General features: G+C 39.0%; 1 protein-coding gene across 1 annotated transcript; it reads left to right on the forward strand.

The window, feature by feature from the left end:
* The first annotated feature begins 20,182 nt into the window (after positions 1-20,182).
* Positions 20,183-38,455, forward strand: LOC117402687 (dual specificity protein phosphatase 10-like). Its single transcript, XM_034004066.3, has 4 exons — positions 20,183-20,424; positions 21,772-22,604; positions 32,724-33,083; positions 35,198-38,455. Exons 2-4 carry the CDS (start codon positions 21,818-21,820, stop codon positions 35,461-35,463), a joined length of 1,413 nt encoding a protein of 470 aa, XP_033859957.2. The 5' UTR covers positions 20,183-20,424; positions 21,772-21,817; the 3' UTR covers positions 35,464-38,455.
* Positions 38,456-72,089: the final 33,634 nt, after the last annotated feature.

Raw genomic sequence — 72,089 nt, forward strand, 5'->3', positions numbered from 1 at the left:
AGATTTAGTATAGAATGAAGCAATGTTTCTTGTTAATCGTGGGAAAAACAAATGGAGATCAGTGAGAGCTAATTCCATGAGAACTCAACCAGTTTTTATGACTATTGTCTCCTGTAAGAGGTGTACCAGAGCGGTGACACATCTGACACAACAGGTGTCTCTCATGGTGGAAACTTAAGAGAACTCCAGGAAGCTATCTCTCTCTTTCCTCCCATCAAAGATTTAAGAAAATGAACAAAAGGTATAGGCCTCAGTTTAGGAAGAAGTACAAGATAGCATTTGAAACTGTAGGCCATGTAGGATGTGAATCTTTTGATGTAAGGATTGTAAAAACTTGGAAATGTGTTCTCTTGTGATTGGTTTTAAGGAAAAACATGAAGTCACAAGAAACCACATTTAAACTGGAGAACGCTCAATGTACTTTGTATTGCTCTGATCCGTGCTTGGAGAGAGTATACCTGCAAACTGTTGTCACCATGTAACCTTTAAGATGTCTGGTTGTAACTTTGCAACTCAGAACTTTTATCTTCAATAAACTACATTTATCTGGACTCGAAAGCAAGAAGCCTGCAACTTATCTTTCGCTTCTTCTTTTATTGCTTATCACAACATTGCTCAGCCACTGATAGTGGGAATCTAATAAAAGCAGGAGCTCTTTTTATCAAGGCTTCAGTTACATCATACCGAAGACTGGAATACTCCCTGCCTTACAGCATTTGACATCTGTGCTAGTCCATAGTCATAAAAATGTAGGGCCAGTGACTTTGGTCAAAACTGGAATTGGGTGTGTTCTATTGGTGGAAGCTTCCAAATCTGCCTTAAGTTATTCACAAAGATCATAAATGGTTTTCTTATCAAACCGATAATGCCTCAAAATGTGTTCATTGGTGGCAACCATAAAGGTGACCCTGGAACGAACAATTCGTTCAGCAGGGTATGGTCTGTTCCTCTGTTGTTCTTTCCTCCTCTGCTACAAAAGCAACAAAGCCATCTTGCCTTTTTCTCAGTTTCAGCAGGGGTTTATATAATATCCGTACATTTACACCATTAACTTCAATGGTATACATTTACACATTGAAATTACGTGAAACTTGGCCTAACATGCTGGAAGTCAGTTTACGAAAAACTTTACTTACCTTGGAAAATTGTAAAAATGTGTACATTTACTCAAAACAGCCCTTACTTATGAGTAAACACCTTTACTAAAGTTGGAAAATCAGGCCCAAGTGTGTCAACTGTATTTTGGGTGAGTAAAATGCAACATCTGCACCTTGAAGTAATGAGTACTTCCAATAAATACAGTACATACTATAATGCTAACTTATGGGGTATGCATTAACTACAGCCTTACATTTTAACTGCAGTGTTAATCTGAACTACTGTACAAAAACTTGGTCTTATTTAGTCCTCACCGAGTCTCCTCCCACTAGTATTAGTATTAGGTTACATATTTTTGGTTTTCTGTAAGTCTGCCTTTCTCAGTCTCTTGTGCTTTCCCTTTCCATGTCAACAGACACATTCCCTATAGGAGGTCCCCGGTTCAAATCCCGGCTCACTTGCTGACTCACTGTGACCCTGAGCAAGTCACTTAACTTCCTTGTACTCCGTCTTTCGGGTGAGACATTGTTGTAAGTAAATCTGCAGCTGATGCATAGTTCACACACCCTAGTCTCTGTAAGTTGCCTTGGATAAAGGCGTCTGCTAAATAAACAAATAATAATATTAATACTAAAAACTTTAAAGAGAACTGTACCGATACTGCACTAATGCAAATAAATTGATAATATTGTATTTCTTATTGATAGTCTTGCTATAGCAATATAAAGCATTGTGACTTTCCAAACACAGAATATTGTATTTATTATATAGATTTACCTTCCAAAAATTCAGCTAAATTGGTAGGTAAGTTGAGGGGGACTAAGACCGTGCTGAGAAATCCTGAAGATCAAAAATCCATTCGCTTTCCCCAGTCACAAACAGGCATTGCAAGTGAATGTATTCAACCTTACTTTTTTATTGAAACCCAGACTTATTGGTCACATGTTTCTGGCAATTCCTAGCCTTGCTACAGTTAGCTTCCCGGTATTTGTATGATCCATTCTCTAGCTGCCACTTGCAGTATATTAACAACTGACTATTGATACACCGGGAACCAACAAAGTACAAGAAGCTTGATAACATGCAAACTCAATTGTGCAGCACAATTACTGAGCGTTATCTTTATGCATTCAATTTAAATATCATGCTTAATTAATATTTTTTTCAATGCGTAAAACACCCAGTACGCAGCTGACCTGCAGTGCTGAGTGCATGTGTTAATTTCATGGCTCTGCTGGCAGCATGCTTATGCTCAAGATTGCATATAGGGGTTGTGGCAACGATGGCTTACTCCCAGGCTGCTGTGCACCTGTGACAGCTGATAACAACCACAGGACTTCCTTAACCTCAGCATGTCTTGTGACACTGAAACATCCAGTGTTTGCAACTGTTATTTAAATGTGTAGTCTGTAAAGGTTTTATAATCTATCAGCAAACCTTCATTACCGCCCGCTCCATTTCCACTGCTTCCATTTTCGTCTTGCAGTTCAACTTTTCATCTTTTCATTTTACTCACTTTACTAGTGAATGCTTTGCGGGGTGCAGAATACTAAAATTATGCTTTCAAACTGTCTGTTTGTCCGTCCATCTACTCACAATTATGTAGGTTATGGAGGTTTTGCCACACAGGCAGACTAAAGCAGGGCAGCAGAGTGGAGTAGTGGTTAGGGCTCTGGACTCTTGACCGGAGGGTCATGGGTTCAATCCCCAGTGGGGACACTGCTGCTGTACCCTTGAGCAAGGTACTTTACCTAGATTGCTCCAGTAAAAACCCAACTGTATAAATGGGTAATTGTATGTAAAAATAATGTGATATCTTGTAAGTCGCCCTGGATAAGGGCGTCTGCTAAGAAATAAATTATTATTATTATTATTATTATAAAGCATATACAAGGATTGATTGTGGGAAACCATTGATACTTGACATTCAGATCAAGGTCAGAGAATAGCAAGTTGGTTCTGTTTTCAGCATTCTCACAATGGGAGAGATGTCACTTATTTTATTCTTTAATAGAACCAGGGGAGGCTGATAGGAGGGCAAATAGATCTTTTAAACTCCTACAGTGGATTGTTCATGTACCAGTTTACAGATTTTCACATACCCAGACAACCTTCAATCAAGAATAATCACAGACTAAGTTTATTCAAAGTTTAATGAATCAGAGTATATATTTACTTCTTTGGTTTATTAACGTTTAAATGGATAGAGTGATAAACTGCAGTTTTGCCCCGATACTTATAAGAATTTTTCTCTGATTCATGCATCAGAAGGCTTAATTAAAAATAAAACATCTGGCTTTTTAGATAGCCTTTATCTCTAAAATTATGAGGTCATCTCTAAAGCTAATAACATATTTCGCCAGTACCATGGAGTTCTATCATTTGATAAAAGTATAAAGACAGATTTAAAGCACCTGTTCTGTCAGTGTTCTCATTTTAGGCTAACACAGATTTCTGCAATAATATTTTTGCTTGTTCAACAATTTCTAAACCAGTAGTTTTACAATATTATAATATTATTGCCCTTAACACAGGGCCGGCGTCAGGGGGGGTGCAACTGCACCCAGGCCTAGCCTTTGGGGAGGCCCAGCACCAAGTCAATTATTTTTTTTATTTTTCTGATCCCATTTTACTGACTAGACGTAAAAAATATAGAGGTGCCGCCTAATCTACTGTGATTAGAAAAAGAAACTGTAGCAAGGTAGTATTGGTGGACTGTCAATCAAAACTCAAATTCGCAAATCACAGATGACAGATTGTTTATCTGGAGGCGGGATGCAGCAAAGAGCTCTGGCAATGGGTCAGTGTTAAAGTCATGTGATTGCTTTGTTGGGAGATGTGATCCTAAAGGCATAATTTTGTGAGACCAAACAGAACTGAACAACCAGATTTGGCAAAACCGTTCCACCTTCCTGCCGTGGAACATGTTCAGTCGAACAGCCCGGTCTGCACACAGTGAAACATGGTGAAGCTCCACAGGTACAGCTATGGCCAGAAGTTTTGCATCAACTGCATTTTCTTTTTGTTGGATTGAGACAATTAAAAAAATAGATTAACATCATTTAGATGTTTTATTTAACATGTAATCAAAGAAACTACAGAAAGATATCACAAACGTATACCAGAAGGCAGCATGATAGTAGTACAGTATTTCATGTTGGATTTCAATATGTCACAATATGTCAGCAGTGTGGAGTAGTGGTTAGGGCTCTGGACTCTTGACCGGAGGGTTGTGGGTTCAATCCCCAGTGGGGGACACTGCTGTTGTACCCTTGAGCAAGGTACTTTACCTAGATTGCTCCAGTAAAAACCCAACTGTATAAATGGGTAATTGTATGTAAAAATAATGTGATATCTGTATAATGTATAATGTGATATCTTGTAACAATTGTAAGTCGCCCTGGATACGGGCGTCTGCTAAGAAATAAATAATAATAATTTTTTAATTGTCAATTAATTGTCAGTATGGAAAACTACAAAGAGGTATGATTGTAATGCAATATGTTAATGTAACATTATTCAGCAGGCTTTGTTTGACTATGAAGCAAAATGGTTTAATTATATAGGGAGATGCAAAAAATTAACTGTATTCTATATGTAAATTACACAACTGTACATGCAATACTGGCAAAATACAATAAATGTAGCCTCTATTTAGGATGGTCTGTACTGTCTGTATAGCAAGATTTAATATATTTGACCATAATATTAATGTTATAGTTTATTACATATTGATATAACTACTGCTTGGAACTTTGTCTGAAAAAAAACATCACAATGCACAAACAGCATCCCCATGATGCTAGAACAGATATGGTCCACTTCACAGTCTTGCACCAGGGCCCAGTAAATCATAGCACTGGCTTAACAGTTACTTGTAACAATGTTTTTTTTTAATATCAGACTGCTCCCAGCAGGATTGAAACTCTTTGTCCGGTTCTGCTCTCAGTGGTTCTGTAAAAGCAACCACAGGGTCCAGAATACCTCGCTGAGCATCGCAAATGTGGGTGGCAGTTTTAAATGCCTGATATCGGCAAAAAATTTGAACCCTGCTAGCCGGTTTCCCATTTTTGCATTGTCATTTTCCCAGATAAGCCCGCTTAACTGGATTATCTACATTACACCCATACATTCAATTCTCTTCACATTGCCTGGTTCAACATTCAAATGAGAAAAAGATAAACCTTGTACATCATTTCAAATATGACTTTGCAATGCTTTAACATGCTTTACAAGCAAGACGTGTTTTTGGTTCTGCTTGTGGCAGCCCAGTTGTACACTTCTGACATCCACACTTTAAGCTAGGTAAATGCCTGCCTCTTCCCCTTTTAGAGAGTTTCCCACAGGGAGCAGTGATTCTGGACTGCTAACTATTATGTTCATGCATCTCATGGGGCTATTTTATTAGGTATTCCTTCCATCAAAAATATCTGAGTTGGCCAGTATTCACTATTTTTCATATCAATGGGTTCCCAAGCCTCATTATCATTTCCATCATCAGTGGGGAAGCCCCCAAGAAATTAAGTTGGTTCTATTGAAGGACCATATACTTCTGCAGCATAAGCCTTCCATTCAAAATGAGCTAGCACCTTGTACAAGAGAGGTGTTTTAGGGTCACTTGTAATAGAGAACCGATGATTCTAATTGGATAACATTTTGTAGAATTAAACAGAGGTATGAACTTGGTTCTTATTGTGCTTGAAGTAAATCAGTGCATCACAAGTTGGTCAAAATAGCCCCTGTCCTCACCTTTTTCAAAGTACCATAAGGATTCACATATATTGGAAAGGAGTTTATTTATGTAATATACTATATAATATATTACAGCCTACTTTACAAAAATGAAACATGCACTTATTATATGTAAGCCTTTAGGCAAGGTTCGGGGGATGGAAGCAGGGGCTTCAGCTATACCCTATTAATCAATTAACACATTTTGATTTATACATTAACACCCTATATGTTAATCACTTAACCCACCTACTTAAAGCCAGTGTTTCAGTTTTTGAACAGGACATAGCAAGACCTCTCTCTTTTTTGCTAGTAATAGTAAAAAGCCCATTACCATATCTACTAGCCAGATCCTCTTCTTCTCTTCAGACTCAGACGAAAGCCAGCAGCCTCTTTCCACCTCAGCAGCTTCACAGATCCAGGCGCCGCAGCTCAGCACCACAACCACTTCATTATAAAGATTGCAAAAATCCTGCAAACTCTTTTTGATAAAGGTATATCCATCTGTGACATAAAGACAATGATTCTTGGTTGTAAATCTCCCTCCCGACCTGTGAGGGTGCTAAGCAGCGAGAACAGAGTTCTTTGGACGGGCTAGTCTGACAGTTCTTTCCCAGGGTCGGGAAGTCGGCCAGTCTGGATGAAGGCGAGACTCCATTACAATAACGCATTGACCCGGAAGGGAAACGACATGGCAGTCGCAGATTGGAGAGGCGGTTGCACTCGTTTAGGGGTCATGTGTGATAGCATAAAAGGGGACGGAGAATCGTAATCTGTTCCTTCGTTTTGGTTTATGAAAAGTGACCTGGAAGGACCTGTGTTTCGTGTATCCGTATCGTGAATGTTTGTTTGTTCTGTCTATTTGTTGTTTGCTATCACTAGACAGCCAACACATTCCGGAGCTGTCGCCAGAGGCCAGCACAAACCCGGAACAGCACTTTACTTGTATCACCAATAATTGTATTTGCACCACTAGCACTAATTCACGCACTAACAGACTTGTGTATGTGTTTTGTGTTTTGTGTGGGTGTATAATAAAAACTGGACTATTATTTTGGGACAAATCCGGGGATTACAAATTAAGTAATACACGCTGCTGTATACTTAACATCATTTATTGTTTACTGTTTGTTTTGCCGTCAGACACTGGACACAAAAATATCATTAAACAAACTTTGGACCTGGATTATAATTGTCTGTCTGTTCATTGATCACCTGCACCTGCACACTATCAACCACTTTGCCACACCATCCCAGCAGGAAGCGATCATCTGACATTATTTTATATCCTCTGCTCAGATCTCTGAGCCAAACCGGTGATTCCCTCTTGTCTGGCAGCCAGCAATCAGACAACCTCCAGCAAAAGCAAACGCCCCTCCGTCCCCATGAATGCCATTCCAGTGTATAGCAATGCTCCACAACAGACAAGTCCAGCACAACCTGATACTGTTTACAATCTGCACCAGGAGATATTTAAAGATATAAAAACATTATTACATCCAGTCACAGAAGCCATCGCAGCCATTATCCTTGCCTCTGCAACTACAGCCTCAGCTGCTGCATCTACTTCCAGTCACCTCCCCCCCCCCCCCCCCCAACGTCCTCACAGCCAACAACCCAACATACAACATGGCTACTGCGACAGCATCCAGATCCCAAGCAGCTATTACCACCCAATGTCACTGCTTATCTCCAGCACTCTGCCAAAGCATTATAGAAGGTAAAGACATAAATCTTATTTCCATTCTGATAGCCTGTGGCAATGTGCCCTGCCCCTGTGTGCATTTGTGAGTTATATGTTGCGTGTGGTGTGTTAATGTTGGTGTATTGAAGTTGGTACACAGGATATAATGCGGGTAATGAGCACGAGTGTTTAAAATGTATAATTGTATTGTATTTAATAGTATGTGAGCATGAGTTTGCACAAATTGATTCACGTGCTGGGATTCAAGTGAATAATGAATTAGTAATTGAATCCTGGCACAACAGTATATATAGATGGTGTTTTACTCACTCGGGGTTGTGTGTTCGGTGAGTGGAGAACGGGTGTGGAGAGGAGAGAATTTAAAAAAATGTAAACTAAAAGAATAATTGTTATTTGTTTTGACTCACTGTGTTTGTTTGTCTGTTAGTCCACTGTTTGTTTAGTGTTAATCCGTTTTGTTTGTCTATTTATTTTGGCCTCAAGTGCCGTGTGCTGTTTTCTGTTTAAACCTTTTATTTTGTTCATTATTAAGCCGCGCAACAGCGCAATTCACATTTCACTTCGCAGTACTGTGTTTCTTCACATAGCCACATCAGAATTATTAGACCACCGGGTTGTTGACTGCAGGGATTTATCAATAACATTAAAATCCAGGGATCCACGCCTTTAAAAAAAAAAAAATAGTTTGGGATCATTATGATGACTCTCTGTATATGCCTGGACTGGTTTTCATCTCAGGTAATGGCTGCAGTAAGATGGATAAAGCATTTGCCTACTACAATTTTAACAAAGCGAGAAACAGATACCAAAAGCGGCAAGACTGACTGTTTTGTTTGTTTTGCTTACGTATTCAGCAGGGTTCTCTGTTAGCCCTTTTTACTGGGATGTGGAAAGTGTTTTGTAGTAGCCTACTTGTAAACACCTGGTTAAATTTACAGCTGATGTAAAACCTGGTACTTCCCAACTGTGCACTTTATAAATTATAGAATTTAATAGCATATACTGTATCAGCAAATACCCATTTAGGTATAAAGCCTTGTGACAAAGTGGCTGAGTGGGAACAGGTGCAGGAGTGATGCAGTGTGGTAATTAAACAGACAGAGCCTTGCAACAATGAACTTTATTTTTATTCCAGATCTGGTGACCAAAACAATAATCCCCCGGCAATACACAGCAATGTGTACTGCACGGGGTAAACAATAACGGGATTGCAGTCCCAACTAATAAACACAATACCTGACCCACAAAAATACATACACGGTCACCAGTCCTAGGTGTGTGCAGTAGTGCATGTGGTGGGTGATACAGGTTATTTAGTGACTGTTGGTGAAGTGCCGTTCCAGCTTAGTGCTGGCCCTAGGCGACAGCTCCGGAACTGTGTTAGCTATCTGGTAATGTGCAAGACAAGACAAGACAATTACAAGACAAAACAAACAAAACACTCACGGTACTTTTTATGATTAGGAACAGGGTCTTTACACAAACCAAAACAAAGGAACAGATTACGATTCTCTGTCCCCTTTTATGCTGTCACACATGACCCTTTGGTAAATGAGTGCAACCGCCTCTGCAATCTGCGGCTGCCACGTTGTTTTCCTTCCAGGTCAATGCGTTATTGCAACGAAGTCTCGCCCCCTTCCTGGCTGACCCACTTCCCTTGAACCCTGGGAAAGAACTGTCAGGCCAACCCGTCCAAAGAACTCTGTTTTCGCTGCTTAGCGCCCTCACAGGTCAGGAGGGTGATTTACAACCGAATTACTGTATTTCTGTCACAAGCCTATAATAAAGATATGTCAGAACTGAGTTTAATATCAACTAGAATCATGTGCTCCAATATCTGCACCATTACCTTATATGAAACCAAGTGTAGGCACATGCAGAGGGTCATCATAATCCAGTAATAAGCACACATTAAAACGAAGATTATAGTCAAAATGCATTCAAAAACATTTATAGGAGGCTAGGATTAAATAATACAAGTTTGGCAAAGATTGCTACAAAATTATGTTCATAATGTACAGTTAAATAGTTAAAATAAATGTATAATGTAAATTATAGTAACACTTTACGTTCCCTCTAAGACTTTCATTTAGTTACTCACTGTGGCTAAAGTAACTTAACATTTTTTAGCCACACTGGAAAAACTTTAGCCATTTAACATCACTGTAAACAAATTAAACATACTGTTTCAGCAAGGCAAAAAGACATGTATTTTATTTGAAAACATGTAGATATTTTAATGCCAGATTTCCTAAATTCTGAATAGCTTTGCAGAGATATTCATGTACTGCATAATCCTTTACATCTGTGACGCGGGCAAAATTGTGCCAGTAGACAGTGCTATTAGTGTATGTTAATATTAATACCTCCCTGACCAACAGCAGCTCTAGTTACACAAGATTGTACTAATGTGACTAATAATATTAGTAGGATTGTACAGCCACTGCTGTGTTTAATTTTATTTATATATTTTTTTTACTGTGTTCTTTCAACTGGGACTACTGACAGTAATATTGCACCGATTCTGACATTAAAACTCAATAAATCACAGTGAGACTAACCCTTTTTAAAATAATAAATGTGTTTATTCTTGTATTAAATTGTTCCTCTTTCCAAAATATATTTCAGCACATATTGAAGAGATAGCAAACAACGAAAAGAAATAAAAAAAAGCTGCGTGTTTCTGGCTTGCCGTCTGCGAAAAGTTTGAAACCGTGACTACTTCACCTCCACGTGACTAGTATCACGATATGTAGCCAATTCACAACAGTAATACTTTCAGAAATTAATTCTGGAACTTTAAAATAATTTCAATCAATGTTATTGTTTGGGGTAAATTCTAAATTCAAGTACTTAAACTGTTAAGTGGGACTCTGCAAAAAGCTTAAGTTGTGAGAATATTTACTGACAGTGCAATACACACACAAGTAAGCAGTTTTATTTTTATTTAATTTTTTTATCAGAAACAGACACAACAGGAATTTCTTTTATTGTGTCAAAAGATTGATTTGCAAGGGATGAGTAGATCAGAAAGGGACCCTGTGGCAAAGTGGTGAATGGATACAGGTGAGTGCAGTGCAGGTACAAATCACATGGACAATTACAAACAGCTGCAAGGGTGTTTATTGATAAATTACTACAATGTCCAGAGCCTTATGGCAAACACCTGTAAATAATAATGATGGAAGTGATTACAGCGGTGTGTATCACTTTGGTTTGTAAAATCCCACGGGTTTGACCCGCAACCAAAAAGTCCAGTTTTATCACCCACACAAAACACAAAGACCCAAACACAGTTCCTATGGTGCGTGAATTAAGTGCTTGTGGTGAAAAGACAGTTCTTAGTGCAAAGTGAAGTGCTGGTGTCCGGGTTTAATGCTGGCCTGCGGCTGCAGCACCGGATCATGCTAGTAATCTTGAAACAAACTAAACAAACAAACAACGTTTACAAAACAGAACACTCACAGTTTTTACATGCAGGGGCTCCTTTAAGGTTGTTTTCTAACCATTCACAAAAGGAACAAATCACGTAGGCTATGTCCCCTATTTATATCCTCGCTCATGACCCCTAGGTTAACGAGTGCATCTGCTCCTCCAATCCTTGGATGCCACGCCGTTTACCATCTGGGTCATTTGAGTTTGGATACCGTAGCTCCACCCCTTTCCTAAATGACTGACTTCCACCTACCCTAAGGAATAAATTGTTGTGGCATTTAGTTAAGGGTACTCTGTTCCTTTTACACAGTGCCCTCAGAGGTCGAGAGGGAGATCTAACACCAAGAATCATTCGATCTCTGTCACAGTCCCATTCAAACTGTTTTAGATGCTTACCCTTACACTTTGTGTGGAACCAAGCAAAGATATTTTAACAGTAACTGGTTTCTGAAATACCACTGGCTAGAGCTCAACATGATCAAAAATGCAGCTTTTTGCTTTCCGTGTAGAATATTTGGATCAGCTACAGCAAAGTATGACAAATCTTTTGTTTTAGATGGTTTCCGGGACTGGAAAGTTGCATTAGAGGCCAGAAGAGGACTAACAAAGCATAACAGCAGTCAGCAACATGAAGAAAATGTTCATAAATGGCAACTGTTTTTGACATCAGAAATGTCTGCAGATCAACAGCTATCAGCACAATTAGCTCAGCAACTAGAATTAAGAACAAGAGAGCAGGAGAATAGGCATAAATCAGGAATAAGACTGGTAGACATCGCTGCTACCCTTGCCTGTTTAAGACTGCCATTTTCGAGGCCATGATGAATCCAATGATTCAAGTAACAAAGTGGTGTTTAGGGAGATAGCCACATTAGTTGCACGCTATGACCCAGTGCTTAAGGAACACCTAGATTCAGCACAGAGGAACCCTAAAGGTATTTCAAACTAGCTCTCAGCGCAAAGTCAGAATGAGATGATCTTGTGTGTTGCCAGTCAGGTGAGAAATACAGTCACTGAGGAAGTGAAGCAGGTTGTATACTTTTCAGTTTGCTTAGACACAACTCTGATTCTGCCAGCAAGATCAGCTGTAATACGGTATGTTACTAAAGAACCAGAAATACAAGAGTCTCTGATTCATGTAGTTCACTCAAAAATTACAACCGGTGCTGGTTTGGCAAATTATCTTTTGTGAGACTCTGGGGCACCATGGACTCAACATCTGCAATGTAAGGGGCCAAGGATATGATGGTTGTGCAGCTATGTCAGGCGCATACAGAGGTGTTCAGGCAGGAATCCGCAAGTTGTGCAATAAAGCATATTTTGTACACTGATGTGCACATAGATTACATCTGGTTGTTGTTGACACATGCTGCAAGATTACTTGCAGTCGTAACTTTTTTGGAGTCACTTAACAGCTGTACACACTTATGGAAAATTCTACCAAGAGACATGGCCAGCTCTGAAATCAATGAGTACAAGACGGTTAAGCAGAACTGATAATTGCAAAGCTTTGTTTTCCCACAATTGAGTCAGTTTTTATCCGATAGCATTCAGCAAAATTATTTCAATGACAGGTGTGGTGTCCAAATATCTTCAGGCAAGTGGCATGGACACAGGGGCGGATTAACGCACAGGCCCATGGGGCCCATGTCCAGGGGCCCCAGTCACTTAGGGGGCCTCCAGTAAAACTCACTGCAACTGGTGGATCAAAATATAGTACTAAATAAATATAGCAAAAATGTAGCAATAAATAAATACTTTAATATAACATAATAATGGATGAATACACTATCCATGTGTTTGTAAGTATATCCGAATTTTGTCGCGGAAAGAGCTCTCTGCTGTCAAATCAAATACAGTACTACGTCTGTTTTCCCACAAACTAAACACACACACAAGCACCTCGGGTCTTTAATATGCAAATGAGTGATGTGTGATTGGTCAGATGCTAAGAGTGTGTGTGTTGTTGTAAATGGCTATCTGTGTGAACTTGCTAAACAATACAGTTACTTGCTAAGTTTATTTAGTTTTGAAAAGATATTTGACTTGAGTGCACGGAGTCATGGATGTAACTATTTAGTGAGAATATAAACTGTGGAGATTTATGAAATATTTGAAGCAGTAGCGCTGCTATCCCAGTATTTAAAGAACATTGTATTATTCACTAGTTTACACAAAAAACTTGAAATGTAGGTAACTATAGTTCATTTTTTAATTAACTACACATTTCATTTAATTTTTTTATCGTTTCACAGGTCATGTATTATATCGTGTTATATACATGTATCTTATTTTAGCACTTTTTTTCCTTTTGAACAACTTTATTCTGCTGTGGGTCAAGTGTTTTCTGGTAAAATATTCCATTAAGGAAGGTTGCTGAGGTCGCCTCCTTTAATAATGATATATGTTGTTTGGAGGTATTATGGCTCTTAAGCGCAATGATTGTTATTTAAGTTTTGGTCAGGAGGCCGGTATAGAGTATTTTTTTGTATAGGGCAGTGGGCTAACAAATGTGGGTTTGTAATCGTGTTTTTCCGAATGCACATACAGGCATTTTATTTAGTTTTTTGTATGTATTGTGATATGATTTGCTTTATATTAATGGAGCAGATAAACGTTCTACAAGCGCCTATTCATGCATTTTACTGCTGTTTTAAGGGGGGGGGGGGGGGGGGGGGGGGGTGCCAAGAAGTCTTAATCCGCCTGTGCATGGACATCAGTACAGCAACAAACGATTGAGGACTGCAAATCTGAATTAGAGACTCTAAGATCTGATGAAACATATCAAGAGTTGTGGATTGAAACTGAACAGTTTGCTTAAAATTTTTAAAAATTTTTTAGGAGGAACAGAGAACAAGAAAAGTATCCAAAAGACCACATGTGGCAAAATAAAACTGTACTTAGTTCAAAGGATACAATTCACATCAAATTCTATTTTACAACTTGAGAGCTATGCATTGAAAGTATCACTGAGATGTTTATAACTGAAGCATTGCCTCTACTAAAACACATAAGTAGCCTAACACCTCCTTCAGTTGAAAAAATCTGCAAACTGAGGCTTACTATATAGGAGATGTAGATCCACAGATGGCAGAGCAGGAATATAAACTTCTCATCCACAGACTTGAGACAGTCACATCCGCCTACGACACTGAAAGACATCTATCTCTTTTTGAGCAACAGTAACATACTAGATGCATACAGCCAAATTGCAAAGCTATACCAGCTAGTCCTGACACTTCCAGTGACATCTTGCAGTAATGAGAGAAGCTTTTCAACTGTAAAGTTTGTGAAAAATTGTTTAAGAACCACCATGACAAAACATTGCTTGAATGACCTAATGGTAATTGCCTTCTGGAATTTAACTGATAGATGCTAGGAGGTAAGGAAAAATACTGTTGAATATGTATACATTTATGCAGACCTGTACAAGCAATAATGTATATTTGCTCAAAAAAGATGTTATTGAGTCCTTTATTTAATAAGATGTTAAATGTCTTGTATAAGGTTATGCAAAAGCCTGAATAATGTATACCAAAGAGATTTATGAACCAAGTATAACAAGAACAAATAAAAATAGAAACGTACTTACAACAATACTAATGCTCTAAATTCTGCAATGGTGTGTGACAAACCAGGCAGCGCATGCCACATGCAGGACAGTGTTCACTTGTCATGTGTAAAAGGAACAGCACTCCACAAGAACAGGTAGGTTTTTAAACAGGGCAGGCCTGTATGTTTACTTTAAACACAAAACAAAATAAACAAAACCTAGCTCTTTCCAGGAGTGCCAACTAAACATTTCAGTTCTAAACCATACCGGACAGCTAAGCTGTTTCCCGGTCACAAAAAAACAACATTATTCAAGTATGTTTCAACCACTAATATACCTTTTCTCCAGCTATACGTATGTCAACACGTAAATCCTTCACTAAGTGCTTAGTAGTTACTAGTTAGTTGATAACTAAGCGCTGTCCTATTTTCGGTTGCACCACACGTACTTAAGGCAGAACTTAGCTAGTTTGTTAAGAGCGGAGACTCCAGGTCGATCATGTATTCCCTTTACAGTAACCAATCAGCACTGAGGATGTTGGAGTGCTGATGCTGCTGATCAAATCAACTCCAGCATAATATTAAACCTGAACGTAGAACCGACTAGTCATAGTGCCTGGCCTTAAACTGTTATTATTAGAAGTATAGGCGACAGATTACGGGTACAGAGAACACACATATCATTTATTTCTTAATGTTTTATATTAAAGATTAATTTATTAAAATCTGCATTTTGAGTCGGGATACCGGCACTGCAGACGTTTCCTGTTCACACAGATAACACTGTAATGAAGAGCTTACATACCTCTCCAGTCAGTGTTGTATCATTATTATTATTATTATTATTATTATTATTATTATTATTATTATTGAATAAAACATTTACATATACTGTATATATTTTTCAAATGTATTCAGTTTTCAATGGAAACTTTAAAAAAAAATATTGCCTAATCTAAGGCTAATGAATATACCAGTACCTACATTACAATTTATAGAAATGTTTATTATAACGAGTTGTACATTTCAGTAAATTAAATTGCGTCCTCATTACACCTATTATATGAAGCTTATAGTAATACCGGTCTGAGTCTGTGTTGTTACTTGCAGAAATTGTTTATGTGGTATTTGTTTTTAAATAAAGTGTTGGCCGATATTCAAATATCTTTGTCTTGTTTGTTTTTTGATTGCTTCTTAAAATCGCGTGTATCGAGTCACCAACCAGGTTTTGAAAAGATCCGGTAGCGAAATACCTTAATGCGAGGCAAACCGGGAGAGATGGAGGAATTGTTCCATTTCTGGAAGGTGAATGTTTCATGCTACTTTTGAGTTCATCAGTGATCTTCAAAATATAATCACGTCTAATCTAAAACGGGCATAAAGGTCCTGAGAGGATGTATGCAGTCTTGCAAAACACGCTTCAAACAGAAGTTCATCTAGTAGTTGCCGTGCCATGGTGGAATGTGATTCTACGAACAGCTTACACCTACCCGAAGGTATGCATAAAATTTACAACGTAACAGTAACAACCAAGCCTTAGTTTATAACTATCTTACCTGGTGCAACCCGTGTAAATTTAGTAATGTATAAAACCAAAGTTAGTAAAGACTTACACATAGCTGGTGCAACCCAGCCCTGGACTCTCCTTTTATAGGATGTGGTTGTTTCCAATTAATGCCAATTATTCCATTTTGGAACAGCTACATTCTCACATGTTTTTGGCCGGGACAGGAATTAACCCCATCCCTGCCAAACCACCACCAAAACGCATACAAAACACCCACACTATTTACAGGCAGGGCTCTTGCTCTGCCACATGGTGTGTATTGTTTCTTCCTCTCTTATTGCCATGTAATAAAGAGACCAAACGACCCAAGAACAGAGTGTGAGCGGAGCAGAGCAAACCAATTGTATACAGAAGTGACGAATATCTTCAAATCTTTTGACAGACATTGTGGCTCGATACACTGGGTTTGACAGTGGATCTCCAAAGAGCTCCCAAGTGGAAACGTCTCAGTTTTTTCTTCATATCCGGCTAGAAGGGAAAGGCCCAGAAAAGCCAGAAGCTTCTTTTTAAATACATCCTTCCATACTTTCTTCTTAATTGCTGCTGTTCTATGTCTTCAGGGTTTGTACAAACAGATCCCAGGCAACTTTGAGTGATATTGATGTTATTCCAGGTGCAGGACCCAGTGGGTTCCTCATTATGTTGTGTCATGGTGTTTTGCCTTGAGGTGGAGGATTTTTGCTCCAATACGTGTCATTGTCCTCACTAGCACAGGATTCTGACATAAATTGAACATCTGAAGCTGACTGACAAACGCTAATAATTAGCAGCATGTGGTGACAGAATCACAGTGTTTAATGACAAGAAAAGCAGAGATGGAAATTATAGCCAAGACAACAATAATAGAAAGGGTCTGCTCGACCCGATAACTGGACAATTAGGGTAGTAGTAAGAATGTAAATGTGTGTCTATACCAAAACATTTTTTTAAACTTATCCTACAGAAACATTTGTCACTAAACTGCAGAAGAATAGAAGGAGGGTCATGGCAACATATGTATCTATAACAAAATTATTGCACTTCAAAAAGCATGTTGGAACCAGGGCTGCATTGTAGAGTTAAGGCCACTTATACACCAGACACAATGCGATTTTTCACCGGGCGACAAGATATGTGACATGACCATACACACCTAAAGCGACACAGACATGATGAGACAGATTTGAAAACTGCCAGGTCTATAAACACTATTAAAAATTATTATTGACAAAACTATGATCAAGACTGGTACATATCTGACAACATGATGTGGCTATTCTGAGTGCCTTCTCTGATGGTATTTCAACATATATGGCAATAAATCATACATACCAGGCTTATCCAGTTTCTAAGAAACAGACTCCCATATATTATCTTTCATCTTTATAATTGCGATGATCTTTGTCATAAAGCTGTGGGTACTTTTCAACAGCAAGTGTTATTTTTTCCTCCGTAATATTGGTACTGCGTCACCCTGGTAGACACGGTGCATTGAAGCGGTTCTGTAATTGCTTAATTCCCTAGCTGTCATGCAAAGAAATCGCAAAAAATAAGATTCAATCCTATTTATTTTGCGTCACTCCAGTATCGTCATGGTGTTGCCTCCCGTAAAAATATTAAGTGTTATTAAAATGAACTCTGTAAATCCTTAGCAGGTCATTATTGGATTCTTGGTGAATGTTACTTTGGAAAAGGAGAAGAAAGGCTATTTTGAAGTACTTGTGATTCTACGATTTACTTTAAACACAATTGTTTAATTGTACAAAATGTTATCCAAATTGGAACACCGATTCTAGTCCTATCGTGAGAATGTAAAAAACAGAGCATTGGCTTGGTATTCTGTGACCTTAACCTGTAGGTCAAATATCAAAGGTTTCCAATAATCCTTGTATATGCTTTACTGTACCGGTGTGACAATAAACTACTTAGTTTGCAAGTTCTGGAGTGTGAAAGACTGATGGATGGATGGAAAGCATTATTTTAGTATTCTGCACGTTTCAGCCTGCAGATAATAAAAAGCCACTTTACCCCGTATTGTCACGTTTGATGCTGCATGATGCTTCAGCTATATTGTACACACTGCAACATTTTGGGGGCAAAATGAATTTCACTGGCATTCCTTTCAATGTTTTGCCACCATTGAAACACATTTTCATGTTCACTTGCTAGACTGAGTGAATATTTTTTAATAGATTTTTTAAAAAATATTTCATTTATTCTGATCCACAATCACTTAAAAGAGTGAGAAAGGAAAACTAATAGACCAAAAGCTTTTGTGTATTCATTGTCATTGCATTAGTTGTGGAAGAAAGAGGAAGAATACCTGTCGGCACTGTAAGTTGAGAATTAATCCATTCTAGTCCCTCACAATATTGCTACACTGCATTCCCTTACATACACACACAAAAAAACAACAACACAGCTTCAATCAGGAAAATCTATACTGAAAACAAAAAGACATCTGAACAAAAACAAAACATTCCTATTGGTGTGGTGGTCGCTAGTAAGTTACTTTTTACCAGATTTGGATTCTCATTTGGGTCCCTGTACAGTAATGTTATTACAAGATATCTGGATGTATGTTTCTGTTTATCCACACTCCCTCACTGGTTTCAAAAAGCCACATTCAAAATTCCTTTTTTTTTGATATTTTAATCTGCTGAATTCTTGGAACTACACCAGGAATAAATAAGCTCTCTGCATTAGTATTAATAATAGTAGCAATAAATACATAGCACTGTTTAAGGCAGGCATTCATAAAAATAGAAAGCTCATATGAGTTGTTAATTTATTATATTCTTGAGACACTCCAAGCAAAGCATGCATCCTCTTAGCTTGGAACACAGACAGTACTAGCAAGTTGTACATTTCATAAAAGAGACACTTCCAGAAATCAAGAATTAGCACCAGCAATGTTACTTGGCACACTGTGAAATTCCAGGGCAATTCAGCACATAGTCCAGCAGAAATTTGATATGTAAAAGCACTGAGACTGTCAGACTTAATTATTACCAAAGCATATTTTAATCAGTATTTGCTATAATAATGAATTATTTGAAGAAGTTGTAAATGCTTTAAGGCTTTAATAAAATAATTCCTTTATTAATAATATTAATATGGTTTCTATTCTTCTTACTTACTTTTATTTTCCTATTAACTGTTTATACAGTACATTTTCAATACAGCAAAATGTACTTCAAACCTCTTGTTAATTATCATATATATTATAATCAGAGCCCCTGAATGCATATATAGGAGGGGTGTGTGGTATTAATGAATATGGATTATTATTATTATTATTATGTATTATTATTATTATTATTATTATTATTATTAATGGGTCTTGTTAGGATACAGTGGAACAGATATAGTAAAACTGGAACATAACGTCATCGCTTCATAATAAGGTTGAAAAATAAATAATAAAAAGTACTACCATACACACAAACTATTTGCCGTGTTTAGACATTTCAGTTTTTTCCCCTTAATTTAAATACAGTTGTTGCAGTAGTGTAAAATGCTACAATTTTTTCAGCAGTACATGCACGAATGTGTCAATTAACATACCTTAATTTGCATGACGTATTTTTGAAGAACATAATGTCCATTGATTAAAAAAAAAAAAAAAAAACGACACTATGTATAGTAGCAGCTGCAGCAAAAAAAAAAAAAAAGGTTTTTAGATACTGTACATTTCAAACTTTAAATATTGATAAAACCCTTTGCCAGCCTGTTCATTTGTTCAGGTCCTCTTTATTTTTAACACGTCAGTGTTTGGTACGGGGACAGTTTGTACAAAGCAGGAAAGCACGTTTCAGACTGTATAACTACCCAGTACACTTGCATTTAACAGACCAAGCTTGCTATCCCCGCTAGATTTTTCAGTTTATATGTAAATAAAGAGCAGCTGTTTCGCGTTGGCTCTGTCCAGCTTTGGAGTATTTTGATTGGTTGCCAATGACATCACCCCTGCTCTCTCACATGGGACCCAGAGCATTGTTCAATAAACTATCCTCAGCAAACTGACTTACACCCCACAAACTCCACCCGTTCATTCTTGGTTGGCTTTTACTTTGCAGTTTAATATTAATGAAGGTTCTGATTGGCTTATGTCCTTGTCAATCAAAAAAGGGGCCTTCCGTAGGTTGGTTGACCCTCTTGTATATTACATTACAGGGAGCAAAGCAGAAAGTAAAAATGTTGCAGCTTCCGTCTGTGGGGCAGGATGAGTGAGGTTTGAAACGTATTTAGCAGCTGTGTTCAAACATTTTAAAAAAATTATAAAAAAAAAACCAACAACAACAAAAAAAAAAAAACTGGCTACAAACATGAGCGGTGTAGAGTGCCATCAATAAACGTAAGTTAACTTTTTTTTAATTCAAATTTGTAGTGGGAAAAACAGAAGTGCATTTCTTACTGAGATTACTAATTGTTCTACACAAATATGTGCGTTCTTTAGGTGGTTTACAATCTGTATTCTCTACTAGTTGCTTACGGTACCTGTAGGGCTCATGTCAGTTTCTTAACTAAGTGATGATAGCTTTCTCAGTTAGGATATCGATTTTACGCTGCACAGTGCTGAGGTAAAGTGTACATATCTGAAAGTCATGTTTACAGCAACATTACAACTTTAGTGAACATTATATATATATATATATATATATACATACTGGCGATACATTTGAATTACAGGTGTTTGTTAATAATGATTTATATTGTACAGTAATGTTATTCTTGTTGTGCAAATTATTATTAAGTATGTCTTTACGCTTTGTGGGATGAGGGCTTTTTTTGCTGCTTAATCATTTCATTAAAAAAATAAAATATTTATTCTTTGCACGTTCGCATGCACATAGTCTCGAACATCGTTTGTGTACGTGGTCTTCACGCCTGATTTACGCAAATAATGTATTGGTGTATAGAATAATCAAGATCGTACACATCTACGTTTATGTTGTGTATTTATTTTAATCAAGAAAGAGTTGGGTTACAGACATTGGGCTAGACTCTCAAAAGGATGCAGCATTTTAGATATGATAGCAGTGTAAAATACTGCCTGTTTTCTGAAACCAATACATAGCCATGGGTGCTGCACCGCTGGGACTTTCCGCTTGTAATGTTCATATGAGAACTGTTTTGAATATGCTTCCTATTTTAAAAGTTTATGGATCTGCTTAGAAAATTAATACCTACAGCTGTTGCATTGGTGCCTGCTGTTCAAATTGACAGCCCTCCAAATATATTCTGCTGTGGCTTGTTACGAGTTTACCATCCATTCAAGTCTTGCTATCTATCCCTTTAGCTATGCCAATAAGAATACGTACTAAAATAACATGTTTTTTCTTTATGATTTTGAGTGGTGTAATTTTTGTTGCAAGTATTTAAAAATGAAAATACAATTTATATATATATATATATATATATATATATATATATATATATATATAATATATATGAAAATTTTACATGTATTAAACAGTACCTGTTTAGAAAGCCCAGTAAATCATTTTATTATTATTATTATTATTATTATTATTTATTTCTTAGCACTTACAATCGTAAGCAAATACATTTCAAGTGTTACAATACAAGTAATACAATACTTTTTATTTATCATATCCACATGGTATTTGTAATTTATCGTTGAAGCCCTGTTTCAATCATAAAAAACTTAATTGCCATTGAATTGTGTTTTAACTTCTAGATTTGAAACTTGAGTTCTTCATAGTTTGGCAGCTTTCAGCTTCCCCATGCCTCCATCTCCTCTAGACGACAGAATTGTGGTGGCGCTGCCAAGGCCAGTCAGACCTCAGGAACTCAACCTTTGCTTGGACACGTACTACCTTGATTCTCTCACTGCTACTCATAAAACTGTCATTAGCACAACTGTAGTGAAAATCAGGGCTACTAATCTCATTTATATGCCCTCATCCAACGGCTCTACGCGCTCCTTGTCTTGTGGATGCAGTAGCGCCAGTTGCTGCACTGTGGCAACTTCTGAAAAGGACAGTCAGACCCAAAGCCAAGTCAGCGCGAGTAGCCCAAACTTGACCTCAGGAGTCTGTACTGTTGGTACCACCAACCAAATGGTCAACAGCAATGATGCGCTAAGTACACCTGGTGGGATTGGAAGTCCAACCTCTGGCCCTGCTAAACAGCCGTCTGCTGCCCGGATCATCTATCCCAATGAACTGGCCAAGAGGATAACCAAATGCTCCAAGGGTCACCAGCCAATGCCTGGTCCCGTCATTATTGACTGTAGACCATTCATGGAGTACAATAAGAGCCACATTCAAGGGGCTGTTCACATCAACTGCTCTGATAAAATCAGCAGGAGGAGGCTTCAGCAAGGAAAAATTACTGTTTTGGACTTGATCTGCAGGGAAGGCAAGGACTCCTTCAAAAGGATTTTTTCCAAAGAAATTATTGTCTATGATGAAAATACCAATGACCCAACTAGGGTGATGCCATCCCAGCCTCTACATGTAGTACTGGAGTCACTGAGAAGAGAAGGCAAGGACCCCCTTGTTTTAAAAGGTAAACCTTTTTTAACTTGATTTATGTGCAGTAAAAGTAATGCAGACAGCATGACATTCTTGACAATTCTTTGTAACACTGCAATGCCAGCATGGAATTTATGGTTCTTCATGGTTTTTGGGATCAGTAATTGTAACACAGCAATGACAAATGCATTTAGCGCTGCTGTTTCAAAGATAAAGAATATTATTCAGACCAGACCAAATTATTCCTTAGAATAGTATAATAGTACCTAGTATGAGAGCAAATTACACACAATGTGCCGCTGTTTGCAAAGTCTTTTTTTTATACTGTTACTACAGTTTATTAGCAATCCATGTATCCATTGCTGTGCATTTGTTCAGCATACATGTAATTATCTGAATCTGGAGGTTTGAGTTTACTTGTCCATTGCCTGGTTAGTGTTTGTAAACAGTGTGTCCTATCAGCATTGTGTGTTGCTACTTCTAATTAGGTGCCATTTTCTCAGTCTTTGGTGCTGAATGGCAGGCACATTGGAACCGTTTCATTGGTGCAGTGTCATGGTGGCAAAATATAATCAGATCACTGTGGGCCTTGGTGTTGGCATTAAATGACTGTTTTCATGGTCAGGTACTGGCAGAGATAGTTTGATACTGCTTGCATACACACATTTTTTACCTAATCAGATCGCTACTAAAAATATTATTTAAGGAATAATTGTAGAATACAATAGACTTTCTATGTATTTATTGATTGATCTAACAGACCCTAGCTAATGCTATGCATAATTATGTCAACGTGAATATAACTTGAATGGTAACTTGAATTAAGATAAAAGGTTGTGTGACAGAAACATCTGTAACAGAAAATTAATTTGTGATCATTAATTGAGATCTATTTTCATTTCATTAGCAGAATTTAGATTTATGTACAATGTGCTCTGCTGGTTCTTAGAGTGCTAATTGACTAATTAGGGTTGTAAACTTAAAAATGACTTATAGATAATTTAAATGTGAATTTCCTCCAATAGCAGTCTGACCGAGTTCACTCAAACAAAGTAAAATATTAACTAGATACAGTTTATGGGTAGCTTGGGATGTAATGTTGAGTAGTTATTATTGAAGTGTAAATTGACAGATACAGGAAGTTTTCACATAATAATTAAACTTTAGACAATGACCTCCAACTCACAGAATAATTACATACCATATTAATATCTAATAAGTTAAAATGTGTAGCGTCGTTGTCTTACAAAGGCAAATAAGCAAAGTAATCAAAGAAAACACTTAATATTAGTAAGTACAAAAAAAGTGTTTAGATATAGCAGAGCAAATATGGAAGAAACTGCAGGCTCTTAAAAGCATGGTTTAAATGAAAGACAAAAGGATGTGTCACACTTTATTTTTAATCGTTGTGGCTGAACCCTAAGGGTATAGTCTACAAACTGTTTTAGGTTGCATGTCTAAACTATTCAAGATGGCATACTTGTTCTTTAAACATTATTTACAGAATTATAATATCTATGACTAATCAAAACAAATAGGTTATTTAAACAGTATTAGTTTTTAATTGTACAGTTAGTATTGGTAGTTTAAAACTGCTGGAAGTTGGGTGTGAACTGGTAAGCCATAAGAGCCCAAAGCAAGATCGTAACCATTGTATGAAAGGGTGTGAACAATGTTTACTTGTAGTTAACATAAACACTTTTTTGTATGTTAAAGTTATCTAGATGAATTTATTTTTTCTTAGTAATTCCTTATTTACATTCATTCACAATCATCCCTCTAAGTGCTGACCCACATTTCCCAGTCTCTTGCTCTTCATTCAACCGAGCTGAAAACAACATGCTGCAATGTCAACATTACTGCTGAGGCAGCAGATTGCTAATCAATTGTATGTGTATGCAGGAGAGATTGAAAGAAGACACTTTAAGTTATTTTGCTTGCAAGGAAAAACAATGTGGCCATCTGCAAAGCAAAAACTTAACAAATTACATTTCTAAATGAGAATAATAATAAAAAAAAGACATCTGCCAAGGCTGCTTTGGAAGTGTGGGACGGTGGTTCATAAACAGCATTTGCTCTGTAACATTCCTTAATGTTAGATCACAAATCCCTACTCTTGCAGAATCTGTTGAAAATGTATTTGATGAAATATTTTATTCTACAAGCATGCATGATTAACGGGGATCCTTGTTTGGCTAAAATGTGGCTATCTAGGTCTGCAGAAGATTACTGTCCTTCAGAAATTCAAACAACTTGGTGATAATACCCAATTTGGGCTGCATCTTCATGAAGGATGCTACCAGATTGTAGTTTAGGCTAATGCTTGATTCTGCTTATAAATTCTGATTCTTCCATAAATTCAATGATACGATATGCAGTAGAACTATAGAGAAACCTGGTAAGAAAATTAGTGAAACAAGTCTTTTGGCTAACTAATAGCAGTGGGGTATTATTAGTTAAACAGCAGTGCATCAGGATTGAATTATTTGGTCTTGGCAAAAGGCTACATTTTTTTTTTATATATATATATATATATATATATATATATATATACATTTTACTGAATAATCGATCTGTACTGTAGGACTATAGGACTCTTTGTTTTTATAACAATGAAAGAGATTCATGCTATCATACAATGGTTCCAAGAAAAAAAAAAAAAAAACTTTATGCATAACTATGTATCAGATGTTGTATAATTCACCCAGAATTGTTATAGCTTTGCATTTGAGCCAACAGTTCTGGGTGTGTTGATAGATACAAAGTAAATGTTGCGGTCTACTTAAACTTTGTTTGCATTAGAAAATGAACCATCTTACTTAGCAGGAGCTATTTTACAAGCTGTGTTTTCACAGCACATAAATGAAGTCATTGATGCTGACAGACATGTGACTGGCTGAAGCACTAACGAGGAAATATGGTTCTACACAGTCTGTGTCGCTTTGTTGTTTAACCCATTTCCACAAACAGAACTTTTTTTAATGTGAATATTTGTGAGAAATTGAGACACAATTAAATGTTTTTCAGCAAGGAATGGTGATTTGGTAAATGTATAAGTTTATGTATTTAAAAAAAAAATGTTTTGCAGAAATGTCCCAAAATGTTTTTTCCTAGGAAAACATATATGAAGTTAAGCACATAATCACTGTGTCATTAACTGAAGTGTCCACATTATTAGATAATATAATTTACAAACTGGAAAAATGCTAAAGTAATTTGAATTTGTATGTCAGTGGCCTAAATACGTTAAATATAATTTGGATAAAACAGGTAGCTAATCTAGTTCTTGAATGAGACCTCATCCCCAGAAGAAAATGCTCAACACAAGGGGATATAGTAAAGGAAAGGAACTGCTTCAGCTCAGTACAAAAGCTAAATCCAAAATGAAAACATAAAAAGATCACATTCCGTATTGTCATTGAAGTAATCAATTGTTTTTGGATATTCCAGAATCATGGACCAGCCTTGTATAATAACAAACACCAAATGTCTGGTAAAACCATGTAAAAAGCTAATATTATGTAATACCTTGAAGGACCAGATAAAAAGAAAGAGAAATAGTTATGACAAAATTGGTTATTTTGGCCAAGAATAAAAAAGATAAGTGAGGAGGTGTTATGAAATGAGTCAAAGAGTAGAAGAGTGGGAGAGGCACTGGTGCAGGGGTGCCATTTCAGATTTCAGTAGTGAGGGAGTGGGGTTTGCAGATAAACGTACAAATCTGTTTATTACAGGAGCATTTTCTATGATTATCTCCTGTATATAAATCTATATACATGATAACAAAATTACCAATACAGGGCAACTTTTAAAGCTAAGCAATCTGCACCTGTGGTGTGCAGACCCACTACCAAATAAAACCTTATTGTTAAGCTTATATATAAGTTCAGAACACACAGGAGATAATAAAGTAAGATATTACTGATCCCACAGCAATCATAGAGTCTTAACACAGAGATCAGTCACACAGTTTGATACTGCTGCTATAGAGAATGTTGCCTGGGTTAAAAAGCTCTCCTATGACAGGACATTTTCAGGTAAGACTCGAGTTCATTAGGCTACAAATACAGTTTGTAATAGATTTATAAATAATTCCCTCAAATGGAAGTTTTGAAAGTGATTTTTCTAAAACAAAAATTAAACAATTATTCAGAAAAGAGACATCCAGCAAAGATTGATTTGACCGAATCTTTAATGTGTTTTGACCGAAGGACCAAGAAACGTAACATACTTTTTGGCCCGTGGACTTGTCCATAGAGCTCTGCCCATGTGCTGACTGACTGAGATAAATGATTATTACTTGATAATGCTATTGCCAGTGAGCAGGACGTGGCACTGGCCACGTTCCACTGCCCCATGTACTGGCTGATTGTAATGAAATGGTTATTGATTAATGATAGTCATGCCAGTGGCAGGACCGTGGCACTCTGGGCCACCTTCCCCCAAAAGGACAAGGCCACTTCTGGCCTGCGACAGTCTACTGATATTGTGCCCACATCACATATCAGCTGAGAGAGTGGCACGAGCCACCTACCCCCAAAAAAACTAAATGCAAGAGCACTGCTCAGCCTACCTTGTACTATAACCGAGTGCTCATAATTAGATTATTAACGATAATAGATGGAGTTTAGTGCTTACACTCGGTTTGGTCCGCCTTGCCCTCCTCATCTTGTAGAATTAAACCGCTTGGCACTCGGTAAGAAAAAAAAACCTTCTCACCGAGGAGGCAGGAGGAAACCTTAGGGAATCCATGGCCGAGGGTTACCCTTCCTCCAGGTTTGTTTTGAAAATTATAATAATAAATACTTTTTTTAGAGACATTCTTTTTGAGCTGCTGAAATGTCTGCATCATTTTTTCGTATGTACAGCTCATACACCCCAGAAGTCCATCGCCCCAGAGACTTGATCATATGTGGAGAGATGTTTCTTGAAGCAGCTGTGTGGTGCTGCCAATCCTTAAGTAATGGCTGGAGTAGTTGTCGTGAGTAGATTGTCACAAAACCAAATCCTGGAAACGACAGTCTCTTCTGCGGTGAGAAAGAGGGGGTCAGATGCGCTGGTGCCTGGGCGCATTGACAGGTAGCTGGGAAGAGCAGAATAGGGACATATAGTGCAATTTGTTTTAAATAAATATATAAGTACCCCACATGACTTCATTAGGTGGCTAGGGGGAGCAGAAAAGGCAGATACAATTGTATGAGATTTTACGTGCTTTAAAATCTACGTTAATACATAACTTTGTTTGAACTGCAGCAGGACCCTCGATAGGTAGCTAGAAGTAGAAAGGCAATTAATACAATTAGTACGATATTTTAGCTGCTTTAAAATGTACACGTGACCTGATTAAAGTTTACGGTCTTTGATGCGGGGTCCGATACTGTATCAGGCGTGGCTTCTCCAAAGGTGTGATTCTGATGAAATTAAAAATACAGCACAAGCACGGCTATCCAATCAGGGCCAGACAACAATCCCTTTGAGAGACAGAATGCACTTGCGTCACCACAAGGATCCGTTTTGAATGTAGAATTGGCAATCATGTCGCGCCGCAGTAGCACAGAGCAAGAAAAAAAGTCAGAACAGCAATAGGTCACTCACCGAGAGAATACGTAAACTACGCTTCACACAGGAGATTGCTATATTAATAGAAGAGGTAGAGGCACATAGGGCAATTATTTATTATTTATAATAATTATACAGGGTAAATTATTTCATGGCATTGACATTACTACATGTAAAGTGTAAAATCCTTACTACCCTTCCTGACCTGTCTACCAGTAGCAGCAGCTGATTAGTTTTCAAGCAGGACATGAAGGGCCGCATCACGTTCCCTCTTAGCTTGTAATGTACCAGAGCTTCAGTATAACCAGTTCTTAAATTCTCATGGAATATTTCCTGATTTTATTTTATTTTGTATCTTTTATTTGCAATACTAAATTTAAATAAATAGAGAGATAGGACAACGAGGAAGCAGAATATTTTACATTGACTGACAATATTTATATGGCGTGTGCACTACAAAAACTTTCTTTCAACAAGCAGGCAAAAGGCAAAATACACAAATACTGTATTTATGTATTTTCCGGCAGATTGATTTGGAACAGTGATTAAACATAGTCTGAAAGATACATTCAAGGTCCTTTACCAGAGATTTAAGCCCTCGTATTGACCAATCAGATTAAAGGAAATCTCCGATCCATGTTCTAATTTGTTATAATGTTTCAAACTAGTTAAGCTCATATATTATCAGGCAGCGAAACTGATATCTTGTTTCAGGTCTGCCGATAGTAGTGACTTATTTCAGTCACGGAAACAAAGCAAATACATTGTGTTAAGTTTACACAGCAGTTAAAGTTGCACATGATGCACACATACACAGCACTAGCAACAACCGGAGAAAGGAAGGACAGACATACACATACAGGTACAGAAGTGGTGCTCCTGTTATGCTGCTCTCCATATACTGTACAGAAATATTTAACTTATAATAATTGCCATGAAAATAAATTGCTACAGTCCTCGTGAAAATAAATGTAGTACTCCATTGTATCTGCAAAAGAGGATATATATTTTTTTTAAATTCATATATTTGTTTATTATTAATTTACAAATAATATTGTTAGTTTCTTACATTTTTTCATCCTAGGTTTTTTCTTTAACTTTTTCTTTCTTTGATTTCCTCGTTCTATGTCAGTCCAAGCGCACACAGTTGCTACTTAGGACTACTTTGCTTTTTATAGTGTGTTCAATTGTTAAAGTTCCTGATTGCACCACTAAAACCTGGTTTCAGCGGGTCTTAACACAGTCCTCAATTGTCTACTTGGGACCTCATTGCACTGTCATCAGAATCGCTTCAGCGAATATGTTAATAATACCACACCCCGAAATTTATGCCGACATGTAGCGATGGGGCAGGCGCTATATAACGGCGCAGGACATGTCTTCAGAATACCATTTCAGCGCAGTGGGGTTTTTTTACGTCTCCGCTCCATTTTTGCGCCACAGAATCGGGGGCAAGCGCTGCTCGCATTTGCGCTGATCAGAATACAGCCCTTGATGTGTATGAAAACATATTATCAATCAATCTGAATTTCTAAAGCAGTGTTGATGCTGAAATTGTAATAGAAACACTCTTTCACTATTTGTGTGACTTTTAGACTTTCATGCAGAATGCTTTGCAATTTGTAAGTCTAAGAACAGATTTGCTGAACTAGTGACAACATGTAGAGGTCTCTGCATATAACTTTCTTGATCTCTGTTTTTGAGATCTCTTGTGCTTACCACAAACATCATCATTCTTACTCCCATGTCCCACTGTTAAAATCAGCCATGCATAGTTTAGAGAAAGTCTTTTTCCAACATTGCTTAGGATTATGTGAGAATATGCTGTGGTCCAACGAGGAGGGCTTATCGCACGCGCAGCCATTGTAGATGGTCAACTATATGCACTTGCCTCACGTACTGAATGCGTGCCTGCCACAGGGCTCCCCTGGGTCCTAAACCCTGCTAAGTACAGACAGGGATTGCAGTAACCACAGATAGTAAATGCCTTTTGCAGAAATTAAAGGTGTGCTGACATAAAGGGGTTTAACAGTAGAGTTTTGAGCAAAATACGGGATAAGAGCTGTCACGGTAGTTGTCTGGGAGAAGTGTCCAAAACACGGGAGAGTCCCGGAAAATAAAGGAGAGTTGACAGGTCATGCAATTGACCAAGAACAGACCCGTTGAGAGACATTGAGAGAGTTTTCCTATAGCAGAAGGTGACGAGTTTCAATAAGTGTAATCAATCTTGCACACAATGTTTAGACATTTGGCATATCCTGACTTGCCTCAGCAGTGGATAAATAAGGACATTTGGTTTACAAGCTATAGAGAGCTAAATTAGGACTAGTTGCCCAACTGTCCTTTTGCTGCAACACTTGAAGTCATTATAAACTGACTTTGGCAACAACATCACACCCCCTGAGAGATGATAATGTGCAAAAGATCACAGGAACTTGATGACATAAACCGAAACAAAATTTGTTAACTGATAAGAAGTAGGTACTTTCCAAACAGACTTTTTTTTGTTATCAAGCATGGTGAAGCCAATCCCTTTTTTAACAAAATTCATCCTTTGTTCCCATTGCTTCCCAAACAACCCTGGGTGGGACAATTGCTAGAAATGCTTCAGTGTGATCTGAAGTATCCATATCAACCCCCCCCCCCCCCGGTAGTCTGCACACCTACAGTCCTTCTAAATTCTACCAAAAGATGGCTATTGGCAGGTCACTTCTTATGTTTGCTTAGAGACCTTAGTGGCTGATTACATTTCTTTAGTCCCTTATCTTATCTGTGCAGATTAATCATGTATGAACATTATTCTAACTTTGCTCTGTCTCAAGATTATCTACAATAATAGAATAGGCTGAGGCTGAAGACTTGCAGTGTTCATGCTGACATCAGTTTTTACATATTTGTTTGTCAAGCACTCAGAACTTTTCAGGTAAAAAAGATAGTTACGCTAGTTCCCCATTGTGCCAGAACCATTGGGAAAGGCTTTATTTAGGGTGTGTTTACACTGGGTCCGTTTAGAGGGTTTGGTCCGCATTCTGTATGGTTTGGTACATTTGGTGTGAAGTGTGAACAACAAAGTCCGCTTGGGAAACAAACTGTACCGAATCCACATAAATCTTGGCTTTTTGTACATTTAACATGTGTTAACTAGATGATAATATAAAGAAAACAATCAGTTGTTAAAATCTGCAATAAAATCACCCAATGTTTAATTTTTAAACTATTATTGTGTTATTATATTAATGGCTTCAGAGTTGCTACGGCGAATTGTGGAAATCTGGACAGTGGGAGAAACTGTCTGAAGCACTGACAGAAATTTGGTCAGACACCAAAATCCAAGCCGAACTGGAGAAAACTCACTAGTAAAATATACCGGTATTCAGTCTTTCCTTAACCCTTTGCGGTCCGATGTCGGACCTGGTCCGACATTGCAATTTTCCCTTTCCGGTCCAATGTCGGACCCTGTCTGACATCATCAAAAAAATGTAAAAAACAGGTAAAAAAGCCGAGAAAACCATTCAATGGCCGAGTGAGTCCGATAGGAGCCAACAGAATCCGAAAAAAGGATTAGTGTAAACATCCAGATCACACACAATATATAAACTAACCGAGTTCACTCGAAAACTGCATTGTGAACACAAACAGACTCGGTCCTGAAAAATAAATGGAAAAAACTAACTTTAGTTCTCATCCAAACAAACTCGGTCCCTTTGCTCGCAGATAAGTATGAACAGCGAGGACATTGATACATTGTTTCAAATTAAACAAACCAGATCGAGTCTGTTTAAAACTGACCCAGTGTGAATGCAGCCTTAGAGTGACAAGTAGTTTAATTTGTTTATATGGAGTGGGTTCCAAAATGGGTTATTGCCTGAGTCTAACTGAACCAGTTGCACCTCCTTTCACAGCAGTTACAAGGCTCCCCACCTGCCCTGTTACCGTGCCGATGTAGTGGAGACACATAATGACATCACTTGGCATGATATCAGATCTTGTGGTGTGAACAATACATGAATTGCTACTTTGTTTAGAGCCCCTTCAGTGCAACTGTGTACTGGGTGTGTGTGTGTGTAACAGGTGGTTTGGGCCTGCATTTGACTTCACTGAAAAAAAAACTGACAACTGAGTAGAGCATATGGAGAACAAGACGGGCACTATCCTGACACTTCAAGTATTTGTGTCCAATCTACATTGTTCTTAATTTACTGGATAACACATTTTAAAATACTCCTAGTGTCAGTTCCCCAATTGACCTATAAATAAGTTTGTTCATTGATTGCAGGTCTTAATGTTTACAAAATAAAGAAATACAAGAACAAAAATGTTAACCGGCAATCGATTATTAAATATGCTTTTATTGTTATTTTGATAAAGTGAGTCAAGAAGGTAATAAAGTGAAAGGATTTTTTTTTTATTTTTCCCCCAACAGGAAACTTATGAAAGTCTTCTCTAAGGGCAACAGGCATCAATCATTTGCAATGGATGGTGTTTTAGGTAGCTGTGATTGCACATTCCCACAATATTGTATCAACTTGACTGTTACACAGGGTTTTTACAAAGTTCTGTCTGCTGACTTTTCTATTTCTTCTAATTGTTTTAGGCGGGCTCAGCAGCTTCAGGTCGAACCATGAAAACCTCTGTGACCACTCCCTCCAGCTCCAAGAGAGCCTGAATTCGGGGGGTGCATCTGCTGCAATACCTCACTCCCTCCCAACTACTCCTGATATAGAGAACGCTGAACTGACCCCCATATTGCCGTTCCTCTATCTTGGAAACGAGTACGATGCTCAAGACTTCGAGAAGATGCAGAAGATGAACATCGCATACATTATTAACGTCACCACCCACCTGCCACTTTTTCACTATGAGAAAGGCATCTTCAATTACAAGAGGCTACCCGCCACTGATAGCAACAAACAGAATCTCAGGCAGTATTTTGAGGAGGCCTTTGAATTTATTGGTAAGTGACATTACAAATACAGTGCCGTGAAAATGTATTTGCCCCCTGTCTGATTTTCTGTATTTTTGCACATTTTTCACATTGTATTTGGTCAGATTTTTTGTGGGTTGTAGTAATATATAGAGGGAGTCTGAGAGAAATGCTTCTTTCATGTGTTTGGTGTGCAAGGTAATCAAACATGCAATCTTCAGGTGTGAAAAAGTTATTGCCCCCCTAGTTAATTCAACCCAATTAAAGGGATAATTAGGGTCAGCTGTTTGAGTACTTTGGTTAACAACCAGGCCTGATTTGGGCCAGACCTGCCCAATATAAATCTGACTAACTTTGGCCCTTACCATCAGAGTGAAGTTTCTAGAGGCACATCATGCCACGAACAAAAGAAATTCCTGAATGACCTCCGGAAAAAAGTTGCTGATGCCTATCAGTCTGGAAAGGGTTACAAAGCCATTTCTAAGGCTCTGGGGCTCCACCGAACCACAGTCAGAGCCATATTGTCCAAATGGAGAAAGTTTGGGACAGTAGTGAATCTTCCCAGGAGTGGGCGTCCTGCCAAAATCTCTCCAAGAGCAAGGCGTAAAATCGTCCAGGAAGTCACAAAGAACCCTAGAACAACATCCAGGGATCTGCAGGCCTCTCTCGCCTTGTCTAAGGTCAGTGTTCATGACCACCATCAGAAAGACACTGGGCAAAAATGGAATTCATGGCAGAGTAGCAAGGCGAAAACCATTGCTCACGAAGAAGAACATGAATGCTCGTCTTGCCAAAAAGTTTGCCAAAAAGCACTTGGATGATCCTCAAGAGTTCTGGAACAATGTTCTATGGACAGATGAGTCAAAAGTGGAACTTTTTGGCCGACATGGGCCCCGTTATGTCTGGCGAAAACCAAACACTGCATTCCACAGTAAGAACCTCATACCAACGGTCAAGCATGGTGGTGGTAGTGTCATGGTTTGGGGATGCTTTGCTGCATCAGGACCTGGACGCCTTGCCATCATTGAAGGAACCATGAATTCTGCTCTGTATCAGAGAATTCTACAGGAGAATGTCAGGCCATAGTAGTATCATCCGTCCGTGAGCTGAAGCTGAACTGCAGCTGGGTCATGCAGCAAGACAATGATCCGAAACACACAAGCAAGTCTACATCAGAATGGTTGAAGAACAAGAAATCTAAAGTTTTGGAATGGCCTAGTCATTGTCTAGACCTAAACCCCATTGAGATGTTGTGGCAGGACCTGAAACGAGCAGTTCATGCTCGAAAACCCACAAATGTCACTGAGTTGAAGCAGTTCTGAATGGAGGAGTGGGCCAAAATTCCTCCACGGCGCTGTGAGAGACTAATCAATAACTACAGGAAGCGTTTGGTTGCAGTTATTGCTGCTAAAGGTGGCATAACCAGTTATTGAGTCTAAGGGGGCATTGGGTGTTGCATAACTTTTTTAAATTAATAAACAAATTAAATATGTATCAAATTTTTGTGTTATTTGTTCACGCAGGGTCCCTTTTATCTAATATTAGGTTTTGGTTGAAGATCTGATAACATTCAGTGTCAAAAATATGCAAAAATGCAGAAAATCAGACAGGGGGCAAATACTTTTTCACGGCACTGTATATCATACATTTGTTTTACAGACTTTAAAGTGTAGATTGCCTTTGGTATAAGGAACAAAAAACAGTTAACTAGAAAGCTGATCTTATTATCAAACTAGATCACCTTGTTATCAAAAACAAAAACACTTCAATAATAATGGTAGCTCATCGGGAACTTCTGCAACAAAAAAGCCAATACTATTCAGATTACAGCTTTAAAGTTATATCGTGTCCAAGTCATTTCTAGGTTGTCATGACAAATTGTTATGGGCAGCAACCTGTAAAAGGGCATATCTTTGTTTTTGAATGAGGCATGTGAATTATTTCAGCTTTTAATCAAACTTTAAAACAAAGCTAATCTGAATGAACCATCAGCACAACTGACAAATATGTGGTTAAGAGTAACACTGAACTGCTTGGTGATTTAGAAACACACACACACAATTTTTAGCTAATCTTGCTTTTCAAAATTGAAAGATGAATGTAAACATTTTTTTTGTTTTGTTTTCTCCTTTTATCTTTTTCAGTGGAAGCCCATCAAAGTGGCAAGGGGCTCCTTATTCATTGTCAAGCTGGTGTGTCTCGTTCCGCCACAATTGTGATAGCGTACTTGATGAAGCACACACGGATGACCATGAAGGATGCCTATAAATTTGTTAAAATGAGGAGACCAATTATATCTCCTAACCTTAACTTCATGGGGCAACTTCTGGAGTTTGAGCAAGATCTGAACAATGGCATAACTCCCCGAATCCTCACACCAAAGCTCATTGGGGTAGAGACTGTCGTGTAAAGGGGCCACTTCTCTTATTGATCTGGTTTCAAAGAATCATTGAAAGAAGATTCTGCTATGGCCGCCTTTCATTACTTTAGGGCACACTATACTTTTGGTGCTTCAGAAAATGATTACAGCAACCAGTACGAAGAATACCGAAAAAGAGCATGTGTTCATTGGATTAAAATGCGTGAGGGGGAGGGAGCCTCCAACTTTTTTTTTTTTTTAACTTGCCGCAAAACAGGACTACGAAATGTATTGAAAAGAAGGTCTGCAAAGTTTTGAGTGAGCCGTCTGTGCAGGTTCATAGACAGGAAAAATCTTCAAACTTAGAAGTCCTGATTTAAAAGAATAAATAAAAATAAACATCGCCATTTATTGAATGGGGGAACCAAGTGTTTTCTTATGGTTTCTAAAGACCACAAATTCAAATTGGCGCAAATAAGGCGGCAACATAATGCCATAGAACTCTACAGAGATGTTTAAGAAAGACTTGTTTATTTGGTGTGTTTATGTTCTTCTATTTTTCTATGGGGTAATATTGGGATAACTATTGGGGTTGTGGCCATTGTATGCCCTCAGTGGCTTATTGTGCAATAAATTGAGTGGAAAACAAATGGAGCTGGACATAAAGTGTAAATGGAGTGTTAATACTACCAGCTCAGTGATTATTTACAAGAAAAAAAAAACAAAAGCCATTTTCTTTCTATTTGTTCTGTTTTTTTGTGTCAATTCTGGTTAAAGTGCCATTAACTTTGGTGCAAATGTATCAGAATAATATATATATATATATATATATATATATATATATATAATTTAAATATTTTGGCACAACATATTGGTGTGTTATTGTTGTCTGTGTATAATTTCATTGTGTTTATTATATATAAAAAAGAAACCTTATTGGTAGTTGTATGTGTATTTCCAAAAAATGAGTCTTCACTTTACATAAAGCATACATTATTTTTGGCTTTCACTCATCTTTCCTTATTGTATTTAATCATTTTCTTCTGTTGGAGAAAATGTCTTTTAGAGACGAGTAAAGCTACAAGATTCTGCCGATGCAGATCGCGTACAGACGTGTCAGAAGTCCAAAGAATTACTCTTAATGAAATGTGTTGCTACCAATAGAAATCAAGAAAAGAGTTTAGCACCATTAGAGTCATATTCACAAACCATTTACTATACCACCATAATATTTATTTTCCCCTAAAAAACAAAATATTGATGTTAAAAAGCTTCAAATAAATAGTTAATTTAGGAGCTCCTGCATGCACCGTAGTTGTGTATGGCTAGTTCTGTAATATTAGCAATTTTTGCAGAGTGGTGAATGCTTTGTGAATAAGACTGTACTGTTTTTTGTTTTTTTTTATTTATCACTTGTGTGCCATTAGTGTAACACCCTTGTGCTTCATAATATACTCACACCCTCTTTTTCAAGATAGGGCTCCAAGTCTTCTCTTATCCTTTAAGAACCGATTCAGTGCATCCAATTACTTTCCCTCAAAATAATACTGTTGCCCTATAAACACCATTTATGAACTGAATTTTTAAGAGTTTCTATCACTTGTTCTCCTAATAATTTACACTTTTTTATTCTATGTATTATTTTTCCACGTTTTCTATAAAGTTATTTTAAATATTCAAGTATAGTACTTTTTGAAAGTTTGTACCTTGCATATTATTTCTTGGAAGAAAAAAAAAAAAAAAAAAAACTTGACTCCGGACCATATGAAACTGATGCAGTTTATAAGCGTAGCACATGTACTGCAGAAACTGTCTGTATTTCATGCCTACTGGAAACACAATCTTGCTGGTATGCTTGGTCTTCTGAGTCTTTAATGGAGTCATAAACATATTTTTTTTTACCAATCATTAGCATAACACCATTTTGAGAAGTACCTTATCACTTTGTAGTTGATTCTTTTGATTTTTAGACTTTATTTTTACATGGACCAGTGAATCCCATTTATCCTGCCACAGCGCTGTAAATTCACTTTATGTGTTACAGGTAAGGACCCAACCTGGTCCCAGAGAGCTTCCTACAGGCAGAAGGAAAGGCCATCTGTAGCACAGGAAGTATAGTATCTTGCAGTAAAATTACAAGGGTCTAACATTAGAATTTTACCTACAAGTGACCAAATGTGAGCGCCATCTTTTAAACATCTTCAGTCTTCAGTATGCTGTTTAGCATCATGTGATGTGATCAATATTAGAAGATTATATTTTTTAAAGAAGACCCACACATTACAAAATGGATGCCAAGTAGGTACAAATTACCTCAATTGGCCTACCTAGGATTTGATACACATAGAAAAACAATTTCTGTAAATCTACAGTAATCTACAATATTTAACAGTGACTTTAAGGGACAATTTCCATCTTACAGACCCTTGTTCTTTCCTCCACCTGAATTAACGTGCAAATCTGGAAACAAATTTGAGGATGTTGATCTACTTAAAAAGCAACATAAATACCTAAAATAACCACTGGCAGCCCATCTGAGTTACATGTTTACACTGCTGGAAAAACCCATGTATCCCATTGGCATATTATCCTATATTTACTGCAACTTTGTCCCCTTAATTACCTACTGGTGTAGAAGTGGTAGTACTAATAAGCAGGTCAGGTTCTCTGCATAGGAACAGCCCCAAAATAGTTTTTAGTGTTGTTTCTAATTGTGACTGATGAGCAGACTGCCTCATTAATCCTCCCCTATCAGCAGTACATAACCCGACTACACCAGAATAGCCCTGATCTCAGCTACCCTGCATTTGGCATTGGGTTTGTATTTTCGATGTATTAGGAAAGACAGGCTCTTAGACAACAGGCCCGAAGGGATCTTGATTAGCTTGGGTTTTCTTTATATGGTTGAGAATGTGCAGAACCTCCTAGGTTTCTGTGTCATTTTGTAAAAATACGTAAGCCAGAAACGAAGGTTATCAAAAGTGAGGGTTGTGCACCATGCTTTTTATCTTTGAATAAAGAATGAATGGTTGTCAAATGCCAATACAGTTTAATTGTCTTCTTTCTGAACATTTTCACCAGAAATAGAATATATACGAATTAGCTTGTCTCAAAAAATTATATTCACAATAATAAACAATGTTTTTGATTTGTGTGTAATAACTATTTTAGATGTCTAAACAGATTTAATGATGGGTATTGTTCTTAGTACTGTACATAGTAAGAAATTTGGGGAACAGTTATGCTACTTGCACTTACAGTAGACTTTAAAATTCAGTGCAATTTTGCTACAGTGTAAACAGTTTCCATATAATTTTCACTAAACGCACAGTTCATATGCACACTTGATGGCATTCTAAAGAATACCAGTATGTTACAGTACATGCACTGTAAAGAGCAGTGCAGCAGAATGAGACAACATTATATTTTATCTTCAATTGTAAGGGGGGAGTTTATTTTACTTTATTAGGTGTAACTTCACGAGACAGGAGCAAGGGCTGCGTGGAGGAAGAACATCTGGAATTGAGAATAGGAGAGGTGCTTTGTGACTTAGGAATACAGGCTTGGCTCACATGGAGCTGCCCTCACGGAGGTGACACTGAGCTGCTCGGCCTACAAGGCTGGGAAGCAACGGTTACTTCACCCAAGGGGAAATTAAGAGAAGGATAGTGGCTAGATCGAAGAGAAGTCTCCTCGGCTTACAAGGGTCGCCTACACTTAGGGAGGTTGGCGCAGCCAGGTCTCTGAGGTAGAGTCACACGAGGATACCGGAACCCTGAAAAAGAAAGAATAAGAAATGCAAAGTAGGGGACGCCAGAGAGGGAGCCTGGCACAGATGAAAGTAGATAATTAGTAAAAGTACAAGGTTACCCCTTGGCTCGCGGAGTGCCACCCTCGTGGAGGTGAGACCAAACTGATCGGCCTCCAAGACCGGGAAGCAACCAATACTTCCCCCAAGGGGAACCTAATGCTGAGAGAATGGGAAAACAAAGGAGTTAGGATAGATTTTGTCAGGGGTCCCCTCTGGCTCATGGAGAACGATGCCAGTCCGGTTGGGCCTCTAAAGCTGGGAAGTGAACTTCACTTACCCCCAAACGGGTGTGTTTGTGTTAATTTGATTCACCCGCAGTAAGTGATGGACGGTATAAACTCCTACACAATAACCTGGCATTCGAAATGTCCTCCAATCACCAGTAATCAAAACAAACAGGTGTATGCGGTTAAAAAGCTTTATTAAGACACTCATTACACTAATAAAAAAGATTTATTAAAACCTATGAATGTAATAAAAAGCACAGTAATCCATTGCGTATCCGACTGTGATGGGACCAGAGTAAGGGCAGATATGTAAAAAGGCGGATAAATGAATCCTCTTTTAAATACCATTATACACAGCTGTAACAATTACTGTATTATTATTGTTTTGAGATTAAGCTTGTATTATGGAGCTTCCCTAAATCCCTTGTTTAGAAAGATACAGGGTATATAATGCTTGTGACTGCTGAGTGACAGGTGGGAGATCGAGACGGAGGTTGAAGTTGATATGCCCTGCAGGCGAACAGGATTTATTTACACATTGTAGCGCTGAGCTGTGGGATGTCCAAGATATAATGAGCCAGACAACAGTTGCGGTTCAAAGCAGTAGGAAACCGCTGTATTTATTATTTTTTAGCTTTTAGTGAACAATGACTCTCATTCCTCTCCACTCACTCACAATCTCAACCTCTCTTAACTCTCCCAATTCTCCCGCTGCGTTGTCCTGCTTCTCTCTTTCAAACTGTCATCTCCACATACACACCCAAGTCCCTCCCCCTTCCTCACTCATTTGTCCAACACTCCCTGTCTCTGACTGTTCGTGTCAAAACCTGCTCCCACCCCCGTCAGTGACGCAGTCACACAAGCACCAAAACACACACAGAGAACGCCAGCAGATCTGAACAAGAATAACACAGTTTACAAACACACATTATTTATAGAGTACTCCCATCCCCTTCCCCAGTCCATAATCAGGTCCATTCCCACATTGTACCCAGCTTTTTGAAACTACGTTGCATTGTTTGCTGACTGACAGAGTTCCAAGCACGCTTTAGCAAGTGCACAGCATCTAACAGAGATATTTTATTTACACTGAATTTTCATGTTGATACTCATCGCTTTTCTCTTTCCAGCCATGCTTGCTTGCTGTTGCAGTCAGTGCTGTTTTTTCAAACTGTAAATAAATCTGACACTGCATTCCTGCATTCAGGTCCTTCTTCTCTACAGTCGGGAACGCCGACTGTAGAGAAGAAGGACTTGAGTTTCATGAGTACTTCTTCTGGGGGTCTGAAGGAGGAGGAAGTCATCCAGTAAGTGCAGCATGAAGGGGACACGATAAATGTTGAACAGAATCCCACAGAGGGTTTTGGAGAGTGAATCGAAGATCTTGGTGCTGCTGCGGCAGCCGGAAGTTAGCTGAGTGGCAAAGTAGAATTGCTACTTCCAACGAGTACCAAAGATTGGAGGTACAGGCAGATGGAAAAGATCAGCTGAACCAAATATCTGAACTGGAAGACTTGCAGAAGGGTGTGAAGGCTGACCAGCCAGATGTGTAGGAGGAGCGAGAACGTGGGAGGTCAGCGGCCATGTAATCTTGAGCAGACATGAGGAGATTGCGAAGGGATGAATTTAGTTGAGTATCAGATCGCTGAATTATGCATATTGTCTTATGCGTGAACAAGGATATACAATGAAATCCTGGTTGAAGGGTGCAGGACAGATCCAATTTTGCTTTCAGAATACGGACCAGCACGTTGCATTGGAAGAGCGAGTAGATGGAGAGAATGCAGGGGCCATGTAATCTTGAGCAGATGTGAGGAGTTTGCGAGGGGATGAATTTAGTCAAATATTAGATCACTGAATTTTGTTGATTATCTTTATGTGAATAAGGAAAGACAATAAAATCCTGATTGGAGGGTGCGGGGGAGATCTGATTTTTTGCTTGAAGAAGGTTGTGAAAGCAGACCAGCCAGATGCGTAGGAAGAAAGAGAACGTAGGAGGAGAGCTGAGATTAAGAATTGAATAGACATGGATCTTAGAGCTTCAGTTATGTTATGGGGGAGGAAAGCGGCAAAGTAAGTTTCTTGAAGCTGTGGCAAGAATGAAGGACACTGTTCTACAGTAAATACATATGAGAATTCAAGGAGTCATTTGCGGTGGCGAAGCAATGTAGAGGGGCTGAATATGTGCTTTTTTTTACTGTGCTTGATTAACTAATTTAGCTAATAATAATAAGAATTCGGAGTTAGAAAAGGTACAGAATTTTGCGATTTCTATCCTGGGTAGTTACTGCGAGGACGGGACTTCCAGTGGCTGGTTTCTGCGTTGTGCTGGATGGGGAGGGCGAAAGACAATGATGCCAATGGAGTGGATTGAAACTACATAGTTGAGAGGCTGAATTAGTTGCTTGATTTCATTGGAGATTTGGAGATGTAGTACAGAGAAAGAATTAAGAGAGCTGAAGGATCAGGTAAAACAGCAGAAGGGAGATGTGACAAAGAAAGAGCTGGATCGGCAGCGCGCACTGCGTGATGATACACAAATGAAAATGCAAGACAGAGAAGAAAGGCATGACTTGGAGTTTAAATGGGGAGGTTGGCAAATGTTATTGGCAGGACAGAACGGGGAGGAGCCCTAGCTCCTGTCCCCCAAACCACATACAAAGTTACACTAAACAGTAACTAACGCTGTTGTTAAAATCATTAAAATAGGAACCTCCATGTCAATTTACATATTTTCACAGACAGAAATACAGAGACTGTTAGGGGCTTGATTTTCTTAACCTTGGTACTCAAAGATCCCAATTAGTGGCAGTATTTGGATCTGCCGCTGTTCCATTAGATCAACTAAACAGACCACTACATTTTATTGCCTAGCTTTACGGTTTTTTTTCTTGGTGCTAAAAAGACATTGTACTACAATAATGATATACTGGCACTCAAAAACTTCATGGATCATTTCAGACAATAATGCTATGAAAGGGTGACCATTATCCTGCAGTAGAGTTGCCCTTGGAACTACAGAACCGTCTAATTCTCACTCTCACTCTAGCAATGGTTCAATTTGAATCACCTAGATACTGTAGGGTCCAGAAAACACAGAAATCTTAGACAGTTTATTGAAATGCTTAATTAGTTACATCAAATATTGAAATATTGAATAGTAAGCATTTATCAATAATCTTTTAAAGCTATATTGTTGTTGTGGTTAGAATTCCCACTTTTTCTTTTTTTTTTTAATTCAGATTGAAAATAAGGTGGGGGAGACACCACAAAAAATACATTGGGGGCAATCTTGCCAGGTGTGCCAGGGCACGAAGGCCAAAACACGTTGTCCAAAAATAGTTTAAAGAATCACATACTTTCAACACATACCTCGTTTTACATCACTGGAACTAATCTTTGAGATAAGCAAGTTTTAACTAGAATTTTTGCCTTACACAAGTGGATGCCCTAGGTCTCTTTTATAGAAAATAGTGATTTTACACAGAAATAACAACAACAACAACAACAACAACAATAATAATAATGGAAACTGTGACAGAGAGAGAAAGAATTCAAACTGTAAATCTCTCTCCCGACCAAAGAAGGCGCTTGGTAAGGTGGATCGTATGCTTCCTCCTAGATGGACTGCCTTGACGGTAGGCGGAAACCGGAAGGTGACCATATTAGGGGGAGCGCGTAGTTGCATGTACCTGGAAGGATTCCATTGCAATCAACTGCGGGGCGGGCCCCTATTGGAGAAACCATGGCAACGGGTTGCTTGCAGGGAGGAGGTTCTGGGTACAAAGGGGAAGCAGCTACGTTAGTACGGGCCCTTGCGCTGATGACGATATTCAGCCGGAGCCTGTGCGTTTGTTATTGTTTTGTTTTGTGTCGTTATCAGAGGAGGGAGCTGCAGCCGCGGAGCCAGCATTAGACCCGGAGCACGTCCCTCACAGCACAACACAGCACAGCACCAGCACTCACCACGACCCCGGAGAAAGAGCACAGTTTCGTGCACGGAGGATCGTGGTTCAGGAGTGTCATTCTTTTGTTATTAAGGACTGTAAACCTGCCGTGTTCCCACCGATACCATCGCTGGCAAAAGGGGGGTTTATTATTATTATTTATTGTAATTATTGAAATTAAAAACACAGACGTTTTTGGGAGAACTCTGGTCTGGACATTGCCTTTATTATCACCACTCACATCCTGTTCACAAAACATTATGGGTATTATTATATTGATATATTGGAGATTTGTAGGTCTGTCAGATTTGAATTTTTAGAGAGCTTTATTGTCATCAGCGAAAATTCGGGACATTAGAATCTTGGTGTACTTGTTTCATTTATTGGGATTTATTGGGATTGTTTGGGCTAATGAATGTGACTTAACCCTTTGCAGTCCATTTATTCAGTGCCTGTCAGGCACGACAGGTCCAATTTATTTTCACACACGCTGTTTATTTTACACGCACTGTTTAAAAGTAATTTTATTCATAGTAAAACAGGTTTAAAAAGCACTGCATATCAACAGGACACTCAGTACTGCATCTCCAGCCCCGCCCCACTCCTTGTTCGCTGTATTTTTCATATATCTCTTCATAATAGTGCATACTAATAAATCATCTCCTGATCACTCATTTTATCACCAAACTCCTCAATAATGCTATCCAAGCTTGGCAAATGTCTGTGATATTCTTTGAGCGCTGGATGTGGAAGCACCTATCTTGTTTGTTTATGTCCGTGTTATGTCTGTGGTGAAGGGACTATGTGTATTGGTCAGATCCGCCTCGCTTTATTTTTTCCTCCGGCTTCTCTTGACTTCTACCGTTCTCACTCGGCCATTGAAAGGTTTTCTCAGCTTTTTCAGGAGAAAAAACGACTAGAGACCTGTGCTTGACATCTTTTTGACCGGAAAGGAATAATTGAGGACCGGAAATAAATAATAATTAATGTGTGACCTGTACCGACATAGGACCGCAAAGGGTTAAATGTTTTCAATACTGTAACCACTGCATCATTTGTTTGTATAACTCTAAAGTTAAATCCCTAAAGGATCCAAGTTATGAAAAAGCAACACAGAAATTAGACCTCCCCAACTTGGCTCCTACTTTAAATTTTTGTTGTTGTAACCTTTAGGTGTTATTCGGGGAGCAGATGCAGTGGCTTCTCCCTAGTTAATCAAGCCAATCTATCAGTTAAGCTAATCTTCCAATTAACCTCTCTATTTATGCCCTCGGTCACTTCTCTGTCTGTTTAGTATTGTGTATTGCAGCATGGCAGACCCCACTTATCGTTTTCATTTCTATCGTCTGTGCTTCTCTATGCGTCGCCAGGCTTTTGGTTACATTGTTTCATTTTTCTGTGCTTTGGTTGTGAGAAATTTTTATAGGAGCGGTTCCCTTAGTTTGTTTTAATTTATATGTGGTTGTTTGGTGGGCTCTGCCATACCTCTCTCAGCTTCAAGGTGTCTGTGTATGCTTCGCCCTGCTCTGTGTTTACATTATCGTCACAACTGTGTTAGTTCTGTCTACATTAATTAGACAGCATGTATTCACAACACCTTCTCGTTCTGGCTTCCAATAATTCCCTTTGGAATTTTGGTAATAAGTTGTCTTTCAAAATTTGAAATTGTAGAAAAAGTCAGTTTTCTGCTGTCTGTCCAATGCTTTGTTTACCTCTACCTCTGAGTGGGCTCCAATAATGGTGTCCATAGTGATACGCACATTGAATCATGGGATTGATTGTCCTATCCTGCTTGTTCCGTGTTTTGTTATGTTTTTGTTGCCGACTCGGCCCCGCTGACCCGTTCAGGCTCCAGAATTAGTAGCAACACATTCATCTCTCCACTGGCACCACAGAGGTTTCCTCCAAATTGAGGGGTGTTATTCCTCTCAGTTGAGTGGGTGAGATTAGTTTTTAATAATAATAAAAATAAATCCTCCAGTATTGATTGTCACTTATTAACCTATGCGGGGAGCTGGGGGTCCTCTTTTGGGGGTAAGCGACGTCACTTCCCAACCTTAGGCCCAGCCGAGCCGGCCTTGACCTTCTGAAAGGAAGGTTCTCCGAGAGCCAGAGGGGATCCCTGGCCAAATCTTAACAATCACTCTATCATTCCAGGTTCCCCCTGGGGGCCAGCATACATGCTCCCTAGCATTGGAGGCCGATCGGTTCGGTCTCACATCCACGAGGGCAGTACCTCTCTGAGCCAGGGGGCAACCCTGCACTTTTCTTAAATCTCCATCATCTATCACTTGTTCCCCTTGGGGCCAGCCATACATGCTCTCCAGCCTTGGAGCCCCGATCGGTTCGGTCTGACCTTGGAGTGGGGTCCCCCCTCTGAGAGGACGGCTCTTGCTGAGCCAAGGGAAAACCCTGTATTCTTTACTAACAAACTTGCTTTCATCTATGCCAGTGTTCCTCTCTGACCCCTTTGCATGTTCATTTCCTTCTCTCTTTCAGAATTCCTGTCGCCCCGCGTGAATCTCCCGAATCTCGGAGGTCTGGCCGTGCTGATCTTCCCAATCTTAGGTGTCCCTTGTTAGTCGGGGTTGGTTTTCTCAAATGTATCCTCTATCCTTCTCTTCATTTTCCCCTTGGGGGAAGTAAGACTTGCTTCCCAACATTGGAGGCTGATCAGTTCAGTCTCATCTCCGCGAGCCAAGGGGAAAGCATATCCTCTTCCTTAAGTCACAACACATCATTTCTATTTCAGGTCCCAGGGCTTATTCCTTGCAGCCCTTGCTCCTGTTCCGTGAATTAGTAATGAAGATATACTGGCACCCAAAAACTTCATGGATCATCTGCACAAAGGGTGGCTATTATCCTGTGGTACGGTTGCTCTCAGAGCTACAGAACCTTTAGTTTGAATCACCTGGATACCCTTCAGTATAGAAAAGTCATAAGCAGAGGACTTCTCCTTTTTAAAACACAATCTGCCAGAGCTGGCACTAATCAACCTTTGCTATTCACTACCCCATGCAAACACTTATTACTCAAACCTTCATACATAAAGTTTGTATATTAGTAAATTGCTGTTGGATAGAATTAAAACTCAAGGCAAAATCCTGTGAACTTTACCACTGAGAGTTTGTTTTTCTTTCAGTTTGCACACATTTGCCCAGTCATATTTACAAAACAATATTTGCTTATGTCGGATATACTGCATATTATTGTGGCAAACAGCCAAAAACCTTTTGTATCCTACAATAACTATATTACAGCAATTACAGCTGAGAGTATGTTGGAATAGGTCTACGAATCTTTGCACACCTAAATATGGCAATATTTGACCATTCTTCTTTACAAAACTGTTCAAGCTCTGTCAAGTTCCTTGGGGAGCGTTAATGGACAGCAATCTTCAAGTCATGCCACAAATTTTCGATTGGATTTGGGTCGGGGCTCTGACGGGGTCACTCAAGGACATTTACCTTTTTGTTCCTTAGCCACTCCAGTGTAGATTTGACTGTGTGCTTTGGGTCGTTGTCATACTGAAAGGTGAACTTCCTTCCCAGTTTCAGCTTTCTTGCAGAGGGCAGCAGGTTTTCCTCAAGGGCTTCACTGTACTTTGCTCCATTCATTTTCCCTTCTATCCTGACAAGTGCCCCAGTCCCTGCCGATGAGATACATCCCCATAACATGATGCTGCCACCACCATACTTCACAGTAGGGATGGTGTTCTTTGGGTGATGCGCTGTGTTGGGTTTGTGCCAAACATAACGCTTTGCATTTAGGCCAGAAAGTTCCATTTTAGTTTCGTCAGACCACAAAACTTTTTGCCACATGGCTACAGAATCTCCTGAGTGTTTTTTTGCATACTTCAAACGGGATTCAAGGTGGGCTTTCTTGAGTAAGGGCTTCCTTCTTGCCACCCTACCATACAGGCCAGATTTGTGGAGTGCTTGGGATATTGTTGTCACATGCACTCTTTGACCAGTCTTGGCCATAAAAGCCTGTAGCTGTTGCAAAGTTGCCATTGGACTCTAGGTAGCCTCCCTGATCAGTCTCCTTCTTGCTCGGTCATCCAGTTTGGAGGGACGGCCTGATCTAGGCAGGTTCTTGGTGGTGCCATACACCTTCCACTTCTTAATAATCGTCTTGACCATGCTCCAAGGGATGTTTAAGGCCTTTGATATTTTTTTATACCCATCCCCTGATCTGTGCCTTTCAACAACTTTGTCCCGGAGTTCTTTTGAAAGCTCCTTGGTGCTATTGGTTGAGTCTTTGCTTTGAAATGCACTACCCAGCAGAGGGAACCTACAGGAACTGCTGAATTTATCCTGAAATCATGTGAATCACTACAATTTAACACAGGTGGAGGTCACTTAACTTGGTGTGTGATTTTGAAGGCGATTGGTTACACCTGGGCTAATTTAGGATTGCTATTACAAAGGGGTTGGACACTTATCCAACCAAGCTATTTCAGTTTTTATTTTTAATTAATTTTCTACAAATTTCTAGAATATTTTTTTCACTTGGAAGTTGTGGGGTAGGATGTGTAGATAAATGAAAAACAAAACTATTTCAATTTCAGGCTATAAGGCAACAAAAGGTGAACATTTTGAAAGGGGGTGTAGACTTTCTATAGGCACTGTATATACACTGAGTGTACAAAACATTAGGAACACCTTCCTAATATTGAGTTGCATCCCCTTTTGCCCTCAGAACAGCCTCAATTCGTCAGGGCATGGACTCTACAAGGCGTCGAAAGCGTTCCACAGGGATGCTGGCCCATGTTGACTCCAATTCTTCCCACAGTTGTGTCATGTTGGCTGGTAGTGGATCTCTACGAATAACTCGCTCGTTCCATCTCATCCCACAGATGCTCAATTGGATTGAGATCTGGTAACTGGGCAGGCCACTGCAGTAAGGCGAATTCACTGTTATGTTCGTGGAACCATTCCTGGACAATCCTAGCCTTGTGGCATGGGGCATTATCCTGCTGAAAAAATCCATTGGCAGATGGATACACTGCTGCCATGAAGGGATGCACCTGATTGGCAATGATATTCAGATATCCTGTGGCATTCAAACGTTGCTCCACTTTTATCAAGGGGCCTAATGTGTGCCATGAAAACACACCCCACACCATCACACCACCACCACCAGCCTGCAATGTTGACACGTGGCATGATGGATGCATGACCTCATGTGGTTTTCTCCATACCCTAGTCCTCCCATCAGCATGAAACAGCAGGAACCGGGATTCATCAGACCAGCCAATGTTTTTCCAATCCTCCAGTGTCCAGTGTTTTCGTTCCTTAGCCCACTGCAACCACAGTTTCTTGTGTTTTGCTGAAAGAAGTGGAACTCTGTTAGGTCATCGGCTGCCATACCCCATTTGTGTCAAAGTACGAAGAGTTGTGCATTCTTTTATGGGTCTTTCGACACCAATGTTGTACTGGACTGTCAGTTGACTAGCCTGTCTGTTGCTCTGCACAATTTGTGTCAGCCTCCTTTGGCGTCTTTAACCAATGAGCCGTTTTCAACCACTGGCCTGCCATTGGCTGGATGTCCTTTGGGTGGTGGACCATCGATACACACAGGAAATTGTTGAGAGTGAAAAACCCAGCAGCGTTGCAGTTCTTGACACACTCAAACCGGCACGCCTGGCACCTACTACCATACCCCGTTCAAAGGCACTTAAATCTTTTGTCTTGCCCATTTACCCTCTGAATGGCACACATACAGTACACAATCCATGTCTCAATTGTGTCAAGGCTTAAAAATCCTTCTTTAACCTGTCTCCCCTTCATCTACACTGATTGAAGTGGATTTAACAGGTTACATCAATAAGGGATAGCTTTCACCTGGATTCACCTCGTCAGTCTATTTCATGGAAAGAGCAGGTGTTCCTAATGTTTTGTACACTCAGTGTATATATATATATAACACATTAACTTTGTGAAAAACGGCAACTTTTAAAAGTATGCAATATCAAAAAGCACCATATCAATCTTTTTAAAAAATCCAAAACCAGTCAACTTCAAGACTAATATCCATTAATTTCCTTATATACATGCAAAATATGTTGAAAAGAGTCTTGTAACAAATGTTAATACAAAGCCACATTAAATTTGGCTAGAGTTTTTTAAAAACAACTCCAACTACTCAGAGGCCATACACAATGACCTATAATAAAATCCTTAAGAATGTGTGCAAAGGAATGCAAATAACACAACTCTAAATACATCACCTCATGTGACACTGCATACGTGGCAAATACTGAACAATACCAAACATATCTGCTCTCTTACAATTTCTAAAAAATATAGATATTTACAGTTGACACAATGATCCTGATAGTTCACTGTGTGTTTATGTTACGGCCAAAGTTTAAAAATCGGCCAATGATGTCATTGGCCATTGCTCTTGGGCTCTGACAACAGTGCCCGGTCAATGACGTCAATAGATGTTTTCTTAACATAAGTGTAGAGTATGTCAGACATTTGCTGACCATTGTCAACAATTCCCAGTGAATCTCGGGCAATGGAGTGTGTAACTATGCCAATTTGTAGCAAATGCCTCATAACGGGACAATAAGTGTTTCACCTGCTGTCTCTTATTTTTAGTAGCAGTAAGCCTGGCCAGGCAAGACTATTTTTTTAAGAAAAGGGTACACAAAAAGAAAAAATGAGCTGATTTTACTGTTTCTCTCTGGCCCATTGTTTGGTTTTCTATTAGGCGTGTATCCCATTAAAAAAGACGTCCTGGGTAATGCACGCCCTTTTTGTAGTTTGTAGTTCAGTCAGTATAGCCTATGGAAAGATACAAAAAATCTATGAATAACAACCAAAAAACTACAACAGAGCGGTGTTATAACTGTGTATGCCTTGCCCTGCTGTGGATCTTCATTCTTCCAAAGCCATGATCAGCAAGAATATTACAGCTGAAGAATCCTACCTATTTTTGGGGGGACTGGCTATTTCGTGATGTTTAAACAAAGACTGTATACAGCATTTTGATTTTCAGGACTAGTAACCTGTTTGTTATTCCCGTTTTACTGACTTTGTGTTTCAAAGCATATATATGGTTTTGTTACTTTTCTCTTTCTTTTCATTCTGATTTGCAAATATTGTGTAAATAAATAGTCTTTGAGTTTGATACATGTTCCCATTTCATTTTTGCTATTAGCAGTTCTTCTGTTTTCAGTCAGGTGTATATATTGTAGCTCTCTGTTATTGGTCTTCTCTTATTTAGAAATAATAATTGAGAAAGTATTTGATTTATAGAGCGGTTTGTTATAAATTGATGTTGCTAGTTTCTAAAATGGCATCTGAATTGTTGTTAATTTAAATCTGTATAGTTGGTTCTCTTAAATATATTTTCTTTTCCAGTCACACAGAATTACATCAATCATCCTAAATGTGTTATTTCGTTCTTATAAAGTTTTTACAATATGCAAGTTGCTAAAGCTACCGGAAGTAACATTTTGGTAAACACATGATTTACACTGTAATACCAGCAATGCTGCATTTTGTGTGGTTTGGCAAGCCAGCTATCTCCAAGCAACAGGTAGCATGCTACACATTGCAGCGCTGGATATATGGGGAAATGTGTGGTATGCCACACGTGTCAAGAAACCCAGGGCCTTGTACTGAACCCACAACAGGTTCCGGCACAGTTAAATGGATCAAATAGCAGCCCAGCAGCTCAAATAGATTTTCAGTAAAAAAGTGGCTTTGTATAGTTTGTGCAGTGCATAGAGCTAATGAAAAAATCCAGTTTTTATCTATTTTCCTATATAAAAGATTTAAAAAAATTCCCGAAGCCACTAATACATAAAATGTAATCCATCTAACAGGACCATACATAGAAACTGTAAATATGATAAGCAACAAATGGTTACTGATAATGAGGGGCTTGGAGTCTGAGTTTTTATAAAACTCCAAGAAGCATCTCAGCTCCTCAGTAACCAATTGCTACTTTTCCAAATGCATTCCATGAGGTGACACAATGGAACTGCATTATTGAAAATATCTGTGATCAGTGACTTTAGTTTATAAGTATCTTAAAAAAAAACACCATTAAAAAAAATACACATTTAACACATTATGGGCCTCATTTAAGAAAGTGCACTAAACCTTATGGTGCACCACAATTGCAATTAGTGTGTACATTCATGATTTCCATATTTACTATTGCAATTTTATTAATTACCATGTGAAATAGTGGGCACACTGATTTTATTGTGCCACACTATGGTAATCAGAATGAATATGTGATTTTATAGTAATGCATGATAATGTATTTAAGTGAGACACCCCTCTCTGAATAATGAGATGAGAGCTTTATTCATACCTGTGACAGGGTGGTCGAGTCGTCAGGCCAAAAGCACGAAACCAAACAAAACTGACACCAGTACTGCAGATTCAAAACAAACGCGACATGCACCGTTTATTTAAATAATAGATAAATAAATAAAATATTTTAACAAAAAGCACTTGCTCACAGAGCAAAATAAAAGGTTTAAACAAAATAAAATCACGAACACAAATAACAAACAATGCAGTTCAGGCTGGGAAATTGCCTTCACTGAACCTATACGTTTTGTTAACTAAATTACTCTCCTCTCGCTCTCCCGTACGCTCCTCTGTACCACCCACCCGGAACTGAGAGTGTTGCAGGTTTATATGCAGGTGACCAGCTCCCGATTTAGCAACAAATTAATCACTTAATTCGGGAGATGGCCACCTTCTGCACAAGGTTTTTAATTATTCCTGGCAGAGGACGAGTACCCACTCTCGCCTCTGCCAGAACACATTTTAAATAAAACAATAACAAACAAAACGCACGGCTACGCCGTCATATTTAAATACAATAAATAAATAAAAAAACAATAACGACGGCGCTTCGCCGACATATAAATACAGTAATAAATCATAACAATAATCATAATAATAAACCACAAATACAAAATAATAAACTGCACAGGGGCGGAAGGGGAGACCCCGTTCTAAAAATAAATAAACAAAACACTGTACAGGGCTCCTCGCCCTGTTACAATACCATATTTACAAAAGGGCAATAATCGTAGTGTGCGCCTTATACCAAGTTTTCATGAACCACATAACACGGGGATGTGCTCGAGTTGCCCCCCACCCCCCCACACCTCTGTTTCCATGTTTTTAAATTACTTGAGTTGGCTCCCAATTCAGACGGAAGCCTGAATTCTCTGGTCTGATTTCACTCTTCTGGCTGGCCTGAATCCTAAAGCCTGAATTCGGGCCGGGAGGAAATGACATCACTAAATGTCAATCAAACATGTTGTAGGGGCGGGAACATACTGTATAACGGGTCATTTTGGCTGGTATTAAATTCGACGGATTTGCTACCTTGGGGGATTTTGACGTTTTTTGAATTGACGTTTTTCACTTAGCACGGTCACAAAGAAAAATGCAACTCGAGTTGGCTGTCCGTGGAAACGAGGTATTAAATTGAACGATAATTAGTTTGTTTGGGAACCAGGCTTTAACCACTGATAGCCACACTATTTAAACCTATTTTCTGGACTGAAATCTATCTGACATCATGGAGGCATTATTTGCATTAAAGTTTTCATATAGAACAGTGAAAATTACCTGTAAATAACAGGTTATATTAGTGTAAATAAACGTGAATTAATGTTATAATGATTTTATTTGATGTTATTGTTCATTACATTGGTACAAATAATAGAGTGGTATTATAATTTAAAACAACCTCCTCCACTAGAATTTCTAACTCCTCTGCGTGCAGTTTTAGTTTGCATTGCCTCTGCCTGTCCCCTGTGGAGGGCTGCGTCTGTTGATCGCTCATTTCTGATTAATATACGTCACCTCCTCCTTTCACAATAAGCCGCTGACCAAAAGATACGCCTGGACTGCTGGGTTTTTTATGTCACGGTGGTCACGGATAAGTCTTGGAAACTATCGTGCACATTAAATTATCGCTCACAATACATGTTGTGTGCACGCTATGGTATGTAAATTAGCCAAATAGTGTGTACGTTAATTAATGTGTTCTCTGTTATTAAATGGGACAGTACATTTAGATTTATGATGCACGTTAGGCTCACTACTTAATGTTACAGCTACATTTAGTGCCCTTTTGTAAACGAGGCCCCAAGTGTACAGATGTAGCATGCATTTGGGTACCTCTGTTATCTTAATGTCTTGTACTGTGTAAACTGCATGATTGCATTGTGCATACCCCCTTATAAGTAAATGAGATCGGATCTTTGCAATGTACAAATCACTCCCTGTCTGGATTTTCTCCTTTTGAGCTGGGAGTGTGTCGATCGGGGACACGCCTCTGCCTCACTGGCATTCAATGTAATGATTAGAGCTGAGGAGCTGTACCTGTACCGAGCTGGATAAAATGGACACAACCAAGCAACAACGCAGAGCGCAGTGGCAGAGAGAAGCTAACAATGTCGGGCTGTATTGCTGTATTTCATTTTGTGTGATCAGTTTTAGTTGGTTTTCAGTGTTTTCTTTTCTTCTTTTTTTTGTCATTTCACTGGAGCATGCTGTTTACATTATTATAAATCTTTACGCACAAACTAAATTATCTCCTGACTTGTTACTAATTGAAAACCTGGTCTAGCATTTTAAAAATTATTCTGAATATTAAAACTGTATTTCCCATTTTGTATTTATTGGATTTTAATTAGAATAACAAATTGTGTAATAAAATAAAAAGTCAATAGTGCATCTGACTTGCGTTGTTTCTCTACCACTTGGGTAGCACTTTGTAAGTATGAGTCCTGTGAAAATGCTGCAGTACATGCATGAAAACAGATGAGCCGACTGATCACTCCAGTGACGGTTACTTCTAGTGAGCAGCTTTTCCAGGCTGAAATTGATCAAAACATATTTTTTTGTTGTTGTTATTATTATTTATTTATTATTTATTTACTTTTGCCTGGTTATTCTTGCCACCTACCTGTCAGAACCCATTACAGTATTTTTCAGTAGGCCTATCGGGGCATGGTCATTTTAGAAAACAATATGTGATATGATAGGTAGACTGGACTGAGTGCTTTGAAGTTGTGAATTGTATAAAAGCCTAACGAACAAACTGAAACAAGTATTCATTAACATTTTAATATAATTAATATTATTTACTGTATCTTAACGGTAGTATATGTAGGTGCATACAGTGATGCACCTATATACTTAAGGCCGCCCCTGCAGCTGGTTAATTGTAAGTTTAAATCTAAATGCATCATTTCCTGTTTAAGGGGAATTGGGGTTTTGGTAGCCTCAGCAGCGTGGTGCTACACATCTTTTATATAGGAAAATGTGAGACCTAAGAAATAATTGTAATTCATGTTAATTCATTCCTATCAAAAGTATCAACAAGTGGAACTATAAACACTGGCAGATCTGCCACCATATTTTAATTTTTAAGGGACCTTAAATAATTTTTTTTTTTTAACCAACATAACCAGTTATTCAACCAGTAAACTACTAACTCTCATTAGTATAGTGCTGGTCATGAAGGACACCTAGGTTGATCCTAGCCACTCGCAAGCATTACTAAATCTATTTTTCACCCAAGCCAAGGTAGAATTAGAAAGTGTTCAACTCACCTGGCTTTTGATTTGTTTATTTGTTTGGATGCTTGTATGGTGCAGTAATACCATAGCAGATTACAATAACATGTCTGCAATGAAAGATCTCATCATTTCAGAATTTCTCTAACAAAAAAATTGCAATAGAACGCAACAGTAGATTTAAAAAAAAAATCTTTACATACATCCAAGGTCCCACACAGTTAATGAAACATGGCCTACCATATTCAACCTCTGGTTATTATTGGATTTCTCCAGAACATGAAAGTATCATATATAATGTAACCCAATAGGTCTATCTGCTTGGTTTCCTTGGACACTTCCAAAAACAACAGGTGCAAAGTTAAACAGCAGCTCCTGTAACACAACATTCAGAGCCAAATCTCATGTTTGAAAAATGCAATAACTTTAAAAAGACATAATCCTTTTTGTCATGAAAGATATATTAAACCATAACAGACCAGACAGGCCATGAAAACACTAGTCACTAAGAGATGCATTCAACCAAACACAAGGCTCCTTCAGTAAGGGCTGCTCGTCAGCTGTTGTAACGCTTTTAAAATAAACTTTAAATAAAGCTCTGTGAAAGTGTTTAGTGCAGAGCAGTAAGACATTCTAGGAGTACTTTATGTATATGTATATCCTTTTGGAATTAAAACAAATAAAGTATAGTCCAAAGATTTGAAAAACACCACACATCACCCATATTCTTTGGCATGTGTACCTAAATAGAACGCCCATGACTAGTTTAGAACTTGTATGAATTACAGAACATTATGAAGATATGCTTATGTTTCAGACGTCTCTTACAACTAAATGTATTCTGACTGGAATACATGTACAGCATACATTACATTAATTTTATTCAGGGTTGTGGCTGAAAATATGACTTGTCTCACTTCTTTTTTACCTGATTAACAATACTGTATATCAGTAAATCATTCATTTTTTATACTCAAATGTATTTAGATTGTGGTTCATGTTTTAGGCCCAAACAAAACCAAATTAGCTTCAGCAAAGCTCATGTTAAGTTTAATGTTTTGTGGCAGTGAATGGTCCTGACATAAATTTTCCAAACAAGAATTATACCACTTATGACATGATGACTAAATGTACAAATAGTTCAAAAAACTAAATAACTACTGTATTGACCTCATTTTGAAAAGTCTCTACTGTGTTGCATCTGTTTTTGTAGAACAAAAAACATTATATATAGGTGATTTTTTAAAGTAAAAATAACCCAGTTCGTCATACCTTAGGACTCGGGACTTTCCTCACACATATTTATTTTTCATTACCCACTTAAAAATGGGCACATATCCTACTTTCACACCCCTTTGTAACTTAAACAGGAAATAATGTGGGACAGTTGGTTAGTTTAGTATGTAATGCTTAAAGAGTAAGTAGCGGGGTTCCGAAAAATATAGCGTTACACGTCCCCACATGTTGCTACAACTGTCTAAATGGTGTAATAGTATTTTTTCTTTTCATTGTTAACATCCTGACAACTTTTTACACTTATAACTTTAAAGTCTGTTTCAAAGTTATTTTCAGATGTCCATTTATAAGGGTTATACTCAGCGCTCCAGATAAGGTTTTGGTTCTGGGAGTAACACCGAGAGAGAAAAATGTATTTTCAGGAGGTAAAATGCAACGTTACCTTGAAGTCACCAGTAAGCTTGATAAATACTGTACAATCTTTAATGGTAATGGGGTAGGCTTTAAAAAAGAGCCTTCTGTCTTAACTGCAATGTTACTTTGAACTACTGTACAACCACCCGTGTGTTCTACAAGGTTTTATCTGCTCAGCGTATTTTTTTTCGAAGTATCACACTGACGCCGCAAATTAATTACAATACTTATATTTTAACATTAAATTCTTAAACTCAGTGAGCATGTTAAAACTTCGATATAAAGCCATACAGATAAATCAAATAATGAAATGCATCAACAAGTTATTAAACAGTTTATTTAATATTATAGGCACCTTTTTTTTGCGGTTGCTTCTGACGATGGTCCCAGTTGGATTTGTAGCTGGACTGGGGTGTTTACTTGTCACCTGTGCAGCTTTGAATTTTTATTCTTACTGTGACTGGCTGCAAAGACAACAGGGCCAGCCAGAGATTGAATAATGTTTGTTGGGTTGTTTTTTGTTGTGTACAGTTTCTTAGTAAGTGAAGACATTGTATTTGTGGAGATGTAGTTGTTATTGGAAATTTTAGGGGAGGCGGGAGGGGAGGCAGACAAGCTGTGCGTATTTTTATGCATTATATTTGAATTTAGTGTGTAGTTCAGATTTTTTTATCTGGACCGCTGGTTATACTTATTGTCATCAGATCTGTAATTTTCACAGTCATATCTGTATTTTAAACTTGCTTCTGTTGAACTCTTCTGTGATTATCACAATATTACAATATATTTAAACCAATTTAAAGTATGAAATAGAAATGCTGGTGTAACCTCGTCTTAAATGGAACAGTAACTCAAGCTCATTTTGCCAAACCACAGAGTAATCTTTCTTAGCTTTCTTTAGCACAGGATGTTAAAACCCATGAAACAGGGCCTGCCCAGGGTATTCCCCAGCTAAAACTAAGAGTTCTGTGTCCTGTTTCCATGCCTCAAGATGATGTATGTGTATCTATCTATCTATCTATATATATATCTATCTATCTATATATATATAATGTGGTACTGACTGTGGTTAATTGGTCTGTTGCTTGTAGAACTGCTATTCTTAGGTGTTCTTTTCATTGGTTAGGGTGGGGAAGTCACTATCACAGCCATAGCTACAGTACAGCTTATCTTTGCAGTGCTTTTTGTGGTGAACTCTTTCAGAAAGAGGGGTCTACTTAAATCGTGGTAAATTTATCTATTTTTCGCGGGTAGGTTATGGAATAAAATTAGAATTTTGCAGACCTGTTTAAACATTAAATAAATCAAAGTAAATAATATTTCAGGGCACTATTAAAACCTAAAAATAGCCGTACTTGCTTCCATACTAAAACAGAGTGCTGTCATTTGTAAAGGCAAGCATGCAGCATCCCCCAGCAGTTGCTGCCAACATTCTCTGTCTCGTGTGGACTTGCCCATACATTGAGACTGCACGTCTGCATCCGCTGAATTGGTTGGAAGTGTAAGGCAAAACTTTGCCAAGTTATACAGATGTGGAAATAGATTAGAAACAGTCCCAAAACTCGGTTACCCAAGGGCATCTGGCATTCTTTAATAAAGGCAATATATGCAGCATGTTCGTTGTCATGTTATTTGTCCCATCCAGGAATTAATTTTATTAGTACTGAGTCAAAACAAAGAAAACGTGCCTATTCAGGTCTAAAATTCTAACTGTGTTTAAAAAGTATGCAGCAGCAGGTTGTTTGAACCGAGGTGGCTATGCTAGATCATACCTGTAATGCTGATTTAACTTGGCTACAGCTGACAGGAATACTTTTTGTCTGCGCTGACTTTCAAGTTTGTTTTCTGAAAGCTGTTGTTTATATTACGTTCTCTTTAGCAGCCTCGTAGTAGCCTTCTTTAATGTGTGATTCTGAAGCTAAATAGTGATCGATCGTATTTTCTTTAAGTCACATTACAAGATGTGCAAAACAATTACCTCCATCTGCATGTACAGTTTCTTTGGGAAATGTCTTGACACGTTCCTCAGCCGAAATATACTTTGCTTGTTTTGCTTTGTCGTCCATTTTTGGTATTTTACCTCCAACTAGATTTTAGCAACCTAAACAATGCAGCACTGAGTTTGTCCCACCTCCTACAGTCTGTGCAGTACATGTCACAGGAAAGTCAGTACAGACACACTGATTAAAACATTGTGTGAACTACGTACCCAACTACTAACCTGTTGTCCGTGTGAACAAGGACATGTTTGTCCTGGACACATTGTGTCACAATCGCTGTGTGGGCCGCTGCTCCTTCCTGGGGGTAGTGAACAGATCAACCAATCATCCAGATAATTCATCACCCTGATTCCCTGCAGCCGCAATGGAGCTAGGATGGCATCCAATTGTGGTGGGCTAAGGAGAGGCCGAATGACAGCACGGAAAACTCGAAGACATTCCCCTTAAAGGCGAAGCAAAGATATTTCCTGTGCACTGGACGGATAGGAACGTGAAAATACACGTCCTTCAGGTCCACTGTTGCCCGGCCAGACGGACCAAAGGATGTGGAGATGTTTGACCATCTGCAACCTCCTCTCCCTCAAGAACCTATTGACGTGTCTCAGGTCTAGGATGGGGCGAAGGCCACCGTCCTTTTGTGGTACCAAGAAGTATCTTGAGTACAACCTCTATCTTTGAGAGGCATGTTCTATGAGACGGATGGCTTGCTTTAGAAGTAGTGTTTCTACTTCTTGTCTGAGAGCCAAGACCAGGAGAGGGTCGTTCACGGATGTGACCATGATCCCCCGAAAGAGAGGAGGTCTCAAGTGGATTTGCAGTGCGTAACCAGTGTGGCGCGCACCCAGGAGTCTGAGGTGCAATTGTGCCAGTATTGTAGCTGGTGTGCAAATGGGTGGGTCTGAGGCCGCAAGCCTTCAGGGCCCTTGCTGGGGCTGCTGAGGCTGGGGCGGAGGCTGCCTGGGGCGGTTCCTTTGGAACTGTCTCTCTGGGGCCACACGTCCGGCGTTTCCCCATCCTTGCTAACGGCCCCGTGTATTAGCTGCCGCGGAGGCCTGGAGGCGGTGCCTCAGGTCGCCCCATGGTGGCGTGGGGATTGGAACAGTCCGGGTTACCGTAGTAACTGTCGGACACCATAGCTTCCCCCTTCCCTGTGCCGGGGCATGGGAGGGGAGCATTGCAGCCTCTCGCTCTCTGTGAGAACATTGCAGTATCTCCTCTACCACTGGTCCAAAAGTATGGCCAAGGGAGATAGGCGCATCCAGTAAGGTGAACCTTGTCCACATCCAGGACCCCTGCCTGAGACAGCCACAGCTGTCTGCGCGCCACCACCAAGCTTGCCAGGCTTCTACCCAGGGCTTGCCCTTGGAAGCCGGAGATCTGTAGCAAGGTACCCGAGACCAAGCGTAGCTCTGAAGCCAGTGGTTCGGGAAGGGTTACAGATTGCAGCATGGCATCCAGATAGGCTGTCAAGAGACCTCCCGTATTTGCCAGGCACGTTACTTGCTCTTCTGCTGTGTATTCCTTTTCTAGGTGGGCTTCCGTGATCCTGCATTGGCCATTAGTGCATACAGGATCCTTGGACAGGTCTCCTACCGGGGGGGGGGGGGGGGGGGGGGGCTCGCACTAAGACCTCCATGGTGCAGTCCAGTGGTGGGAATTGTGCTAGCCCTATCGCCTCTGCACCTTCCAAGCAGGCCAGTGAGATGGGGCAGGCGCAGGGGAGACTGCCTGGCCAAGAGCTTGAGTATTTGAGCCATCTGGCCCTTTAACTCAGCAATGTCCCTCGCCTGATCTGCATTCCTCACTCATTTCCTACCCCTTGAGGGTGATCTTGAACTGTTGCGGACTAAGCACTAAGCATCGAGGGCCAAAACACCAAGGCACTGAGCTGTGTGTCTTTGTCTGGGCTGCTTGCAGTCACACAACCAGGAACAGCGCTTAGCTTGCAACGGTGTGGAGCGCAGACTTCAGACAGTTGCAGTCTGGTCTGCGTGCAGTCATACAACCAGTGCAGTGCGAAGCTTACAGCGGTGTGAAGCAATCCTCAGCTAGTTCCGTCTGAATCGCGTTCTACTCAACAGTAAGCCAGGCCTAAAGGAGGAAGCACACGGTTGTTGTTTTTTTTCTTTTTTTTTTTAAACTGCAAGGCAGTAGCACACATAGACACTCAACAGCAAGCAGGAGTGTAAGGGTCTTTTTTTACTGTAAGCAGTAATGAAGAACAATAGTAACTAACAACCTGTAAGCGGGAACTAGGCCATGCACAGTGAGTCCTTGAGTCAACAGCGGAGCTGGGTCTCACTGGAGGATCACGTTCTCCCTTCTCTTAATTTTTACTTTCAAACAGCTGCAAAAAGCAGAGGAAAAGATAGAAAACACATGCAGCAAGCTGCAAGGTTAATAAAAGCAGACTACAATCGCCATGCGATGTAGGCTGTTGAAATTATATATATATACAGTGCCTATAGAAAGTCTACACCCCCTTGAACTTTTTGTTGCTTCAGTGCCTCAGAGTTTCATGCATTTAAATGAGGATTTTTTCCCACTTATCTACACACCATACTCCACACTGTTAAGGGGAAAAAAGTTTTTATTGAGAAAAAAATATATATATATTAAAAATACAAAACTGAAAGATCATAATTGGGTTAATCTCCACCCCCCTGAGTTAATACTTGGTGGAAGCACCTTTGGCAGCAATTACAGCTGAGAATCTGTTGGGATAGGTCTCTACCAACTTTGCACACCTAGATTTGGCAATATTTGACCATTCTTCTTTACAAAACTGTTCAAGCTCTGTCAAGTTCCTTGGGGAGCGTTGATGGACAGCAATCTTCAAGTCATGCCACAAATTTTCAATTGGATTTGGGTCAGGGCTCTGACGGGGCCACTCAAGGACATTTACCTTTTTGTTCCTTAGTCACTCCAGTGTGGCTTTGGCTGTGTGCTTTGGGTCATTGTCATGCTGAAAGGTGAACTTCCGTCCCAGTTTCAGCTTTCTTGCAGAGGGCAGCAGGTTTTCCTCAAGGACTTCTCTGTACTTTGCTCCATTCATTTTCCCTTCTATCCTGACAAGTGCCCCAGTCCCTGCCGATAAGAAACATCCCCATAACATGATGCTGCCACCACCATGCTTCACAGTAGGGATGGTGTTCTTTGGGTGATGCGCTGTGTTGGGTTTGTGCCAAACATAACGCTTTGCATTTAGGCCAAAACATTCCATTTTAGTTTTGTCAGACCACAAAACTTTTTGCCACATGGCTACAGAATCTCCTGAGTGTTTTTTTGCATACTTCAAATGGGATTCAAGGTGGGCTTTCTTGAGTAATGGCTTCCTTCTTGCCACCCTACTATACAGGCCAGATTTGTGGAGTGCTTGGGATATTGTTGTCACATGCACACTTTGACCAGTCTTGGCCATAAAAGCCTGTAGCTCTTGCAAAGTTGCCATTGTCTCCTTCTTGCTCGGTCATCCAGTTTGGAGGGACGGCCTGATATAGGCAGTGTCTCGGTGGTGCCATACACCTTCCACTTCTTAATAATCGTCTTGACCGTGCTCTAAGGGATATTCAAGGCCTTTGATATTTTTTTATACCCATCCCCTGATCTGTGCCTTTCAACAACTTTGTCCCAGAGTTCTTTTGAAACTACCTTGGTGCTCATGGTTGAGTCTTTGCTTTGAAATGTACTACCCAGCAGAGGGAACCTACAGGAACTGCTGAATTTATCCTGAAATCATGTGAATCACTACAATTTAACACAGGTGGAGGCCACTTAACTTGGTGTGTGATTTTGAAGGTCATTGGTTACACCTGAGCTAATTTAGGATTGCTATTACAAGGAAGGTGGACACTTATCCAACCAGTTTTTATTTTGAATTAATTTTCTACAAATCTAGAATATTGTTTTCACTTGGAAGTTGTGGGGTAGGATGTGTAGATAAATGAAAAAAAAAAGCATTTTATTTCCAGGCTATAAGGCAACAAAAGGTGAACATTTTGAAAGGGAGTGTAGACTTTCTATAGGCACTATATATATATATATTATTATTATTATTTATTTCTTAGCAGACGCCCTTATCCAGGGCGACTTACAATTTTTACAAGATATCACATTATTTTACATACAATTACCCATTTATACAGTTGGGTTTTAACTGGAGCAATCTAGGTAAAGTACCTTGCTCAAGGGTACAGCAGCAGTGTCCCCTACCAGGGATTGAACCCACGACCCTCCGGTCAAGAGTCCAAAGCCCTAACCACTACTCCACACTGCTGCCCCGTTATATATATATAACATTTTTAACACAAAATGCAGTTGTGTAGCGTTAAGCTCTGTCTTCAGCTGCCAAGGTTCTGATTCCGGAGAAATGGCAAGCCGACTTCCAGCAATGAAATTGCAAGGGAACTACAGAAAAAAACTGGAGAGAGCTCTTAAAAGAGCTAATCACACAACTGGAAAGAGGTTAGTTTATACACACCCTACCTACCTGTTCGTGAAAGGCAAAATAGGCTGCAGTCTCTGTGCAGTGTCTATTTATTACCTCGGGAGGTGGGACCGAGGACAACACTCCACGGAGGGGCCTATCGGCAGCTTTGATATAAAATGCTCAGTAAATACCTGACAAGCATGCATATCCCAAAAGTATTGTTTTGGTGGTAATCTTCGAATTGAAAGGGAACTGATCTCGAGAACTGTAGTCAAAAACATTTTAATTAAACCAGCTCAAAGCGTCCACACTAAAGTACCGTTTCATGTTTAGTCGGGTTTAATGCATACAAACACTATTAAAATAGTCCGGTTACAGTTCCTAGCAGCGCTATGGACTGGGACTTAATATGACATTATCCCACCATGCATTGTAATTTCTGTTTACAACCCGGCAAATATGGATCCCGTGCCAGCGGAAGACATAGCGCTTCTTCGCATGAACGTTATGGCTTTGTTTTATCAAAATGTGTGCGTTTTGTTTAGATCTCTGAAGTTCTCCTTGATCGATTTCATCGCTCCAGATATCAATGTGCCTTGATTTCGGCATCTGATCACGTCGCTCCATGATCCACCATTTTACAATAAACCTAAGAAACTGTATACGGTACAGCAGTATAGATAGTCGTTCTCAACTCCTTCAGGCGCCTTTTTTAAGTACTGTATTTGTAATGTCCACGTGCCATATCAGCAAGCATTTGGGGATATTGGAGGACACACAAAAAGTAGTTTGCTATTACAGTGTCCACACTTCTGACAATCTGCACTACCTGATGCGATCTAATTTAGAACCGGACCTGAGACTACACCCTGAGGTAGTCTGGGATCAGGTTTAAAGGCAACTAATATGGTTTAAAATGCATAGTGTGGACAGGGCCATAGAGCAATTGAAAGCCAATATCCACAGTGAAATTGCCTGTATTACTATGGACACTGTGAGGCACGTAGAAATTTAAATCAGTGGCAGTACTGCTGGCGAACACATTAGGCAGTTGTCCTGTTAATCCAGCTTCTGAAAGACAATGCATTAATGGCCAGTCTGCATTCCTCCAGCACTGCATCTTGATTGATTTAAATGTGAATGGCAATCACATTCTAAACACATATTAATCATGCATTATTTAAGCAGTGTAAATAAGGCAAAATTGAATGTTAGGCCAGAATCTAATCATTGATGCCATAATATCAAAGATAATAAAACAATACATCATTTCACAGAAAAACACTGAAGCTGAATGTCAGTCAGAAAAATCGTAAATGTTAACTGAGAACAGTAATTTAACTGCTTCTACCTAAACCCTACATCTTTCTTCTCCTTTTGAAACATTGAGGCCCGATGACTTGGGCATTTACAATTTGTTTTGGATTGAGATCTGTATAAGCTTATTCTGAAAGTCCATTGGAAAAAATGAATGTGTGTCACTGAACTTAATTTACTACCAGGCAGAATGCTTTCTGTCAATCAGAACTGAACATCTGTTGCTGGTGTTCTAGTTCCAGCTCCACTTTAAATAAACAACAAGTGTCTGCTTATAGCAACAAGCAAGTGTCTTTTTAAAAAGCATGCAGTTATCAATATGCATGTAAAATACCTACCAGGAGCTCCAGTCACATGATAGCAAATCATTACAAGCCAAATAAGAGAAAAAAATGAATATGGCTATCATAAGGAAACAAGGATTACCATGTTTGTACAGTAGTATTACTGCAGCCCTAAGTATAACTAGGATGTATTGTATATAATAGTTATTTATTTAAATGCTTTCTAAAAAAATGCATGATAAACACTATTACAAATATATTATTTGTAGATGTAATTGCAAAATACTTTGAACTACACTACCACCCAACACTACTCGTCCAAGTATTTGCCATAGAGGTTATGTACTGAATCCTCATTGTGTAACGTTAAAAACGTTACGTTAAAAATGTCACTTAACTTTGTTTTTTTAATTACATTTACTTCACAGTCTGTTTTTCTTTGCAGAAGGAGCAGATAAATACAAAGCATCTACAGTAGGATTCCTTAGCAACAGGTAGATTGTTGTCCACTGCATTATGGGTTGATCTTAATAGGGCAAAGCCAAAAGTGAAGGCAATACAGAACAGCAACATGGCGACAGCGGAGAGAAACCAGTTTAGGGATTGGATGGAAACTTATCCATAGTTTTACTTGTGGAGGCACAATTGCAATTTCAATGTCACCATGGGTAAGAGTGTGTGTAGTTAAGACATAAATCGCTAGGTTTGTATATTTTGACTACAGTCAAAGTAAAGTAGTGGATTGTTGCTGTAAATTGGAATGCTATGATGATACACATTTCTTTTTTTTTGTTATGCCACGTTCCCTTTTTTTGGTCTGTGATTTTTGTATTAAAATGTTGCTGTCCATATTTATAACCACATTTTGTGAATAGCAAGACATTAAATTATGTATTTATTGAAATAAATAGTATATTTGTTATGAAATGAAAAACATGTTCCTACTCCAAATAGAACCATGAAAACTATATTATTATTAAACCATGATTTTTTTTTTTTTTTTTTTTTAAAGATAGACCATTTTTATTAAATTTGGACTGGATTTGACACAAATGCCCTAGGGTTTCACTTCCCAATCAGGAGGACTGAATATGAACGGACTACTTCTGTTCCCTTTGTCAAGCCAATCATTTCTTTTCACTTACCAAACCTATTGAACCCTGGACTAGAGGCCCAGTCTGGCGAGTCTTTGTCAGGTCTTATCAGGCATTTTTCCAAATACACTTTAAAAAGTAAGAAAGGTGAAGAGATTTAAAAGGTCGCCAGATCCCAGCAAAAATGCTTTGAGGTAGAAACAGGAATGTGTTGGGGGAACCTCAGTCTAAAGCAAGAAAGAGTTTAAACACTTGGAATAAACTCTGTGTGACTTGTGGCAGGGTACCCCGCCCCTGTATATATTTAGTGTTTTATGTTGCTTGTTATATGTATTATTGTAGTGGTGCACGGAGTGTGGGTTATGTAACATAAGTGATGTAAAATGTATATTTGTATTTAGGCACAGGGATTGCACAATCACTTCAAGCGTGTATTTGTATGGGGGCACGGGGAGTGCACAATTAATTCACATGCAGACTGTGTCGAGATTCAATTGAATGATTGATCAGCAATTGAGTCTTTGGTACAGCTACATAAAAGAGTGCGTGTTTCACGGACACGGGGTTGGGTATACAGCGAGGAGGTACGGGAGAGAGAGGAGAGAAAACCACACAAAAGATAATTGCTACTCGTGCTGAATTATCTCAGCACGCTACTTGCTTGTTTAGTGTTCACTGTGTTTTGTTTGTCTATTTGTTTTGGTCAACGTGCCGTTTTGTTTTGTTTGTTCTGTGTTCTATTTTGTTAAAACCTTTTATTGTCAATAAACCGGTGCAACAGCACATTTCACTCACAGTCCTGTCTGTCTACTTCCTGGCCTGATGTCACCACCAGCCAGCCTGTTCACAGACTGCTTGTCACTAATTAAAAAGACAGCCCATTCAGTCAGCGTTTATAACAAATACATTTTAACAATGTTCGTTTCTGACTAAAAGCTGAAGTACATAGTACAATATTGATGCCATTTAGCATCAGAATTTAAGGCTGCATTCACACTGGGTGTGTTTCAAATTGACTCGGTTCAGTTTGTTATCATTTGGATACCAGCTAAAGTTAGTTTTTGTTGGTCCTTTTCCATTTCTTTCCAGATGGGAGCTTTGATGTATTGCTCCGGTTTTTAATAACATGTTACATATTATTATTTGTTTATTTAGCAGACACCTTTATCCAAGGCGACGGTGTGTGAACTATGCATCAGCTGCAGAGTCACTTACAATTACGTCTCACCTGAAAGAAGGAGCACAAGGAGGTTAAGTGATTTGCTCAGGGTCACACAATGAGTCAGTGGCTGAGGTGGGATTTGAACCGGGGACCTCCTGGTTACAAGCCCTTTTCTTTAACCACTGGACCACACAGCCTCCTATTGCACTGGGGCAGCACTTTGCTTATTAATTAATACATGTCTTGAATTAGAAAGTGACACGGGAATGAAACTTCAGTCTTGTCCCATCCTGTTCTGTCAATATAATCTTAATCATGTGCAGCCCTAGTTTAAGTTAAGTATTTTTTATTATGTATTCTGCTTAGAGATACATGTATAAAAATATGTTATCCTATGACCCGAGGGATCTTACAATACTTTTGAAGTTTTGTTGAAAAATATTGAGATTTGGGCAAATTACAAGACATGTTTTACCTGAGTAATTGCAAAGACATAATACACATTTATTCTCAGGGTCTTTATAAGCAATAATGGACACTACTCTTGATTTATTTTCTCAAAATAAATATTTTTAAATAAAATAATAGTTATTCATTCCATTATTATGAGTAATAAGTAAAATAATGTACCTGATACATTTAGTTCATGTATAATAGTATATGCTTATATCCACTCATTTCTTGATATTTAGAAATGTTGTAAAACATATATATTAAAACACGAGACAGAATAAATATTCTGATATAATTATAAGCAAATACATCAGATTTAAAGTGTTTACCCTTTTTAATTAGCTCTAAACAAGTTCCCGTGAGCTTTATTTCTGCCAGGCTGCTGTAAACTGTCTCTGACCTTTAGACACTAAATGCCCCTCTCAATGATATCACAAAAAAAAAAACCATCAGGAAGTGAATGTCAGTCCCTCCCTTATGCAGTGATATGTGTTTCAAGCCAGTGCTGCAAAGTACGGTGGCCCTGTAAGTCATCAAAACAAAGTGCTTTTTTTTATCGTGTTAACATGATCCCAGTCCTTAAAGGCTGAAATAAGGGGTACATACGGTCCCATACAATTTGTTCACTGATATTCAGGGTGGGAGGACAGCCGAGGGGCTGGAGATGGGTATCAGTCCCTGAGTAGACCCTGAATTTCAGTGTGTACCCTGTGGTGGCCTCACACAGCACTTGTAGTTTTATTCCATACCATGTCCGCTTTGATGGAATACACTGCTTGAAGATTAAACAGCCTTTATAAAGCATGAGAGACTCATCCACCGAGAGTTGCTGAGTAGGGGGGCACATTTTCGCAAATTTTTCACTCAGGTTGTCTGTAAGTGGCTGAAGTTTATGCAGTCTCTCATTATCATGATGGTCTCTGGGGAGGGCTGTAGTGTTGTCTTTGTAATGAAGGAACCTTTGGAGCAGCTGGAACCTATCCTTCCTCATAATGGCTGGAAACGGGGGGTTGCAAAGACAGGGTTTGTGCTCCAGTAGAGGGCAATTGTTGGCTTACTAACAATTCCCATCTCTAAAGAGAGTCCAATTTTTTTAAAAATTCCGGGACACTTGTTTCCTTTCATTTGTGGGCACAGACATGTGGTCCCAGACTGTCTCTTCGCTGCCGTAGGAACTGGGAAGCATACCTGTTGGTCATGATGACCATATGCTCCAACAGGTCATCTGTGAGGAAAAGCTGGAAATACTGAAGAGGGGTGAATACCAAGACCTGGAATACCAATAAAATGTCCGGTTATACATTATTGGGGGGGGGGGGGGGGGGGTCCCAATTGTACACTGGCAAATACTCCCTTGGCCTCCTGGGGCATGCAGGCTGTTCCTCAGACTCACTTTCTGGATTTCTAACAGGCTCGTCCATGAAAGAGGGGGAATCCTCTTCCCCAGTGACATCACTGGGGGTGTCAATGGGGTAAAAGTCACTTCCAGAGTCAGATGGAATTAGACCAGGGTCTGACTTGGAGTCACTGTCAGTTTCCATGATCATCCTTGCCACCTCCTCTGTACGCAACCATTTTGCATGGCATTTAATTTACAGCAGTTACTGCAATATATAGCAATCGATGAAATAAACTTCACACAATAGCAAAAACATACATGTCTACATGTCTGGCTGTACATTATTGGGGGGTCCAACTGTACACTGGCACATACCCTCTTGGCCTCCTGCAGGCTGTTCTTCAGTCTCTCTTTCTGGATCTCCGACAGGCTGTTCCGCTGTGCTGGTGCTAGGATTTACTGGTTCCTGAATACTGTGAAGTAGACCCCCCCCCCCCCCCAACAAAAAAAAAAGAAAAATATGTGCAGCGCAACTCCAGCCCAACTTAAAACAAACTTTTGAAAATAAATATATCAGCAGCAACATATGAATTGGTCAAAAACGTGTTTTTTATTCCGACAAAACCTAATTTATTTTAAGGTGACTGTAAACAAGACGGTAATTAATCAAGTAACAGTATATCTAAACATTTTAATTAATCAATTATGTAACAAGATTAATCAATTTAGTTATTATTCAAACATATTCATAGCTTCAAATTAGTCACAAAAAACATTTTCATCGTAGGCCTCAATTGGATTTCTAAATTGATGTTATCAAGTACAAACGTTAGTATGAAAATGTTTCTGTAAAAAATAACACATCTGCATCAAAAGTTAGCCCACAGTACAAATGCATTCAATACAACTCATAAGCAAAACAATATTCTATGAACACACTTAACAAATTAAAAGCATGTGATTTTTTAAATACTGAATTTTTACAATCCATTGATTACATCTGTCAGCAGAACAATCACATGACCTTAACAACACTAACCTATTGCCAGAGCGCTCGCTCTGCTTCCCGCCTATCTGGCTCTGATTTGCGGATTTGCGTTTTGATTGACAGTCCGCGAATACTACGTTTTCTACGGTTTCTTTTTTGAATTCCAGTAGATTAGACGGCGCCTATATATATATATATATATATATATATATATATATATATATATATATATATATATATGTGACAGAGACAGGAAGAATTCAAACTGTAAATCTCCCTCCCAACCAGAAAGGGCGTTGTGTAAGGTTGGTGGTATGCTGCCTCCTAGATGGACCGCCTTGACGATAGGCAGAAACCGGAAGGTGACCATATTAGGGTGAGCGTGTAGTTGCACGTACCCGGAAGGACTCCATTTCAATCAGTTGCGGGGCGGCCCTCTATTGGAGAAACCATGGCGACGGGTTGATTGCAGGGAACAAAGGGGAAGCAGCTACGTCAGTACTCCGCCTTGCATTGAAACGTAATCTGCGGCCGGAGCCTGTGTTGCGATTACGTATTTTGTTTATTTTGTTGCAGAGGAGACAGGACGCTACAGCCACGGTGCCAGCACTTTATCCCTGATCACACTCCTCACTGCACCTCACGGACACGAACCACAATACCCCGGAGTTTGGAGAACACACTTTCATGCACCAGGATTATAACTGTACTGTGTTTTTGTGTTTGGGACTGTAAACCCGCCATATACCCCCCGATACCATTGCTGGTACAAGGGGCGGATTATTGTTTATTTCTTATTAATAAATACAGACGTTTTGGGAGAGAAACATTGTTTGGACATGTCTTTGTACACTGCACCACTCACCTCCTGTTCACAATATATATAAAAAAGAAATTGACTCAAGGCTGGGCCCGGGTGCAGTTGTGATTTTCAAAATAAAAAGTTAAGAAACTTAGTAATAAAAGGTTTATAATTTAATTAACAGTAGTTAATGTACTGTCCAATATACATCAATCAATGTAAAAAAAAAAAAAGCAAAACATTCTGAAATTCACTGGGATAGTTATCACAGAGTTATCACTGACATAAACCCAACAGGATGTTATGATTATGTTTTCTTTCTGATTTAGTTCCGGAGAAGAATAGTTATTATTAATGAGGTGTACTTACCGCTGTGTGTTATTGTTTTCTGTAAAAACTTGATATCCTGTCAGTTAAGAAAAGGTTTAATGCAAAACTTTTAACGTTGTCTTTATCACGCTGGCCAGAGACCCACGCTTACAACTGCATTGTCATATTTCAAGTTTAGGCTGAAATTCAGGGGAGAGATTGTTGAATGATTGCTCTATCATTGGGATTATTGAATAATTGCTCTCTCATCAGATCACTTTCTTGTATGGTATACAAATCTCAGGTAAACTCACTTGGCGTTGCCATCGCAATCCCAGTTGTAATCCTACCCTCCACCTCCCCAACTTCCACCTTAATGCAGGCAGTCCCCTTGATGAGGGGGAAGGGCACGGCTTCGTCACGGTCCACTCTGCTGACCTGGCATCGGCAGATCTGTTCCTCTTTCAGAGGGCAGTGGCTTCTTCTTCTCCCCTTAACAGATGGGAATGTGTTGATTTCATAATTACAATTCAATGACAATTATTTCACATTGGATGATTTAAAAGCCGTTTGGACGCAAATTTTCCATTCAGACAGGCCCAGGGGATTTTTTTTTGTTAAATATATAAAATGTTTTAAAACAAGTAGCCCTGCACAGGACCTCTGCGTTCCCACCACCGCATAAAAAAAAGAAAAAACTCCAGTACGGTACACCAACCTGATGTGCTTCTGTTGAGTAATGACTGTGTACGTGGCGCCAGTGCAGGCGTTGTCAAAACACTTCCTTTCATGCAATGATTTGAACTTTCGCATTTCATATTTTACTACACCAAAAAGATGAAAAAAATGCATAGCAATTGTAGTTTTTTTTTTAAAGACAATCAGAATTTTAAAAATTTAAAGGAACCCTAAATTTGCACAATATATACCACAGTATAAATTATTATATTATTAAGGTCTATAATTTGCTCAAAACAACGTGGTGCAGCAGTTTGTTAGAAACATTGTATTTTCTTCAGCTGGTGGTAAACACAATTAGAGAATGATCGGTTATATTGCTTAAAATACAAATATATTTACTAATACAGGTTATTAGTTAAGAGCAGATAAATGGGATAAATAAAATAGTGTATAGCAACACCATTAAAATGTATTTCAATGCTAAAAATATATGTTATTTGATGTTAAGTAAGCTTCCAATCAATGACTATTACACATGTGGAATTTGTAAAAAAAAAAAAAAAAAGATTATACCAATCCTTCCCCCGGGCCCATGATGGCTCTCGGCGG

Source organism: Acipenser ruthenus, chromosome 5 (assembly GCF_902713425.1).
Source record: "Acipenser ruthenus chromosome 5, fAciRut3.2 maternal haplotype, whole genome shotgun sequence".
Taxonomy (NCBI): Eukaryota; Metazoa; Chordata; class Actinopteri; order Acipenseriformes; family Acipenseridae; genus Acipenser; species Acipenser ruthenus.

Coding starts and splice junctions, on each gene's coding strand:
- LOC117402687 (XM_034004066.3), top strand. CDS start 21,818: ATGCCTCCATCTCCTCTAGACGACAGAATTGTGGTGGCGCTGCCAAGG. Junction 22,605..32,723: donor GGACCCCCTTGTTTTAAAAG/GTAAACCTTTTT, acceptor TAATTGTTTTAG/GCGGGCTCAGCAGCTTCAGG. Junction 33,084..35,197: donor GGAGGCCTTTGAATTTATTG/GTAAGTGACATT, acceptor TATCTTTTTCAG/TGGAAGCCCATCAAAGTGGC.